The sequence below is a fragment of the Muntiacus reevesi genome, chromosome 14 (assembly GCF_963930625.1).
Source record: "Muntiacus reevesi chromosome 14, mMunRee1.1, whole genome shotgun sequence".
Lineage (NCBI taxonomy): Eukaryota > Metazoa > Chordata > Mammalia > Artiodactyla > Cervidae > Muntiacus > Muntiacus reevesi.
Genome location: NC_089262.1, coordinates 5,857,244 through 5,929,332, shown reverse-complemented (window position 1 = coordinate 5,929,332; position 72,089 = coordinate 5,857,244). Strand labels below are relative to the sequence as shown.

Below are 72,089 nucleotides of genomic sequence, written 5' to 3'. Positions count from 1 at the left end.
TTCCAAGCAGCCATTTTGAGCAAAAAAAGAAAAACATGTGAATAAAAGTGAAGTGTTTCTCGCCCAGGCAGAGGCATGTAAAAGCCATTGTGAAGCTGCTGGCACGTTGCGTGGTGCAACGATTAAAGAAGCATTTGTCATGAGCAGGACACCTACAGCCCAGGCCAGGTGGGCAGAGCTCCCCTCCCAGCCTGCGTTGGCCGGGACATGCAGCAAGAGGTCCGCCTCCGGTGTGGGAAGCCACATGGAGCAGGGATGAGCTACCACTGCCAAACTGCTGACTCAGGAGGAAAATAAAACATGTGAATGTTTTCAATCACTAAACCACGTGGGGGGATTTATGCAGCAGCAGATAACTAGAATACTGAAGTCTGGCCAATGAAAATGAATGAAAGTGATAGGGCACTTCCATGTCGATGATGTCAATTGCCAGAGAGTGAAGCACTCTTCTCTTTCCCAGTGTAGTATATTCATTGGAAGGACTGAGGCTGAAGTTAAAGCTCTAGTACTTTGGCCACCTGATGCGAAAAGCAGACTCACTGGAAAAGACCCTGAGGCTGGGAAATGTTGGAGGCAGGAGGAGGAGACGACAGAGGATGAGATGGCTGGATGGCACTGGCTCATGAGACATGAGTTTGAGCATCTCCAGGAGACAGTGAAGGATGGAGAAGCCTGGCGTGCTGCACGGGGTCACAGAACCAGACACAACTTAGCAATTGAACAACAACACAGCAATCAAGGAAGGAAGGATGCTGTGGGATGCCGCTTCCTTCACGCTAAATCTCTGAGTAACTGATGTGAGAGAATGCCTCTGCTGACTCACATGTACTGTGCAGCTCAAACAAAACATAAACCTTTGTTGTGTTAAGCTACTAAGATTCTGGAGTTGTTTATTTCTGTAGCATATCATAATCTGTTTTGATTGACACAGAGGTAATGAAGACAGAAAGCAAAAATGCAATACAGTGTATCAAAAAAGATATTTTTTCTGTAAAAAGTTAAAACAAAACAGACATCTACTGAGATTAAGTTTAAAAAAAAGCATCTAAGTATTATCAAATATTACCATCAAACTTGAGAATTGGGATGAAATGCAAAGAGTCCTAGAAAAGGCTTATTGAAACTGACTCAAGAAATAAAGTTAAAAATACTATAATCCTATTACTATCAAAGATACTGAAGCAGAAATTTTAAAATCTCTCTCCAAAAAAAGCAACAAACCCATATGGTTTTCTAAGTAAATTCTTTCAACCCTTTCTAACATAATGAAAACTTTACAAAACTAAAAATGAAGGCATACTCCCTGACTTTTAAGACCAGAAAAACTTATAAAAAAGAAAAGTGACAATCTGATAAAGAAATATTCCAAACTCATTTTACCAAAGACTACGTTGGCAAAAACCTTAAAATGTTAGCACTTCACATCCAACATTTTATAAGAGATATCATAAAAACTGCATTTGTATCAGGAATATAAAAAGTGCTCAATAATAGAAAATTATTAAGCATTACCCTGACTTTAAAAAAATCAAAAAAATCTTATGATTATCTCAATTTGGTAAGACTAAACAATCATATTTAAACTTTTTCTATAAATTAACCAAAAGGAATCTCAAAGGATATCTATAAAAATCTATAACCAGCATCATCCTAAATGAATACACTATTAAGGAATTCTATTTAAAATCAGGAAAAAAGGCAAAGGCACCCACAATCACCAGTTTTGTCAGTAGCACATTAGAGTTCCAGGCCAACATAATAATATAAGTAAAAGAAATGAAAAGAAAAAAGAAATGTATTGGACAAAAGAAAATAAAACTCTCAATATTTGCAGAAAAACTAAAAACATTCAAAAACTAAGATCATGGCCTCCAGTTCCATCACTTCATGGCAAATAGATGGGGAAACAATGGAAACAATGACGGACTTTATTTTCTTGGGCTCCAAAATCACTCCAGATGTTGACTGCAGCCATGAAATTAAAAGATGCTTGCTCCCTGGAAGAAAAGCTATGACAAACCTAGACAGCATACTAAAAAACAGAGACAACACTTTGCTGACAAAGGTCTGTCTAGTCAAAGCTATGGTTTTACCAGTAGTCATGTATGGATGTGAGAGTTGGACCATAAAGAAAGCTAAGCACTGAAGAATTGATGCTTTTAAACTGGTGGTGTTAGAGAAGACTCTTGAGAGTCCCTTGGACTGCAAGGAGATCAATCCTAAAGGAAATCAGTCCTGAACATTCATTAGAAGGATTGATGCTGAAGCTGAAACTCCAATACTTTGGCCACCAGATGCAAAGAACTGACTCACTGGAAAAAACCCTGATTCTGGGAAAGACTGAAGGTAGGAAGAGAAGAGGGCAACAGAGGATGAGCTGGTTGGATGGCATCATCAACTCAATGGACATGAGTCTGAGCAAACTCGAGGGGTTAGTGATGGACAGGGAAGAGTGGCGTGCTGCAATCCATGGGGTCGCAAAGAGTGGGACACGACCGAGTGACTGAACTGAATTGACTTGCAGATGATATGATTGTCTATGTAGAGAACCTGAAAGAATCTGCATTTCAGTTCCTAGTAATAAAAAGGATACGATAAGTTGTGTAGATATAAAATAATACTCCAAATTAAATATATTATTTTACAGCATCAACAAAAGAATAGAAATTCCCAATTTCATAATCTTTAAAATACAATTTACAGTAAGCAAAAAAATATACAATATCCTTTGGTGTTGAGGAGTAAGAACAATCTATGGAAAACTATAAAACATTACTGAACCACAAAAATGAATGGAGAGATAGCCCATGTTCATGGATAGAAAAATTTAATATCACAAAATATGAATTCTCAGAAATGAATTAATAGATTAAATATAACACTAACAAGATCCTACTTGAGTTTTTTATATTGAGGTTAAAATAAGTTGATTATAAAGCTTGTATGGAAGAAGAAGTCAAGAATAACCAAAAAGCTTTTCAAAAAGTTGAATGTTATTTCCCTTGCCCAATATAAATACTCAATATAAAGCTTTATTAATTATACTCTGTGCATGTGTATTTAAAAGAGAAAATACCAATGGAGCAGAAAAGATAACACATAACAAACCACTCATATATGGAATTTTGATTTATAACAGATATGGCAAAGGAAGTAACTAAAATGGATAACTAAAAATTGATTCTCCACAAGAAAAAAACATGTAAAAGGATATTGATCACTACCTTATACCGCAAAAATACCATATGATACATATAGGGCATGTATGACAAAATGGATAAAATGAACAAAAAGAAATGACAAAAAGTACAGATGAAGTCTACTTCTGAGGGTTGGGAGGGAAATGAGAGAGCTGCAGCATACAGACTGATGGACATTACTGGGGAATTCTAGTTTGGACTGGGGACCAGGGTGCTTAGTTTTAATGTAAACAAATAAACGTATCAGTGAAAATTGAGCTCAATAATCAAAGTTTAATTAAATAAGTCAAATGATAAATTCCATTCCGTGCACCTAACATCCAATTCTGAAGAACACGGGTGTTTTAGGTTTGAATTAACTGCAAGTCAACCACTGGGAAAGAGTAGATGTTAGATCAACCGTATGTCTGAACTATGTTAACATTCCTTCATTACCTCTTTCATTTTTATTCATCTGGTCTCCTTACCCTCCTCATTTTTAACATCACACGGCTTTTGTTCTACTGATGCACCAGTCTAAAACTTCCATTCCTTCATAGCATCCACAGATCCCTAGTAACTTGAAATCTTATTTATTTCCCCTTTTTTATATAGTTTAAAAGATAATACTGTATGTTAAAATACACAGGCAATAATTCAATCTTTGCAGTAAGCCCATAGGAATGGAAGCCTGCATCTGCGATATTACACTTGTCCTGGCCATGTTATCCCAAGATCATTATGTCTGAGGGATAGTAAAGGACACTGGTAGAAATGGGAGACATTCTCATTCTGAAACCCTGCAGACAGGGCTCTCATCGCCACAGCCCTGCCTGGTCCACCACTGTCTCAAGCAGGAACCTTCTGGAAGGTGGAAACGCTAGACACTGGATTTATTCATAAGCTCCTCTCAGACAATAGTCATCATCTTGAGAAATCTTCTCAAGAATTTCAAGTTCTAAGAAGAAGCTATGGTACTTTGTATTTGTAAGTTCCCAATGCAATAAATTATTCATTCAATAGATTTTAATTGCGCTAATAACTGAAATTTTCCATTTCAAGCACCAGGTTTTTAAAAGGATTTGGTTCTACTCTGAGATACAGTTGGACTTCTGCATTCTTAACGGCAATAGGGCAAAAACCCAGGTCTGTAGTCTCGTCCCCTCTGTCCCGGCACTGTGGTTCCAGAGCCCTGGGCAGAATCAGAAAGCTGGCCGGCAAAGCTGCTCATGGAGATTTTTAGGCTGGGGTTCTCTACTCTGCCCATCTCCTGAAGCTGGCACCTGGGGATGGAAAAGTAAGCCCAAGTGATATGATGATTTTTTTAATGTGAACCTCCAAACTGCAAACCTCTCTGGGTTCCCATCCTTGTGGTTTTTACTGGATCCTTATTCAAAGAGGGCAGTGAAGCAACATTATCAAAGTCTTAACTGGGCCAAATGGATTAAACACACAAGCTGACTCAACAACACTTTTCTCTCCTTCCAAATGCACCAGGGGGCTGCAAACCAAAATTGCCAGATGTGTGTCAATTTCCCATCGACAGTTTGATGCCAGGGAGTGTAAGTGAAAGTTGGTCAGTCATGTCCGACTCTTAGTAAACCCATGGACTATACAGTCCATGGAATTCTTTAGGCCAGAATACTGGAGTGGAGGGCCTTTCCCTTCTCAAGGGGATCTTCCCAACCTAGTGATCAAACCCAGGTCTCCCGCATTGTAGGCGGAGTCTTTACCAGCTGAGCCACAAGGGAAGCCCAAGAATACTGGAGTGTGTAGCCTACCCCTTCTCCAGCGGATCTTCCTGACCCAGGAATCGAACTGGAATCTCCTGCATTGCAGGCAGATTCTTTACCAGCTGAGCCACCAGGGAAGTCCTGGTAAACATTATCTTATCACTCTTGTTCATTTACATAACATAATCCAAAACTAACAAAATTAAAAAATACGAACGTCAATTCAAGTGTCAGTTTGGCAGAATTTTAGTGTTAGAGACTGTAATGTGTCAAAATATTACTTTAATTAAACTATCTATGATTCTTGATTATTTTTTTAAAAATAACTCAAAGCTATATTCATACTTATCATGTAAATAGAAAAACATCCCCTGTTTTTGATACCTAGATTTTAAAATTCTAGTACTCATTTAGCTGAAATAATACTCATTCAGCCTGAAATACATCCACGGGAGACCGTAACAAGGAGAACCCTGGGTGCTGCAAATACAATAACAAAAATGACCACAGTTGTTGTAGGCAAGGCGGGTGCCCGGCTCTGTGCTGAATGTCCACAGGATCCATCTTACTTGGTTCCCAAACGATCTCCCTGAGCCTGCTTGCGTTATTCATTTTAGTCCACAGCAGACAAATTAATTTTTCAGGAACACTCAGTGGCAACACTGAGACCAGATCCAGGCCTAGCGACAGTTTCACGTTCTCAACAAGAGGCCACGCGATGGGAATGACAGCTGCTAAGGAAAACATGTCTGTCCCCTAAACTGTACATGTTAATCACACACCTTCCATCCGGTGAGCGCTGCATTAGGGGGTGCTAAGTTTCTTCCCTGAAAGAACTAACAATTAATTGAAGAGACAAGATGAACTCGCAAAGTATTCCACAGGTCAGATGACAGTCATCAAGGAGGAAAATTATTTGATGTAATGAGAGAGCTCAAGGACGTGAGCCCAGTCAATCTTAAAGGAAATCAACCCTGAATATTCATTGGAAGGACGAATGCCGAAGTTGAAGCTCCAATACTTTGGTCACCTGATGTGAAGAGTCAGCACATTGGAAAAGACCCTGATGCTGGGAAAGACTGAAGGCAGGAGGAGATGACAGAGGATGAGATGGCATCACCAACTCAGTGAATGTGGATTTAAGCAAACTCCAAGAGATAGTGGAGGACACAGCAGAGCCTGGCATTCTGCAGTCCATGAGGTCACAAAGAGTCGGACATGACTGAGCGACTGAACCACAACAAGAAGAATGGATGAACTTTGCAGGCATCCAATGCAGATGGGAACGCACAGCACACGCCGGACTGTTGAAGCCTGAGAAGGAGAGCTTGAACTTGGACAAGCGGCACAGGGAGGAGGCGGCTTCCTGGTGTGAGGACCACACTGGATGCACTGGAGGAAACAGAGAGGAGCCAGAGAGGACCAGCTGCAGACGGAGCCCAGGCTGACCGGCCACCCCAGAGCAGAGAGGTCGGGGGCGGCGGGTCAAAGATGAGCCGCTGCAGGACGGAATACCACCCAGGGGAGATGCCCGCCCCAGTGCTGGTCCCAGCGGACACTCCATCAACATCACTGAGGGAAGAACGAGCGGATGGTCCAGTGGACGGTGCTGATGCCAACACTGAGTCACGGGCAGAACCAGAGTACCCTGGAGCAGGAAATGGCAGCCCACTCCAGCATTCTTGCCTGGAGAATCCCAGGGACAGAGGAGCCTGGCGGGCGCAGTCCGAGGGGTCGCAAAGAGTTAGACCTGACGGATGGACTGAGCACCCAAGCTGCACAGCACACACTTGAATAGCCAAAGGATGCTTCCAAGTCTTTTCCTGCTGGGCCTGTAAACTGCAACCAACGTTTCTGCAGAAAATGAGTTTTTCGTTGTCTTTTGTTTATACCACAGTGAAGTCATAATTAAAATGACTTATTGAATTACTGGTTGTGATTACAAATACCTGCCAAGTAAGTCCCCTGCATGGATAGAGAAATTCACAGAAAGATGGATCTTTAGCTACCTCCACTCCAATTCCTGAGAGTGTGCACTATTCCCTCCCCACCCCCCGCCCCCAGCCCCAGAATGATGAGACTGGAGAAAGTATGCAGAGAATTTCCTACTCCTCAGAGGAGATGCCAGACATGTTCATCTGCCTTCTCCAGCCTTCCACTCCCCTAGAAAAGGGTGAAAGACTGACTTTCTTGTCAAAAGACTGACTCCTCGTTGATTCCTCCACCCACTGGGGGCGCTGAAATAGTCCCTGCAATCATAAAGCTATTTCCCTCTACAATGGCTGGTTTCATTTATTTGCTTTGGAAAAATTAAGGTTCTTTCTCCATGTACAGAGAAAAGAAATACTCTGATATATCTGCCCTGATGCTGGGAAAACTGATATGTCATAAAGTACTTGTGGTCATCATTGGAAAGAGCTGGCACATTCAGTCACAGTAAAAGAAAGAAGGGAAATCATAGTCTGAAAAATCACAGAAATTACATATTTAATAAAAGCTATTTGATTTCATTACTAAAAAATAGACCAAAAAATCAGTTTTATTGCAATATCTGACTATTTAAAATTTATAGGAATGGAATTTTTCCAGTTGAAATATTGACCACCCCTAATCATAAATTTTAGCCAAAACAAATCTGGCTGGAGCTAGCTGGTATTTGACAAACTAAAAAAATTATGTCAACCTTTCCTAACCATAACAGGCAAATTTTGAGAAAAGTTGGCGGATTTGGGACGTAATAAATGAGAGAGGATTTAATTCTGAGATGAGTTTGTCATGCATTTAGTAATAAGAACCAGTTCTGGACAATGAAGTTAACTCATAAGACTTAGAACTTAAAAGTTTGGTCTCCTTAGTTCCAGGGTCTCTGATGCCAGGGGGCAATTTAATTTTGTTCAGCACACCCATACTATCATCAAAAACTTCCACCATAAGCAAAAAGAAAGTATTTTTCATATTATTAAATAAGATATTAAAATTCAAGACAGTATCATACATGCTACTGGTTTCGTATCTTGATATTTCTTAACAAATATGGGGTTAAACCTATTTAACAGCTTTTTATGTAAGAAAAAGCAGTTTAGCAAGATGGTAAAGTTTCAATTCAGAATTTACTTTTACAGGATAATAAAAATACTTTGCAGATTACTTTAACTTCATGATCAATGATGCAAAAGCATGGGTTGACCATAGATTGAAATTAAGTGACAGAGGTTTGTGAATAATATCAATTACAGGAACACAATTAGGGAACTGAAGCTCAATCCTTTGGTCACCTGATGCCAAGAGCTGACTCACTGAAAAGACCCTGATGCTGGGAAAGATTGAGGGCAGGAGGAGAAGGCGACAACAGAGGATGAGATGGTTGGATGGCATCACCAACTCAATGAACATGAGTTTGAGCGAACTCTGGGAGATGGTGAAGGACAGGGAAGCCAAGAGTTGGATACAACTAAGTGACTCAACTGCAACAACAAAGGGGAATACAAGGTCAAGACGAAGCTTACTTTTTTAAAGATATATTTCCAGCCAATTCACGCAAAGGCAATTACATATTGCAAAAAAATCACCATGTATTCAGATGATGTTAGGATCATTTTGTGATCCAAATGTTCCAGGAGGCCATGGATGTGCGTTAAGAAAGTTGCCAGACATTTGCTACTACAAGAACTGGTGGAAGTCTAATGGAAATCAAAATCAGGCAGATTCATAGGAAAGACGGAATCTGTCCAAGATTACAGGCAGCAAAAATAGATCTGCCAAGCTCCTGAATTACATCAGAGCCTAGCAATTCTAGTAAAGGTGGAAACCTGGGCCTGCCCCAAGCAGCTATTTCTGTCCCCTGAGGTAGATCTCTGGGAAGCCACACTCTGGTCATTCTGAGAAATGAACTCACCCCACCCCATGTGCACAGGGGCCTATGTTACTACCGCACTGCCTTCCAAATCTCCTAACCTTGAACGACAGGGATAGAGAACATGTTTTTGCAAAGTGAAACCGCTATTTACGTTACTACTAAAAGCAAAATAGAAACGAGCTGTCCCAACCTCAGAATCGATCCAGTCCTTCTGAAGGTCAAGTTTCCAAGGACAGGGCCCATTCCTTCCGGGCGTTTCCCAATGCCCACCCAGCCCAGCAGCCCTAGATCCCGCTTGAAGTCACCTTTCCACCAGACCCCATTACCCTTCCTGACTCTGGAACATTTCCGCACAGCTCATCAGCTAGATTGGTTCACAGAGAGCAGACATGACCAAGCATGGTTTAGGCAGAGCAGAGAAAAGGATCTATTCCATCGTCTCTGGACCTCTCCCTGGGCTACAGCCACGCCAAGGGCAGTGCTAGCTTTCTGCTTAAAGTGATTTTGCTGAATGCCTAGACTGTGGCAATGATCAATTTACCAAGAAAAATAAAGATGCCTGGGCAACCTTTTCAGAAAGATGCCATTCCAGCATTTGCTCCCCATGAAACAGAATGTAAAGCAACTGGATGTGTTAACTGCATGCTACGTCATTTCAGCTGTGTCCAACTCTTCGCAACCCCGTGGACGGCAACCTGCCAGGCTCCTCCGTCCATGGGATTTCCCAGGCAAGCATACGGGAGTGGGTTGCCATTTCCTCCTCCAGGGGATCTTCCCCACCCAGGGACTGAACACACGTCTCTTATGTCTCCTACACTGGCAGGGTTCCTTACCACTACTGGCACCTGGGAAACCCTAAAGGAGCGGAGCAGAGAAACACAAAGATCAAAGGCAGATCAGAGAAGGGAGCTTTCAGCTGACTGCACTGAATCTCTGAGGACACGGCGACGCGCTCAAGCTGGATCACGGTTTAAGAAGTTAGAGATCCGTATCACAGCAAAGTGGTGTGTGTCAGGGAGGCATGAACTTCACACTTGTCTTTAAATATATTAATGGTGCTAAAAATAGGCCATCACCTGCTCCTCCTCTTTCATTTAGAAGAGAACCAGCCAGAACGCTTTGAATTACAGATTCGCCAGAATCACAAGCAGCAATGTCCTAGCAGAACAGATTTGCAGAGGAAGAGGGACGTGTTTTCTCCCCTGCAGGAACGGTAATGAACAGGAGATGCCTTCAGAGACGCTGCTTGCCAAGGAGACGGAGCAGAAGTCTCTCCTCAAGTCATCCTTGGCCCTGAGAAGTGGTGAGAAGAGAAAAAAAGATGCCATTCCAGGAAGCAGCGCAGGCTGGCAAGAAGATTGTGAAGACTGCCCTGAACTCACACCCAGAATACAGAATGAAGGTGCTCTCTGCTCTGTGTTGCATAATATAAGACCCAGTTATGATCGGTGGCATCTGTGATCTTCTGCTTTCTAATTTTTTTTTCCCTTATCTTCTTGAATTCCATGAGAAGACAACACCTTTGACAATTGTGGGGAGGAGGCAAACTTCATTTTTTAAAGAACCCGTGACGATAACAAGTTTTCCCATGCATAATATCTGAGCACCATCTGGCTCAGGATATGAGGAATAAATTGCCAAAAACCAAGGACAGCAATTTTGCACGCAGTGGTGAAATAAAGGCACACACCCACGCCTTTGCTCCGAGGACAGGAATATAGGTGCATGTTTACATTCTGTGCTAAAAAGACAGCATTCCTCCCAGACGTCCCCAGATCAACTACTGACCAAAAATATCTCACTGATTAATCAATGCTTGGCACCCGAGCTGCACAGACACATCACAGGCGGTGCAAAAGTTTGAACCACACCAACACAAAGATCAGTAACAGGAAGTTTACCGCCATCTACAGATTTCCTCTCACTGCTTAAAGGAGTGAGCCAAAGGCTCCTGCTTGAAAAATACAAATTGGCAAAACTGACATCAGCTGGAGAGTTGCACTGCGGTCCCAGCGATGAAACCCAGTTGAGTAAGCTGTACCCAACAGCAGGCACGATAAACGACCCCCCTAGAAATAGGAAGGCGACAGTCCACCAACGCTTGTGACTTAGACACTCAAAGGATGCAGGCTCACAACAGGTCAACACCCCCACCTCTCTGCCTATGGGACTAAACCTGGCATTTTAACGGCAAAGGTGGAAAATAAATACTTGTCTTTCTTTTTTTTTCCCCTCGCCATTCACCACTTTCCCAAGGCAGGATTTCTACAGACTTAAATGACGTCCGATCCAAACTAAAACGCCAGCTCGGGAGCCGGGCAGCGGCCTCGCCTCGCCGAGAGAGGCGCGGTGCCGATTCGGATGGAGACCCGCTGGAGCGGATGCCGCGCGGAAAGCGCAGCGAGTTTGCCAGCGGGCGCGCAGAGATGGAGAACGCACGCCGCGGCGGTCCACCTGGTGCACACACCCCGGCAACTTTTATTTTGGGGCAGAACCTCCCAAGGAAAACTTTTCTCCTGCCCGCAGGGCTCGCTAGAGCCGGGCCGGCCGCGGGTGGGCCGAGGAGGGGCCGGGAGCCGCGCGGGCCGAGGGGGCAGTCCCCGGGGCAGGAGGCGGCCGGGCCGGCTCCGTCCCTCGCCTCCCGGGGCGCCGGGGGCGCGCGGGGAGGACACTCACCAGGCGGAGCGCGAAGAAGACGGCGAGCAGCGCAAGGCAGGCGCCCATGACGATGAGCAGCAGGAAGACGATGAGCGGGTGCTGCTGGCTCATGCGGTAGTAGGACTCGTAGAGCCAGTCCCGGGACCTCTGCAGCCCGTCTCCGCCGCCCGCCGCCGCCTCGGCGCGGTCCCGCAGGTAGCGGCGCCGCCGCATCGCCTCCTGCCACATCGGGGCGGCTCGCGGGGCGCCCGCCGAGCGCGCCCGGCCGGGGCTGCGCCGCCCGCCCGCGTGCCACCCCCGCGCCGCCTCGGCCGGCCCGGGCTGCCCGCGCTCCGAGCTGCGCGCAGGGGCCTCCGGCGCGGGCGGAGCTCGGCGCCCCGGGGCTGGGCGGCGGCCTCGGGGGCAGCTCCCGGCGGCGCCGCTGCCGCCACCGCGCGGGAGGGGGCGGGCGCGACAGGGGCGCTCGGCCCGCCTCTGCCCCCACCCCGCGCGGCGCAGCCCCGGCCTCCAACCGCCGCCGCCGCCCCCCGACGGCCGGGCAGCGCGCGCTGGGGGCGGCACGGGGCGGAGGGCTGGGCGCCGGGAAGGAGGAACCAGCCGCGCCCCGATACTCGGGCGCCCGCCCCTTGGACACGCCCACACTGGGCCCCGGCGCGGGCCACCTCCCTCCGCGGTCCCCGCCTGGGCTCGGGGGGGTTGGGGGGATGCTCCCACCGTCCCCTACGCGGTCCGCGAGCGGCCTGGGGAGGGGGAGGCCCCCAGTCTGTATCCCCCTACCTCCCACCTCTCTCTGACGATGCGGGGGCTCCTAACTGCTCCCCACTAGCTCCAAGAGCGGTGAGAAGGAGCACTCCCACCCTCTCGCGCCCCCAGCTCTGAGTGGTCCGGGGGGGCTAGGTGCGCCCCCACTCCTGCCCACTTTGGCGGAGCGGAGCCTGGAGGAGACCTGGTCTCCTTCGGTACCTCGGGCCCAGAGGACCGCCGGGACTGTCTCTCCGGGCGCACGGAGGAGGAGTTGCGTCCTCTCCGCATCCCCTACTGGGTAGGGGGTTCCCACCCTCGTTTTCTTCGACTCTGCGCAGAGGCCTTGGGGGGCTCTCACAGTCCTCCCGACTATCTAGAGGGCCCGGGGCTTCCTTGCAGGGTGCGGGGAAGGCGCTGGGGCGCGAGGGGACCCCTGGGGCAGAGAACAGCCCCCCAAGTGCGCAATGCAGGAGGGAGGCTGCACCCCTCCACGTCCTCGCCCTGCAGTTTCAGCTTAACTCACACTTCGGAGGGAACCCCATGGGGCAAGGTTTGTCCGGCTCGGAGTTTAGGGAGAGCCCTCTGGCGGGTCCGGGGTCGCCGCCGAGTCCCTGCTGCCCCGCAGCGGCGAGGGCGCAGCCGGGGAGAGGGCGCTGGTGCGCGGCAGAGGCGGGGCGGTGTGGATCGCGCTCTGGGACCCCCTCCCTCCGCGCCACCTCGAGGGGATGGGCGCGGGGGGCGGTGCTGGAGACCCGGCTGGAGCCGCATGGGGGCGCGCGGCTGCCCGGGAAGGGGCCCCTCCTGACAAGCCGAGTCCAGAGCTCTGGCTCTCTCCCCGGGCGGTGGGGGGCGCTCACTGGCGCTCTCCGAGGGAGCCCACCCCTCTCTGGAGGGTTCCTCCTGTTCGAGGAAGCCCACTTCTCCGCACAGTGGACCTCGACCCTCCGCTCTCGTGCTCGAGCAAACAGCCCAGGGCGTGACCCTGTGCCCTTGTCTGTGCCAGGACACGGACCGGCGCAGGGGGGCTCTGAGCCCTGGCACCGCCCAGCACTTGGCAAACCTTCCCGAAGTGTCCCGCTGCCCGCTCGGGCACTCCTGTCCCCCTGCCTGGCAGGGGCATGTGAGCCGGGCAGCTGCGTGCCCAGTGACCACGGAACCCAGGCCACGAAGGGATGGGAACCCGGAGCCTTCCAAGGGCTGTATTTTTAGCCTCTTTTGAGGCCTGCTCTGCTCAGAAGGGCCCAGCCCGGCCACCTGAGGGTGGGGGGTGTCACGATGGGAAGGCAGAGGGGGCGTGTCCCGGACCCCGGAGCCTGGACCGAGGCCCGACCCCCAGGCTCCGCTTTGTCCTGGGCGTGCCCTCCTGCCCTGGACGTGCAGAGGAGGAGAAAGGGGAGAAGGCAACGCATGGGAGAAGGCCTCACCCTGCATGGCGCCTGGGCGGTCCCACGCCCCCACCCTAGCAGGGGATGGAACTGTCTTCTTTGTCCAGCTCCTGGTTTGCTACCCCCACGCCGCCTTGCGTGCCCGCGCCTGGATGTAGACCGTTAACCAGGTGAATTCCAACCTTAGAGTTTCCCTCGGATCCGCTCACCCACGGGGCTCAGCTCTTTGGTTTGGACAGAGGGGTTTTAAGGTTTTGGTGGTTCTGAGAGCAAGCTGTAAGACAGCCCTGATGAATCAGATTGTATATAAACAGCTAGAGCCCGAAGCCTCCTAAGGATGCCCAGGTGAGTGGGAAGTTGCATTTTCTGGCCGGAGATTCTGCTTCCTCTGGCTCTGCCCCAGGTCTGCCTGGGATGGGCAGAGCCGCGCACTTGCTGTCTTCCCCTGCAGTCACTTCTCTCCGATTCAGGAGGCATTCTCACCCTTTGCCTTGATGGACTGCTGCCTTTACCCACTCAAGGAGGAAGGAAAAGTAAATAATCTGTAGTTTAGGTTTATGGTTAAAAGTACTGAGAGAGGTGCGAGGGAAAAGTACGTTTAATTATTTTCTCCTCTCTAGGGGTGAATGGGGTGTTTTTAACAACCACTATCTGCCTATTTGCCACATGGTAAAATAGGGTTGCTGTAAGATTTTTAGGAGATTTGTTAAATATAATTTAAAGAGACTCTGCTTGGAGGAAGCTTTGTCTTTGACCCTTATGACATTTTTTATCATTCACTCTTTCATTAATTCTTGCAATAAATATTTATTTTGTGCCTGTCAGATGTCAGATGTCAGGTAGTCCCTGCTGGCTCAGTGGTAAAGAATCTGCTGGTTCCATCCCTGGGTCGGGAAGATCCCCTGGAGAAGGAAATGGCCACCCACTCCAGTATTCTTGCCTGGAAAATCCCATGGACAGAAGAGCCTCGTGGGCTACAGTCCACGGGGTCGCAAAGGAGTTGGACATGACTTAGCAACTAAGCAGCAGGTACATCAAATGGCCAAGGGGGATAAATGGACCAGGCCTAGGACCCTTCTAGGAATTTCCAATGTACTTTGAAAAGTAGGGCTACAAAGAACAGAACATGAGGAAAAGATCAACATTCATCCCTAACTCCCCCATACAATTTAAATCTCACCATAGTAGACAGAGGTGATGGAAGGAACATACTATAATAATCAAGATATGTCAGGCTTCCCAAGGTTACACTGGGTTTCAGTTTGCGGGCTTATTTTTTTTAACTTATTTTTAATTGGACAATAATAGCTTTACAGTGTTATGTTGGTTTCTGCCATACATCAACATGAATCAGCCACAGGGGCTTATTTTTATGAGGACCTATTTATAAAAAATAAAATGTGAACCAATATGATGATTATAGTTATTCTATCAGCATTTTAGAATCAGTTGCACCAAGTATACCTTTTTAAAAGTTCACAACACTTTCTATTTTGAAGGGAGGGAGAAAAGAAAGGAAAACCACAAAATGATAACCCACAAGCCGCATGAAGTGGGGTGAGAAATGCCCTTTAGTACAAAGCCAGGAGCATGAAATCTGTGATTTCATGACTCTTGTGATTCAAGGGACTCCAAGGAGTCCGCGAGTCCGTTCCCATACTTTTAGGTAGCAGGGAGGCTATGCCAAGGGTAAGACACAGAGAACAAAGGCTTTTCCCATGCATTCACTTGGTATCAAAGTATTTGTGACAAATCGCACAAAGAAACTGACTGTGGAAGCTCTAGCTGGGCCTGAAGGAGTGGGGGGGGGAAAGGCATTGGAAAGGAGGTCTCATTTTTCTCCGGCAGCGCTAGAGGGCAGCCTTCCATCCTTAGAACCCAGAAGGCAGGGTGGTGGGCCTGTGGGAGTGTGGTTTGTGCTGGGGTCGCCCCACACTTGGTTTAAGGTCCTGCTGTCATTATCTTGAAATTCTTGATCATTTGTGAATGAGGGGTCACCCATTTTTATTTCGCCCCGGGCCCTGCAAATTCGAGGGCCGGTCCTACTCACAGGAGGCATTGAGCAGTCCTGGCATTTCTGCCTGCCCGCAGAGCCTGCACGCTGCAGGCTGGGGTTCAGGCAGGCAGACCCTTCGGCCCCCAGCAGACAGGCTGCAGGCACCTCTACCTGCTAAGCTGATCGTGTTTCACACAGATGATAACACACCTGAGTGATTACACATCCGCTCAGTAATTATGCCACAGAACCGAATTTTTGAATCAATGGGCTTTGCTTTAAAAATAACCCATCTTCTAGTTCCTATTCGGAATCCAGTTAGATTAGCTTCATCAATAAGGGCGCCATTGTGCTCTGCCCAATGTCACAGAGCTCTGATTGATTAAAGGCAGGCAGGCAAACTGTGCCAAGGACAGACACAGACGTGTGCCAACCGGAGCATATTGTAGAGCTGAGCACAGAGTACTTCCCTACGTGTTCGTTTTTCTCTCTGGCAAATACATCACTACAATTTATATAATAAAGTATGAACAGTATGTCAACAGATTCATTATCACCATGAAATATGTTTTGTGTACCCAGATAACATTTACATTTTGATTGAACTGGAGTCTGTGGATACAGAAACCACACAACCAAAGCCAGTTTCGGGCTCTGGGAAGCCTCATTGACTCAGCTCACTAAGGAGCTCCCCTGCAGTTCAGTTTTTAGAGCATCAGAGAAAAAATAGCAGCTGAATGGACCATTAACATATACATCTTCTTTCCCCTTCGGTGTGGAATGCTCCCTACTTGTCTTTGAGAAATCTTGCTTCCTTGGTTCATTTGACAAATTATTTTTCAAGTGACAAAATTGGGATCAATATTTCATAAACTCATCTTTAAAATCTGATTACAGGTTACTGATTGGGATTTATGGTCCTGGATATGTGAGATTATTTTGAGTCAGACCTTTCACAAAGTCCCACTGCCATTTCAAAGTTTGTTCCTAGGACTTGTTTCAAGATCCCCTGAGACACTGGAATTCCTCCTGTGAGAAGCTGGGAGTGAGAACCAGTTAATGACTAATCAGCGCCCGGACCAGCGCGTCTGCAACCTTGTGAGAGGAATCGATTTCTCGGCTCCTGCCCCGAGAATGAGATCTAAAAAGTCATGACTCATAGAGCGAGCTGTGTTCTCCGGATGTGTTGCCTAGGGAGGTATCAGGAGAGGGGCTTTATGTACCAAGCTTGAATGATTCAGATACCTTGACTTTTACTTTTATATCCTTTTAGGTGTCCCTTGAAAGAGTCAATGAGAGAATAATTCAATTACACTCTAACACTGTTAAATAATGTACTTTGAGCAACAAGAAGTGGTCTCTAGGAAGAACAATGCTGTGACATAGTTGATGGCTATTTTTGCCCAATTCTGAATTCACTCAATTCAGATAACTTAATTCAAGATGTTAAGCCACTCTACCATGTTTGATTCGTGGTTTTATGTTTGAATTTGAAAATAAACTCACTGCTTGTATTCACATAGCTGTAATGGTTGTTAATATCCTTGTAACGAGTTAAAGTGCTGGATTTTTACTTCTTCCTGACACCAACTGTATGGAGATCTTTGAAGATGTTATAAATATCTCTGAGCTTCAGTTTACCTGTAACATGATAAGAATGAGTCAGTTACTCTAAGCATTTTCCTAACATGTTTATACTACCCTGGGCCGAGTGAAGGGATGAATTTTAATCAACTTTTTTAGATGGGAGCGGATGGGAATGGTACACAAAGAAAGATTGTTGCTTTGTACATATGCATTTGATAACAAGTACTGTTTCCTTTTATATAGTTCATGAGGTTCTCACGGCAAGTATACTGGGATGGTTTGCCATTCCCTCTTCCAGTCAATCACGTTTTGTCAGAACTCTCTGCTATGACCTGTCCATCTTGGATGACCCTGCATGGGATGGCTCATAGCTGCGTCAGCATCATTGGATGCGGCATCATTGGTAAAGTCCCTGATGCTGGGGAAGATTGAGGGCAGAAGGAGAAGAGGGAGTCAGAGGATGAGATGGCTGGACGGCATCACCGATGCAATGAACATGAACTTGGGCAAACTCCGGGAGGTGGTGAAGGACAGGGAGGCCTGGCGTGCTGCAGTCCATGGGGTTGCAAAGAGTCAGACACGGCTGGGTGACTGAGCAACAGCAACACCGTTTCCTTAGGTGGAGGCAGGTGTGAGGAGGTTTCAGTGTGTGTCACGGCAGTGAGTAGACACCAAATCTTTTTTTCATCTTAATATGGCCATTCTTCCTCTCTAGTGTGTGTTAGCCGCTCAATCGTGTTCAACTGTCTGACCCCATGGACTGTAGCCCACCAGGCTCCTCTGTGCATGGAATTTTTCAGGCAAGAATACTGGAGTGGATTGCCATTCCCTTCTCCAGGGATCTTCCTGACCCAGGGATCGAACCCAGGTCTCCGGCCTTGCAGGAAGATTCTTTACCATCTGAGCCACCAGGGGGAAAATACCCTCACTAGAAGGTCAATTAATTAAGGGAAGGAGATTTTGTTTCTTTTGTTCACTGTTATATCTCTATTACCTTAAATTTGCAAAACACATAGTAAATGCTTAATAAATATTTACTTGGTGAATGAATGAATTGATGAAAGAATGAAGATATGAAGTGATTTTATTCTGAAAAAAAAAGTGCAATCGGCAAATAATACTACTATAGTCTTTAATCAGAACTTGATTTGATAGAAATTCTACCCAGGTCTTGAAAAGGTTATACGTGTATAAATGTCTGCTATTGACATTACGTTGATTTTTTTTTTAACTCAGGATGTTTTCAGGTCCTAAAATGGCAAGATTTTCCTACAATATGAACTAGTTCTATTCACCCCAGAGAGCAAAAGCTCATTGCGTATATGAGCTGAGAAACTGAAAAATAACCATAAAATAAACATGTCCAGGAAAATAAAAATGTGCAGAGAAAGTACCATTGAGGTTAGTTTTTCTCTAGAGAAAGCAGAATCTGGTGCTATAGCTCCCAGTCACACACCAGAGGCAAAACAATTCCAGGCAAGGAAGATGCTCAGGGTTTACGTCCATTTAAAACCTCATCTTTTCTGTAGCTTGACCAGGGCTGAGAACTCAATGGCCAGGAAGCAGAGGTAGGACGGAGTGAAGTGGTCACCTGCATGAGTGGTCACTCTAATGACCAAGCAGCAATACCCAGATTAAGGGAAGGAAGATGAAGACACCAGCTGGGAATAGCCTTGTAGGATTTTGTTACTGCTAGCATTTTTGACAAAAATGATATACTTCTGTAAATCTGATTCCAAATAGTATGATCCTCGTGGACGGAGTTCCTTATTACAAATTCAGTGCGTTTTACTCTTCGGTGGAAGGTTTCAGAAAGAATTCAAGTGAACTGTTCAAGCAAGATGGTTGAGTGTTGCAGTGTGTGATAGACACAGATCTTCACACCTAAGTTAGGCACTTTCTTTTTAAATAGTATCCCAGTCACAGGTGGCAGGTCCCACACTGGACTCAAAAACATGCCCGCCAAGCCTTCCTGCCCTTCCATGCCTGCATGCTTGCGTGCTCAGTCCCTCAGCTGTGTCCAACCTCTTTGTGACCCCCTGGACTGCAGCCCCCAGGACCATCTGTAACGTGAATGAGCCGGAGCGTGGACACATCCTCCACTCCTGTGCTATCAGTTGTCCCTATCCCAATAACCATCGTTTCTCTACCTTTATCGTGGTCCCTTCTCACGCCTCCTTGTCCTTCTTTGTCCCTCTCTCTTGTCTTAGTCAAGTCTTCAGGATTGCTCCCCTGCCTTGCTGCCAGCTCAGATCCATCCCCTCAGTGTTCTACCTGGGACAGAAATCTGGCAGCGTCCTGCCCCATTACCTATGCAAGAAAACTACCTTCTCCTGTGAAATACCAGGTCTCTTGGAACAACCCTCCTCAGCCTCTTGATGCCTTCGCATGCCCTGATTTAGGCTCTAGGTAAAGTGAGCTGTAGGAAGCCTGGAGGTCGCCACCCCCCAACCTCACTCTAAACCTATTCACTTGCTTCTTCCTGCCTGAATGGCACCCTTCCTCTCTGCACTATTTTTTTAAAGGGAGGCCATTGGAGAGAGGTGGCTCTAATGCCTGCATTCCCTACCTAAGCAAACCAAAACCTAAGCTAGAGTCGATGCCTTGGAAACTGAGGAAGTGACACTTAAGAACTACCAATCAGTTCAGTTCAGTCACTCAGTCATGTCTGACTCTTTGTGACCCCATGAACTGCAGCATGCCAGACTTCCCTGTCCATCACTGACTCCCAAAACTTGCTCAAACTCATGTCCATCACGTCGGTGATGCCGTTCAACCATCTCATCCTCTGTTGTCCCCTTCTCCTCCTGCCTTCAATCTTACCCAGCATCAAGGTCTTTTCCAATGACTCAGTTCTTTGCATCAGGTGGCCAAAGTAGTGGAACTTCAGCTTCAGCATCAGCCCTTCCAATGAATATTCAGGACTGATTTCTTTTAGGATTGACAGGTTGAATCTCTTTGCAGTTCAAGGGACTCTCAAGAGTCTTCTCCAATACTACAGTTCGAAAGCATCAATTCTTTGGTGCTCAACTTTCTTTATAGTCCAACTCTCTCGTCCATACATAACTACTGGAAAAACCATAGCTTTGACTAGACAGACCTTTGTTGGCAAAGTAATGTCTCTGCTTTTTAATATGCTATCTAGGTTGGTCATAGCTTTTCTTCCAAGGAGCAAACGTCTTTTAATTTCATGGCTGCAGTCACCATCTGCAGTGATTTTGGAGCCCAGGAAAACAAAGTCCGTCACTGTTTCTCCACTGTTTCCCCTTCTATTTGCCATGAAGTGATGGGACCAGATGCCATAGTCTTAGTTTTCTGAATGTTGAATTTAAGCCAACTTTTTCACTCTCCTCTTTCACTTTTACCAAGAGGCTCTTTAGTTCCTCTTCATTTTCTGCCATAAGGGTGGTGTCATCTGCATATCTGAGGTTATTGATGTTTCTCCCAGCAATCTTGATTCCAGCTTGTGCTTCATCCAGCCTGGCATTTCATAACTCCATGAACTACCAGTCACTCACAGCCAATCAAGCTTTCTCAAATAAGATAACCCTTGAAGCTCTAGCCAGTCAAATGATTGCTTTGCTTCGCTTCTGTGTCCTCTGTGAAAACTCCACCCTAGCTTGGTGGAACCTCATCACCCCTGTTGGTAAAAACTCCCATCCACTTTGGGTTTGGCACTGTCTGATTAGAACCCCTGTCTGCTCAAAAAAATCACTTAAATTTTTTTAATGTGCCTCCGTTTACTTTTTACAACACATACACACACACATCCATCCAACCACCCTCCACTTCCCTTACCTGGAAAACTGTTGTTCATCTTCTCACTTGGGAATCTCCTCCATATACCTGTGCCAACCATTCTCCATGGGCTGGCTGTAAGGCTACATCAACCCTGATTACTTTCCTAAAATAGAAAGGCACTGTTATCAAACAATATTTTTGGTATTAGAAGGTTAAGTAAAAGAATTTCTGAAATGATCTTTTTTATTGTTTTAGTAATCCAGTGTGATGAATGACTAGCATCCAGGCTTATTTTGTAGTTCATTATTATAAAAGCATCCTAAACACTGGGCTTTTTCTAAAAAAAATTAGAATGCTAAATATGCAAACACATTTTAAAATAAAACGAGTTAAATATTGTCAGAGTTATACATGATATTTCAAAAGGAGACTCAACTGACCTTGTGGACAGGGTCTGCTTTCTCTCCCATGAGCACCTGAGATGCAACTTTCTCAGCTCCCACTTCAGCACCAGGTGGCCCCTGGAGCAGTGGTGTGGGAGGGTGGCTGGGTTCCTGGGGCCAGTTGCCCTAGATTAATAAAGTCCAAATGGCCTGATGTGGTTAAGTGCCAACTCTATCTAGACAGGCCGCATTTACATTGCTACTGGGAACTGCTGAAGACTTTTTCCAGCTCAGCAAGCCAGAGAATAAAAAAAAAAATCTTAAACCTAGACACTCATTATTGCATTAGAGATCTAATAACTAACACACACACACACACACACACACACACACAGACACACATCTGTCTTCCCTACTGCGGTAGAGCTGCTCTTTACTTATAAACATATTTTTCCCAAGTGCAAACAAGTGGAGTTTTTGTTCAGTTGCTAAGTCATGTCCAACTCTTTGCAACCCCATGGACTATAGCACACCAGCCTTCCTTGCCCTTTACCATCTCCCAGAGCTTGCTCAAGCTCATGTCCACTGAGTCAGTGATGCCACCCAACCATCTCATCCTCTGTCGTCCCCTTCTCCTCCTGCCTTCAGTCTTTCCCAGCATCAGGGTCTTTTTCAATGAGTCAACTCTTCACATGGGGTGGCCAAAGTATTGCAGCTTCAGTCCTTCAAATGAATATTAAAGGAAATCAACAAGTGGAGGGCTTCTCTTAAAAAGTACTTAGAAAATTTTAAAGATTTTAATTACTGGTAAAATACCTGGACTAAAATATAAAGAATAAATATCATGCTTGAAATTTGCTCAATGTTGATTCAAATTTATGCACACTTTACTTGCGTTCTAATGAGAGCACACACTGTAAGTTTTCTCTTAAGACATATAGTTTGCAGTTAGGTATCCAGTCACAGTGATGGGCTCCCAGGCAGTTCAGTGGTAAAGAATCCTTCTGGCAATGCAGGAGACTCAAGAGACACAGGTTCAATCTCTGGGTTGGGAAGATCCCCTGGAGAATGAGATGGCAACCCACTCTATGATTCTTGCCTGGAAAAGTCTATGGATAGAAGAGTTTGACAGGCTGCAGTCTATGGGGTCAAAAAGAGCTGGACATGACCGAGTGACTGAACATACACACACACACACACACACACACACATACACATCCAGTCACAGTGATACGTTTGCAGGACAAAAATACATACTTATATTTAGTCTTTTCAAATTTGCAAACATGAATGTAATGTCTGTTCAGGAAAGAATTTTACAAATCTAAGTTACAAGTCCCTTTTGCTAAGCCCATGTTAATGGCATAGAAGAATATCCAACAGCCTTTTTTACCCTCTTTTAATGGTATGTTACAGGCTTCCCTGGTGGCTCAGGGCAAAAAATCTGCCTGCCAATGCAGGAGACATGGGTTTGAACCCTGGGTCAGGAAGATCCCCTGGAGGAGGAAATGGCAACCCACTGCATTATTCCTGCCTGGAAAGTCCCATGGGCGGAGGACTCTAGAGGGCTACAGTCCATGGAGTCACAAAAGAGTAGGACATGACTTAGCAACTAAATAACAGCAATGGAATATTGTAGGAAAATTTAAGAGCTAAAAGAGTCGTGAAGCATGGTAATAGGAATCACAAGTGTGAACACGGAACAAAATCAGATTACTGCAACGATTCCCACATTGCCAGTTGGATGTTTTCTCTGACTTGGATTCTCCCAGAATGTTTTTCCTTCCTGTGAGTAAAGTATTCTTGACCCAACCAATATTCAGCTTTCTTTTTCTTTGCAGTCTATTTAGTGTTTCAGCAAATCACCTCTAAACAAAAACACAGCATGGACTTCCCATGATGAGTTTTGTACTTAGGCTGGTATACAGACTCCTTTCAGAGCCCTGGGTTTAAGAATGGGCTCTGGGTACTAAAGAGAAAATAAACATAGGCATGAATTGCATGAATAAAGGCTGAACCTCTGGGTGGGTGTATTATCAAACAAGGATACATTCAAAAATAGGGGTGAGTACCGGCTTCACTGTCACAAAGAGTTGAGCGACTGAACAGCACCTGGCTCCTCTCAAACTGTTAACCTACTGATTGTTGGGAGAATAAACTGTAGGAGTGTTTAATGATTTTTAAGCATTGAAAACATGATTATTTGTGCTCATTTATCTTCTTTTTGATCATTGGCTCAGGAGTCATAGATAAAGTCGCACACAGTCACACTTTATAAGACTTTCAGGGACAGGACCACATCTGCTTAAACTGTTCAGACAGCTGGATGATCCACAGTCATAATCTTGTTTTATTTATTATTTTTATTTTTACCCTAATACATGTGTAATCCTGTAATCCCTTGAGTTGCCCTGTTTGTCTTAACCAGCTGGGAGCTTTTCTATTTCTTAATTGACTGATAATTAATTGAACCCTGCCCCACCTCCCCAAGAGGGATTACCAGATTAGTTGCAGTCCCCTGATTGTTCTATTTTAAGTAAAGTGAGGGGACGACAGAGAATGAGATGGTTGGATGGCATCACCGACTCGAAGGACATGAGTTTGAACAAGCTCCGGGATTTGGTGATGGACAGGGAACCCTGGTGTGCAGCAGTCCACGGGGATGCAGACAGCTGGACATGACTGAGCAACTGAACGAAACGAAGTGCAAGTTGCTCAGTCATGTCTGACTCTTTGTGATCCCATGGACTATTCAGTCCACAGAATTCTCCAGGGCATAATACTGGAATGGGTAGCTTTTCCCTTCTCCAGGGGATCTTCCCAACCCAGAAATCAATCCAGGGTCTCCCACATTGCAAGCTGATTCTTTACCAGCTGAACTACCACGGAAGACCCCCCCCCCCTTTTTTTTTAAACTAAGGCTTCATTTAAAAGTTAATTCCAACTATTTTGGAAATAGGTGGGATATAGATTTCAATTAAATAATAGTGGGACACAGAAACTAGAGATAATGTAGCTAATTTTAAATTATTGATGAGCATACAAGAAATCTAGATTTAATGATGGAAAATATACACTTAGTTTTTGAAATTAAATTTTAGAAAATAATGTAGAGAAACTAAGATTCTATCAAAGCTGGTACCTGGTGCAGAGCCTGGGGGTCAGAACCCCGCCGCTGCTGTTTCCTGTGGAGCCTCCTAGAGAGGATTTAACCTGGAGAAGAGGTGCTTCAGTGCGGCAGAGGGTCATCAACACTTGCTCCCCTGACACAGGCGTGCAGAGAATCTGGTTTCGTTTCCCTGTTGGCTTTCCTCTGAGCTCTTCCACTTGTTCCATCCCTGCTGGGCCGAGAAGAGAGAAGGTCATGAGTGCAGTGCGGTCTCTGTCTGGCTTTTTAACTGAAGGGCCCCTTTACGTAACCCGAGCTCTGAGCTGGTGGATCCACGTAAAGGCGTCTGTTATTCCGATCCCAGTGCCAGCTCTGGGCACTCCGCTAGCCCTGGGCACTCCACTGGTATTTGCTGCTGGAGGGTGTGACTTGTAGTCAGGCTGGTCAGGATCCCGTGGTACTCCAGGCTGAGCAGAACTTTCATCATCTCTCACCGAGCCATGGCCATGTCCCCTGGCTAGGTGACCACACCTGGGAACTTGTTAGAGCCACGGACAATGGCCAGCTCTCACTTTAGCTGCCTCTGGGCACCTTGAAGTTCAGAGACATCCTCATGTGGGATGGGGTGGTGGTTTAGTTGCTAAGTCATGCCCGACCCTTGCAAGCCCAGGGACTGTAGCCCACCAGGCTCCTTTGTCCATAGAATTCTCCAGGCAAGAATACTGGAGTGGGGTGGGGTGGTGTTTACAATCTGAATCTATTCTCCTTTTGTCTCTTCTCCCGTCACTGTTGACGTTACTCCGATGCAGTCATCCCTAGGTGAGCACAGGGCAGTGAGCACACACTTTGAGGGGTGACCCCTGGGTGGGAAAGATCCCCTGGAGGAGGGCATGGCAACTCACTCCAGTATTCTTGCCTGGAGAATCCCATGGACAGAGGAGCCCAGCGGGCTATACGGCCCATAGAATTGCAAAGAGTTGGGCATGACCGAAGTAACTTAGCATGCACAGACCCATGCCATACTGATTCTGTAAAAAAAAAAAAAAAAATGTAAACGTTTTATTTTGTATTGGGGTGTAGTAGATTAACTCTTTCCCTGGTGGCTCAGATGGGAAAGAATCCGCTTGCAATGCGGGAGACGTGGGACTGTACCTCACCCAGTGAGAAGTCTGGAGGCAGGGAGTGGCTCCTCGAGGTCGTCAGAGCCACCTATCTCCTTGTGTGCCCTCCTGGGCATCCTATTTCTGCTTAGCTTGTCACCTTTTGGGTACAAGCTAGCCGCTGCAGCTAGAGGTGTTATACACTCACAGGGCGCGGTGCTGAGTAGGAAGGGAACAGGCGTAAGTGGATTTTCTCCTGGAATGTCTTCTCTTCCACCCAGCTGAGAAATCTGACCCCTGCTTACGGAGCAGAGCTCTCCTGAAATCCATCTGCCAAAACAGGGCCATTTGCTCATCTTCAAATATATCCCAGGAAGGGAGGTGAGAACGCAGTGACACTCCCTGGAACCTACCTTCCCAGAGTAGGTACTCCCCAGACAAAATCAGTATGGGTTACTAAGGAAGACCGCGAAAGTAGTGGTTGAGTTCACGAGCTACAGTGTCCATGCAGGGGATGTGGGGAAATTCACAATATTCTTTTCTCTCATGATAATGTCTTTTTACAGTTATAGCCTTGCTAAAAAGCCAAGGGTTTTAATAGTAAAAATCAAAAACAATCAATGCTCTTGTTCTTGGTGGTATCTTTCTTCATTCTTCTGGGGTTACAATAGCATGTACAATCGCATAGGGGAAAATAAAAACTTCTTGGTTTCTTATTTGCAAAATTAAAGAGCTGTTCTGAAATATTTTCAGACTTGTGGTTATATGATTTATTCATATAATGGCTATACATTAGGAACTGCCTCTGAGCTCTGGGCTAAGATATGAAAGCAATTTATTTGATAATCTGTGATGGGATACAATTTTAAAAAATAAATTGAAATTAATGTAAGATATATTTTGGCTCAGTATCAAGCAGAACTTTTCTTGTATGGAAATTAATTAAACAGTTTGTCTAGAGAATTGGTGATTGGGAAGCACAAGATCTGTGATGGATTGTTATGAAAGATGACTTCTGATTCTCTGATTCCAATGTATCAATAAACTTGGACCAAACCCTAATAAACAAGAATACCACAAATGAGCAAAAAGTAATTAGCATTCATGCTAAGTGCTTTTGTGTTAAAATTATGATTCTAGTAGTATGACATTTAACGCATTCTTTAGAATCTACAACAGTCAACTAGCAACAGCTTTAATTTTATTACAATTTATATTTAGAAAATGGTAAAAGTTTAAGCCTTACTGTACATTTTAACCTACCAGCAAAACTTGACATATTTTCATGGGATTGTTCCATTATACAGATATAATATATATAACATTATTTTTAAAGTATTTTAAACTATTTTAAAAGTATTTTCTAAACTTTTTTCTTTTAGGGAGTTTTTAGAATCAAGACACAAATGGTACTAAACAAAAATGCATAAATAATAGTGATCACATATATTTTATATTATGATAATTTAAAATTTTCTCCTTCACACAAAAAGAATCAGGATAAATCATTTGATTCAGTTATAACAAAATCAATGATATTATGAGATGCTTAATAATAGTTTGTATTTATGAATTGGATTTTCTCTGTTGGCAGCCTTTCCAATCGAACCAAGGATTCCTTTTAAAATTCTGTAATTTTGGGGAAGAATAATTTAAACCAGTATCATTATTGACAAGAATTGTCATTACCTAGATATCAATTTTAGTGTAAGGGGTAATTACAACAACCTTTTAAGAAATTGTTGTAATTATAATTGGATCTATTTAATGAATTTTAAGTGTGTTTTAACCTTAAAATTATATTTAAATCTGCTTTTGCTATGTGCTTAGTATACACTGTACACAAATTTGGGAAATGGTAAAGGTTCTTTGACACTATTTTGAGTAGTATTTAAAAGTAATGTTCTGAAATTCCTGATTTATGCAAAGGAAGAAAGTCTATATTAGAACAAACTTCTGCAAAAAACAATGAACACCTCTAACTATATGCACACATGGTCACACACAAACTGAAAATTTTATATAAAGCAAAACACAAATTCAAAATACTTTTAAGATAGATAAAATTGGAAAAAATTAAATTCCAGCAGAACTGCACTGTAAATAATAATAGAGGAAGCTTTTCAAGCTGGAGAAAAATGCCATTAGATGGAAATGGAGATCTTAACTTATCTTAAAGAATATTAATATCTAAAGCATAAGGGGTTATATTAAAATGTGGAGTTCATAGCACATACTTTATAAAATGTATCAGAATAATAAAAAAATAGGTGGGTAAATTAAACTATGACCGTAGTAAAATACAGGTGGATAGGTTAAATTGTACTTTGCAAGGTTTTAAATTTTATGTGAAGTAATACTATTAGGTTTAAATAGACAGTGATAAATAAAAAATGCATAGTCTGATTCTTAGAATAGCCACTAAAAAAATTACAAGGTATAACCAAAAAGCCAATAGATGTGTTGAATGAGAATTCCTATGGCAAATGATTAATTCTAACAGCCAAAGAAGGCTGGAAGAGAAGAACACAGAAATCAAAGCCTGGTGTGATAAAAAGAAAATAGATTGCAAGGTGGTAAAACTAAAGAGATTCTTGATGAGGTTGAAAGGAGAGAGTGAAAAAGCTGGCTTAAAACTCAACGTTCAAAAAACTAAGATCTTGTTATCTAGTTCCATCACTTCAAGGCAAACAGGTGGGGAAACAATGGAAACAGTGAGAGACTTTATTTCCTTGGACTCCAAAATCACTGTAGATGGTGACTGCAGCTATGAAATTAGAAGACACTTGCTGCTTGGAAGAAAATTATCAGAAACACAGACAGTGTATTAATAGGCAGAGACATCACTTTGCCAACAAAGGTCCATCTAGTCAAACCTATGGTTTTTCCAGTAGTCATGGTATAAAGATGGTATAAAGACCATGAAGAAGGCTGGGTTCTGAAGAACTGAGGCTTTCAAACTGTGGTGTTGGAGAAGACTCGAGAGTCCCTTGGACGGCAAACAGATCAAGCCAGTCAATTGTAAAAGAAATCAATCCCGAATATTCATTGGAAGGATTGATCCTGAAGCTGAAACTCCAACACTCTGTCCACCTGATTCAAGGGTTGACTCATTAGAAACGATCCTGATGCTGGGAAAGACTGGGGGCAGGAGAAGAGGGTGACAGAGGATGAGATGGTTGGATGACATAACTGATTCAATGGACATAAGTTTGGGCAAACTCCAGGAGGCAATAAAGGACAGGGAAGCCTGGTATGCAATTCATAAAGAGTCAGTCACAAAGAGTCTATAACGACTTAGTAGCTGAACAACAACAACATATCAATTGTTACCTTAAAAATAGACTAAACACTTCAATTAAAAGGTGGAGATTGGAAGACAAGATAAAAAAGCAAGAGGCAAATACATGCTGAAGGAAAAATCACTTAAATATAATCACAGATGAAAAACATAAAAGGGGAGAAAAATATATACCATGCAAAAATAAGAATGAGGAAGCTAATATTTTTATATTAATATGAGACAAAGTACAATTCAAGATTAAGAGTATTATTAGAACTAGTAATGGACATTTTTTTAATGTTAAAATATTCTTTTCATCTGAAACACATAACAAATGCCACACCAAAATTCAATTAAACTGATCAAATCCCCAAATGCAAAACTTAAAACTATAGTTTTGGTAGAAGAAAACATCAAAGCATATCTTCAGCATAGGTAGCAATGTTCAGGCTACTCAACACAAAAGAACAATATTGATCATTGGATGTTATTTTTAGAAATTCTTTCTCAAAACTCATGATCAATAATAATAATAATAAAGCAAACTACAGGATGGGAGAAAATATATAGAATATGCATATTTGAAAAACATCTTGGACCCAGAATTTATAAACACCTCTTATAGTTCAGTATAAAGAAGAAAACAAAGCAAGGAAAAATGGGCAAAAGACTTGAGGGATGCTTCACAAGTAAGACACAGGAAAGATCAATAAGCACATGGAAAAATGTTCATCATTATCAGTCCTGAGGGAAACCCAAATTGCATCTGCAATAAAGTAGCATTTCACATCTTTCCAGGAGTTAAGTCAAAGAGTCTAACATCAGATATCGAGTGGCCTTGGAGCTGTTGAAACTCTCATAAAATATTACTTTGGAAAACACTGTGGAGTTTCTGATAAGCTTACACCAGCTTTGTGACCCAGTGATGCCACTCTTAACTGTTTAGCAGTGAGAAAAGTAATAATCCCCTAAAAGTCTTGTTCACAGTAACTTTTCCTATAAGTTGCAAAAACTGGAAAAAATCTACCTGTTCATCAAATGAAAAATTAATTTAAGTACCAGGATACCTTAATACAATGGAATAGTATTCATTGATATTTAAAAAATGATTTAAATATTTTAAAAATTCATTGATATTTTAAAAAATGAATTACTGATACAAACCACAGCATGAATCAGTCAATCCTAAAGGGAATCAGTGCTGAATATTCATTTCAAAGATTGAAGCTGAAGCTGAAACTCCAATATTTTGGTCACTTGATGTGACGAACTGACTTACTAGAAAAGACCCCGATGCTGGGAAAGATTGAAGGCAGGAGGAGAAGGGAATGACAGAGGATGAGATGGTTGGATGGCATCACCGACTCAATGGACATGAGTTTGAGCAAGCTCTGGGAATTGGTGATGGACAGGGAAACCTGGCGTGCTGCAGTCCATGGGGTAGCAGAGAGTTGGACACAACTGAGCGACTGAACTGAACTGACAGCATGAATGAATCTCAAGAACCACAAGCAAGAAGAAACCAGACACACACACAAATTCCGTCCATTAATTTAAGAAAAGGTAAAGTCTTGATAACACAAATCAAAACAGTGGCTGCCCAAGATGGATGGGGATCGATAGAAAGGGGTTGAAAGGGAACTTTCGGGGTGCTGGAAACATCTGTCTTGATTGTTGCAGACATTGATTAAACCTCATTGCATTGTGTGCTTAAGATCTGCATGTAACATAGAGAATAAGTATTGGAATAGGTTGAAATATTTATATAGAAATTAATTCAAGTAATATTAGTGTTAGTCACTCAATCATGTCTGACTCTTTGTGATCCCATAGACTGTAGCCTGCCAGGAATGCTTGCCATTCCCTTCTCCGACTCAGGGATCAAGCCTGGGTCTCCTGCATTGAAGACAGATTCTTTACCATCTGAGCCACAAGGGGAGTTCTATTTTTCCCTAACATTTCATGAAACATTTCATGAAATGAAACATTCATTTCAAAAGTACACATTTGAAAATCAAACTGTATGACATTTTAACTTCAGGTTGAAAACCCTTTTCTGAAATCATATCATAACATGAGTAGGAAAATAATAGTAAAACCTCTATGAAGTATAGGAACATTTAAAATGTTCCATTTAATATAAAGTATGTGAAAATAAAATTTTTTTTCTTGTACTGATAGATACCAAAATAAAAGGTGAAGATGTGATTGGCCTCCAACTAATAAAATAATATTAAAAAAAATTTTTTTAAGTGAAATAACAATTTTAATAATAAAGTTCCAATCACATGGTTCATTCAACAAATTTTATGTGAAAGTAAATATTTAATTTGGTTGACCTAAAGTATAAGTATAATCAAATAATGAAGCCATAGGTCTCTCTAGGAAGTACACAATTCAAGTAATAAACTCCCAAGTCCTTTAGAGATAGGCTCTTCCTATGCCTGTTCTTCATGTTCACTCAGTGAAGTCTCCTCCCAGAATCATAGAATCCTGACTCTGAAAATTCTTTTCAGAGGTTTTGTTCATAAGGGCCTTACAAACTGATTTTACCTGGAGACGTGATTGGGAGACCTTTTCCACGCCGACCTCAGGCAGCAGTTAACCATTCCACCCTGAGTGTGCCCAGGAGCCCCGTGATGTCCATAGATTCTCCAGGGAGAATAAACGTATGGTGAGCTGGGACAACTACATGTGACTGTCCCTTTGTGACACTTCCCTGGCAGAGTAATCACATACAGGCTTGATCATTCCTGCTCACTCCTGAGAGGAGGTACAGACTGGTTTCGGCTCTTCTTGATAATTCTGACGTTCGTGTTCAGTAGAGGCCTCTCCAGAAAGGCACGCGTGAACCTGGAGGCTTGATTCCTCTGTGGGTTTATGCACTCATTATCCCATTTCTGGTGCTGCAGTTCTTTTTGTGTCTGTGTGCTCATGCATTTGATAATGTCAACCTAAATCATAAGTGAAAAATGCTCCTGACCTTTGTTTGCAAAGAATCTGATTTGTTAATTTGGCAGGAGTTCAAAATCTGAAGAACCAAGCAATTGATCTTATAAAATGTATAGGATGAGGTCTCTTTTAACATCATATTCTAAGACACTTGATTATCTAATCACTCAGTTCACCTCGAATGGTTTAGAGAGAACTTCAAGGTCAGCATATACTCCCCTAAGTGCTGTGTGCTCAGTCATGTCTGACTCTTTGTGACCCCATGGACGTCACCTGCCAGGCTCCTCTCATGGGATTTCATGGCAAGAACACTGGAGTGGGTGGCCATTTCCTAAGCCAGCAGGTCTTCCCAAACCAGGAATCGAATTGGGGTCTCCTGCATTGCAGGTGGATTCTTTACCAACTGAGCTATCAGGGAATCCCTGAAAAATGACCATCAAGGAACATTTGTGCAAGATATTTGAATAGTTCCCCTTCCCAATATGGCTAAACCCTGGTCTTGTCGGAATATGACCAAGCCATTACACTTGTGCCTGCAGTGTATATAACCATTATTTCTTACAAAGTACTTGCACAGAACCACTGACAACCAAGGAAAGAAGGAAATTTTTCATGAATGCAGGGTGATGACAGTACAGTCTCGCATCTGCTCCTGGACCCCGCTGATATGGAGAGCCCACTGCACTAGCTGATTTTATATAAGGGATTTTAATATTCTCAATTTCAGTATCCAAGGGGGAGGAGGAGCATGGTTAGAAGATGACAGAAGATGGGGAGATGGTGAGAAAAAAAATAGAAGCATTGACAAAGAGTGCACAGGGGAAATGATGTCTACAGCCTCATTTATCTTCCCTTCTTTATTTCTCTGTCCTCAAGATGTTCTTGTTAGGCATCCTACCCCAAAGCCTGGTCTAGAGCCCTCCAGGGACATCTAGACAGGGAGTCATACATCAAACTGACCCAGGAATTATTTTTTATACAATAGTGATCTCATTAACACCGTCCTTATATTTTGTCACTGTTGGGGCTGATCATGCTCTTTCAGAAAATTAGTGCCCTAAAGAAAGAATAAAAAATAGAAAGGAAGGGACAGAGGCAGTGGAGCTATTCTGAGAGGGCCAGGCAAGACTTGAAAGAGAAGGTGATAGAAGTAAAGATGAGGGTGATTAGAGCATGTGCATTCCAGGAAGAAGAGACGGTCCAAGCAGCAGAGCTGGCATGGACAACTCAGAGGGAGAAGAAGCCCATGTGCCATCTCCTGGGGCATCTGGAGGAGGCTTTGGCCAGAGCAGGACAGGCTCGCAGAAGTTGGGAACTGTTATCTTGGAGAGGAGGGATGGGGTCACTGAAGCTCATGAGTTCCAGAGTTAAGCAAACATAGACTCAGTAGTGTCTATTGACAAACACTGACCCTTTGAGCAGCCTCGAGTAGTATCTTAACCTCCCAGTAGTTCATTGTAAATGGATGTCCTTGGTCACACCGCCTCTTGGGGCCCTGATGATTAAATAGGTTAATGTGCACAGGTAGCATTCAGCAGGAGATGGTAATCTGGCAACAGTAGGTTGTTTGTTTATTTGCCCTTCCCTCCTGGCCCTTTTTATCAGAGGAATATAGAGGATGGAGGAGGCATGCAGTCAGCTTTGAAGTCATTGTTCTGATGCACCCAGCCACATGCCCTGAAAAGTGAGAATGACCCAGGCCAGTCCTTCCCGGTCTTGAATGGTCATCACCATGAAGATTAAGGCCCAACTGCCACGTGGGACACTGTCTCTAAAGTTGACGTAACCTGCATCCCAAGGCCAGCAAGCAAAGGTATCATCCTGAAATTGAGAAAGAAAATTCCCATGATGAGAACTGGGTACCTGTGACTGATTCATGTTAATGTATGACAGAAACCAAAATGATATTGTAAAGCAATTATCCACCAAATAAAACAAATACATTTAAAGAAATGAAAAATAAAGTACCTCCACCATACCCCCCAAAAGACCTGGGGTCTTTTAGGTTATAATACAAAGATAGGATTTAGCACGTTTGCTTAATTTCAAGTTATCTCAGTCATATATGCATGCATGATCAGTTGCTTCAGTCATGTCCAACTCTTTTCGACCCCATGTACTGTAGCCCACCAGACTTCTCTGTCCATGAAATTTTCCAAGCAAGAATACTGGAGTGGGTTGCCATGCCCTCCTGCAGGGGACCTTCCCACACCAGGGATTGAAACTGAGCCTCCTGCATCTCCTGATTGCAGGTTGATTCTCTAACTCAGTCACCTGGGAAGCCCATCTCAGTTATATAAAGCCACCCAAATGCTTCTAGCACATTAAAGTTATTTTAAAAGTATACTGTCATTTCAGCTGAAATGCAATGGAAACATGCTACAAAATCTAATGATAAGGAAACATATTCAAGCTCTGTCTATAAGGTGAGGAATGTATACATTTTGTGTATTTCCTGATACAGAGGTAGAATTGGATGTGCTTGTCCAAATACATAAGCCACACAAATTCATGCAGTCCCCAAACTGAAAAGAACTCACTCTGAAAACCAAAATGAATGAAAAATTGGATTTAGAAAGTTTGTATATTCAAAGAAAATCTTTGGGGGATACAGAGAAAGTCACTGAGTTGAGTTAGTCTTGCAGAATGTATATTGGAAGCTTGGGGCAGGAAAGTACAAGGGGAAATGCATGATGAGGGTGGAGCCCTCACGAAAGGAGCTAGCACCCCTAGGAAAGAGGCCCACAGAGATCCCTCACCCGATCCACCATGTGAGGACATATAGCAAAAAGACAGCTGTCTGTGAACTAGAAATTGGGTCCTCAATAGACAGAGTCTACAGGCACCTTGACCTTTGGGGTCCCAGCATCCAGACCTGTGAGAAACAGATTTCTGTTTATAAGCCACTCAGTCTGTGGTGTTGCATTATAGCAGCTAATGGTCTAAGACGGTAGACTTTAGATAGTAGATAGATCGATGATAAGACAGTGAGAGAGGGCAACATACATTTAGAGGTTACTCAACATCTGTAAGAATAACATGAGACTAAATACTCAAAAGACTCCTTTTTTTTTAATTTATTTTTTTACTGAAGGACAATTGCTTTACAGACTTCTGTTGTTTTCTATCAAACTTCAACATGAATCAGCCATAGGTATACATATATCCCCTCTCTTTTGGGAATACTCAAAAGACTCTTAATGAGTGTGTTTTTAATAAAAATACGACATGTGAAAACTAATTTGAATAAACAATCAGAATACTTATTACTCATTATTATTTCAATTTTTAAAGTAAAAACACAAGCACATATATTATCATTGATAAACTAAGAATGGTGGAATTACAGACTTTTTATTCTCTTAAATTTTTTTACTTTCCATATTTTCTAAAATGATTGTTTTCCTTGTATAATATATTTTCTAAACCCTAAAAATAACTAAAGCATTTGAAATTAAGTCAAGGACTAGAAGCAATAATGAGAATATTCTCATTATTTCCACAATGATAGTCATTCCTTTTAAACACATTTAAGGTATTACTTCAATTGTTCAGTGTGAATTAATGAGACATAGGTCATTTTTTTGACATGCTCACAAAACACCTGATAAGCACTTTTGCAAGATCTAGTTCAGTAATTAACTACAAAATAGACATTGCCTCGTAAGCAGAGATTTGAGATTCTGTTGGGAAAATCTCTAGGTCTGAAAGATAAGGGATTTTACTGCTTAACTGACTGAAATCCAAATGTAATCCATACCCAGCTGTCTAGCAGAAATTAAACTCCTTCTCCATCAGTAAGGAGGGAATCAAAGAATGAAGCATAATGCTCTTTTAGTTCTCAAAAACTTTTCTTTAAATAAAAATTCAGAGAACTCCTTTGTGATCTGAAACCTATCAAGATGAATGGCTGGATTCTCTCCTGGGGCAGGCACCTCCACTTGATATAGGAAAAAAGAACCGGCAAGAAACAAGATGCAAATAACTTCATTCTGAGCTCCCCAGTTGCAAGGGCTGAGGCTTTGAAAATTTATTTGATAGTGAAAGATTATGATCTTGCTGTGTTCACAGTCTTCCCCCTTTCTCTGTTCTTTTTATTCAGGAAGAAACATTTTGCCTATGATCACTGACAATTTCTTCCCAGTCAATTTAGTTTTGGCTTCAGTAAGGACATATTGAATATATTTGCACTGTATTAGCAACCTGAATCATGATAAACACTGTTCATTTTAGGATGAGGATAACTAATTAAATGGCTTGATCTCATTCATTCTTTATTGACTCAAGAATCAAATGTGTTGACCATTCAATATATTCTGAGTTGGTTACCAAAGGGACTCACAGGATTATTCTTTCTTAATTCCCTATCTGAAGAGAGGATGTGGAGATTAAGTGATATATTTTGATTGTCATGTCCACGAGTTTTCCAGTTTGGATACAGGAAGCACTATGACATCCAGATATAGCACAAGCAGATTGCAGATGTATCTCTAAAGCGCCGGGAGGTCGGGAGCCCGAACCACTGCATCCCTGTTCTTTCTGGGGTTATTGATAACACAAGCGTCTGCTTCTCTCTCTGCATCTATGTGACCCCCCCTCTCTCTGCAGTGGATTTGACTTTCTCTGACACATTTGCACCTAGTTCAGGCTTAGCCACCCAGCTCTGAAATGATATCATATTATAGGTCATTGTTCAGGCTCTGAGTTTCTTAATGTGAGATCATGAGGGAAATTCAGCATACGTCAGATTGCAGTGAGAGTGACTGGGTAGAGAGCAGTGCTGGAGAAGACCGTAAGGTGTGGGGAATTGCTGATTTGGGGTGGGAGTGGGGGATGGAGCACACTCATAAGTTGGTTAAGAAGACATAAGGAAGCGAGGAGGATACTTCTGATATCCCTAGAACAGAAATAATTTCCTAGGTCTATAATAATTCAAAAGTCAGCTCTGGCTGCAATGTTACATTGAGGTAAACAATTTGCCCATTAACTAAATTCCAAGTGTATCTGTCTAAAACATTAGGCCAATTTCCTGTCTGGGCTTATTAGTCATGTCTGTGTATTACATATTGTAAGCTGAGTTTCCTAGAAGTGGGCTTCCCTGGTGGCTCAGATGGTAAAGAATCTGCCTGCAATACAGGAGACCCAGGTTCAACCCCTGATTTGGAAAGATCCCCTGGAAAAGGGAACGGCTACCCATTCAAGTATTCTTGCCTGGAGAACCCCATGGACAGAGAAGCCTGGCAGGCTACAGTCCATGGGGTCACAAAAGAGTTGGACATGACTGAGGGACCAACACTTCCTAGAAGTTGAGGCTTGGAGGAAGGTTCTTGGGAGAGTGGTTTGATGAGAGAGCTGTCGTGAGGGACAGCAGGAGAAGACAGGGAAAGAAGGAGAGGCACAAAGCGGTCCAGACTGGAGAGGCAGTTCACCTGGATTAATCAGTTTCACCAGAGTCATGCCCTATTAGGCAAAATGGCCAGGCCTTTGAAAATCTGTGGCCATCGGTCTTTGGACACTAATGTCACTACTTGCTAGAGGAGAAGGGACATGCAATCTCAGGCCCAGGCAACTCCTGCCTCGCAGATGCAAATACACCAGAAAGGGGGCAGCTGTGTGCCCTTGGCTGCCAAACTCAGCAGACAGCAGGGGCTCCTACAGCATACCCCACAGCATTCAGGGCTGCAGGACCTTCCAAACTTGGCTAAGGTTGCACAAAATGAAAGGCAAAGTCAGGTGCGGTTATTTCGGTTTCCTCATCCTTGCCGTCCTGCACGTCATTTTCTGGTGGTTGAGTTCTGCAACTTGCCCCAGAGCATTGCTCTCTGGTTGGTTCTCTCATCCACGCATTTATGGCCACAGACTCAATTTCTTTGGAAGCTAAGGTATCAATATCCAGTAGTCATGCATGGATGTGAGAGTTGGACCATAAAGAAAGCTGAGCACCGAAGAATTGATGCCTTTGAACTGTGGTGTTGGAGAAGACTCTTGAGAGGCCCTTGGACTGCAAGGAGATCCAACCAGTCCATCCTAAAGGGAACCAGTCCTGGGTGTTCATTGGAAGGACTGATGCTGAAGCTGAAGTTCCAATACTTTGGCAACCTGATGCGGAGAACTGACTCATTTGAAAAGACCCTGATGCTGGAAAAGATTGAAGGCAGGAGAAGAAGGGGATGACAGAGGATGAGATGAGTGAATTGCATCACTGACTCGAAGGACATGAGTTTGAGCAAGCTCTGGGAGTTGGTGATGGATGGGGAAGCCTGGTGTGCTGCAGTCCATGGCATTGCAAAGAGTTGGACACGACTGAAAGACTGAACTGAACTGAACTGAAATGAAGGTACCAGTCTCACAACTCAATGAACAAATCCAAGTTCTTATATTTATGGGTGAAGATTAGAAGTACATTCCCAGAGGCTAGGTTTTCCTGGTTACAATGAAAGAGTAACAAATTATCCCAACATAAGTGGTTTAAAACAATGATCATTTATGATGTCTTACGGTTTCTGTGGGTCAAGAGTTTAGACGATGGACAATAAGATGGCTTCTTTCTGGTCCATGATAGTATCTTTTATGACCTAAACTTGAAAACTGTACAGTGTTACTTCTGCCACATTCTATTGGTTGAGACTGTTATGATAGCCACCTGATTTCAAAAGCTGGGAGTGTTCAGAGTTCCACTCTTGATGGAAGCATGTTGACATCATATTTTAAGAAAAGCATGAAAGGGACTTTCTTGGCAGTCCTGTGATGTAAGACTTCACCTTCCAATTCTGGGTGTATGGGTTGGGAAGCTAAGATCCCACATGCCTCGTGGCCAAAGGAAAAACAACATAAAACAGAAGCAATATTGTACCAAATTCAGTAAAGACCTTAAAAACGGTCCATATCAAAAAAGTTTTAAGAAAAAAATGAAATGTTGGATCAGTTTAAGGGAAAAAAATACAGTCTCTTACTTGTATGTATTGATTCATGCAACAACAACAAAAAAATTAATGGACACTTTCATATAAGAGGTTTGGTTGCTAGCCATTTTGACTATGGTTTTTTAAAATCAGTATCCCAACCCATGCTTAACAATGATGATGGCCCTCTCTGCTTCCTTTGTGGTTGTGGTCTCTGACAGAAGGAAGGACAGTTGAAGAGAAGGCCAAGGCAAAAAAAAACGAAAAGGTAAAACTGAAATGCACTGAGCTCCAAGCATGCGTGTTGTTAGCGTATCTGTCATGTATTATTCACGACCAGCTCTAAAAGCCAGAGTTCCTTTCTCTTTTACTTGGGTACATTTATCCAGAAAATTTCAGAAAGGTCATGGCCGTAAGTGTCTCTTTGCCAATGGGTCTCAGAGGACTAAGTCAAACCAGCGTCACTCTTTCAGGCTCCAGCGTGTGTGTGTGTGCGTGTGTGTGTGTGTGCATGTGCGTGTGTGTGTGTGTGAGTGTGTGTGCGTGTGCGTGCGTGTGTGCATGTGTGTGTGCGCGCGTGTGTGCGTGTGCGTGTGCACGTGTGTGTGCGTGTGTGTGTGCGTGTGTGTGTGCGTGTGTGTGCGCGTGTGTGTGCGCGCGCGCGTGTGTGTGCGTGTGTGCGTGTGTGTGTGTGCACAGTCTCTCAATTGTGTCTCACTCTTTGCGACCCCATGGACTATAGTCCTCCAGGCTCCTCTGTCCATGGAATTCTCCAGGCAAGAATACTGGAGTGGATTCCCAGGAGATCTTCCCAAGCCAGGGATCAAACCCAGGTCTCCTGCTTTGCAGGAGGACTCTTTACCATCTGAACCACCAGGGAAGCCCACCATCTTATATATATATTACTTGTAGGCGAGGGAACAAGGCTTTGTTGGTAAGTGCCAGAGGAATTGTCAAGAGTGCTTTTCTATCAGGAAATCTTTCAGTCTTACTACTTCGCCGCATTACTTAAGTCTGGCTGGGTCAGCATATATGTGTCTGGCAATCTTTAAACATTACCTAAGTAAGGGGAACACAAGGCTGAGTAGGATCACCTTTAATCAAGAATGAAATTCAGTGACACCCAAACAGTCGCTGAATCCTTTTTAAAAACATTTAAAAACAATGCTTGTTTTGAGGCCAAACTATTGGCAGCTGGCAACGTCCCAGATCTAGACGTGATTAAATTGTCGATTTTCTTCCAAAGAGTCCCTCAACCAAACCAGAGAGGGACCTAAGTGAGGACAGTGTGAGCTCTTAGCATTGTTGAAGACCAGATACTCTAATTCAGAAGGGCACATTAAATTTCTACTCTTCCAAAGACAAGAGGACTATTCTGAGTCCATTATGATTGAAAATAGGTTAATGGTTTATTTCCTGTTTTGACTGCGGCTGACCCAGGAATGATCATTCATCCTCATTAGCTGGCTTTGCTGCCAGGTCAGCTCACACGAAAGTAGACCCATGGATATGCCGCTCAATTTACTTCCTTTTCAGATTAAAAAATGGCTAGTGGAAGTTGTATGAAGGCAGATTTAAAGTTTTGGCTCAGATGGTAAAGAATCTGCCTGCAGTGTAGGAGACTTGGGTTCAGTCCCTGGGTTGGGAAGATCCCCTGGAGAAGGAAATGACGACCACCTCCAGTATTCCTGCTGGAGAATCCTATGGATAGAGGAGCCTGGCGGGTTACAGTCCATGGAGTCTCAAAGGGTCGGCACGACTGAGTGGCTAACACTTTAACTTTCAAAGGAAGTTGACTTAGCTGATGAAAGTTGTAACCTAAGGAAGGGCTGCCTCTCAGAATAGTGAGTGTTCATCACCAAAGGTGTCTATCAGAGGAACAGATCACTATTTCCATCTGAAAGAGCAAGGTTAGAGGTTTCCAGAAATCAGAGGCTGGGATTCTAAGCTCTGTCCCATCTGGGATCTCAGCTCTGCAGCAATTTGTTGTCCTTCTGATAGAGGCCATCACCTGGCAGATGTAGGTCTTCAAAGTGGGCTTTCATGAGGGATCCTCCCTCTTCCGAGTACTGTGTCTTTAATCTGATGCATCAGATGTATCATTGCTTTTTATCTGTGCCTTGGTCCAAAGTTCTAAGCTTTCTTTATCAAGATTACTCAAGAATGTACCTGTCTATCTTAGTCCTGGTGAAGAAGATGGCTATGTATTTTGAAAACTACCAACTTTCAAGGATCATGAAAACATGAGCTTGCAATACACTTACATATCAGAATGGACACTACCATTTTTATATGGGAAATAAGTATATCTTAGATCCTTCTTTCCAGAGTTAAAGTTGACATTGGATTATACAAAATGTTAAGAGCATTTTAAAAGATTTTCTGATATATGAAGAATGGAACTTTGAACATGTGAGTCTGGGAAGAAGATATAATTCAATGGAGGACAGTGATTCCAAGTTAAAAGGCAGTATTGCCATTTTATGTAGGATAAAGATTACTTCACAGAAACCCAAGTGTATGCTAGCTGGTTTACTTTTTTCAAGTTTTTTATGCATTAAAAAATAAATGCTTCTTTAGAGAGAATTATATAGTTACTTCACTGAATATAGCGGAGAAGACAATGGCGACCCACTCCAGTACTCTTGCCTGGAAAACCCCATGGATGGAGGAGCCTGGTAGGCTGCAGTCCACGGGGTCGCTAAGAGTTGGACACAACTGAGCGACTTCACTTTCACTTTTCACTCTCATGCATTAGAGAAGGCAATGGCAGCCCACTCCAGTGTTCTTGCCTGGAGAATCCCAGGGACGGGGAAGCCTGGTGGGCTGCCATCTACGGGGTCGCACAGAGTCGGACATGGCTGAAGTGATTTAGCAGCAGCAGCATTGAATATAGATGCATTTTGTAGGCAAATTCCAACATAATCACTCAGTAAGTGTTTTTTAAATAAATGAGTTAGCAATAAGAATGTCTATGTCAGTTCTTTTTAAAATCTTGAAGAATGGGAAAGATGGATGGATGATGGGTATGAGTCCAAAAATGTTCCTTAAAATATTTAAACTATTTTAGAATCTATGAATTAAATATCACTTAGTATTTTCTTCCTAAAAAGAATTGCCAGAGAAGGGAATGAAGGAAGGGAAAATAAATGTATTTTCTTCTGAGTGCAAACATTTTAAAAAGAAGAGACATTCAGACTTGCCTGATTTTGTCTATATTACAATGTTATATTGAACTGAATTAAAATTTCTCAATTATACATCCTTTCTATGGAATAAGGCATACATTCTAGAAGACTGAACTATATACTACATAAATGAATAGAGAAATGGCTGATTCCGGCATCTAAAGAGGAACTTAAGTGGCACCCCTCCTCAAAATAAAAGATACAGAAATTAGCTTCTGGGAAAGTTATATTCAGAATTTCCTAGAGAGCTATCAAAATATATGTGAATATTGATTGATAATGATTATATCAAGTTTGCCACATAAGAAATGAAAACAGAGATTTTTAAAAGTGTACTTACTAAACTTAGTAAGTCCATTGCATATGTATAAAATAACATATCTTCCAAAAAGTATACTCTCCTAAACCCAACAAAAATTAATGAGATAAGTGGCTTTGTTTCACATTTTAGTAGATCTATTCACTGTGTGGTTTAATGAATGACAGCTGGATTCTAGAATCTGCTTTTTACATTCAATCTGTCATGTCATTTTGGTTGAAATTATATAAAGAAAACCTGGCTTCATACAGATGTATAACTTGAAAAGAAAGGAACACTTTAATAGCCTTCTCTGATAACTGTGAAAAGAGTTTTCTTTGTTACTGTACCAAAACTCAAAAAGCAGAATCTACTTGACAGTTAATTACAGTGTGATCTGAAACCTTAACAGTGAACTTTCTGTGCAGCTTCAAGTATACAATAGGATATTGTTAACTGAAGTCACCATGCTGGATATTATAATTCTAGAACTTACTCATAACCGGAAGCTTGCAACTTTTGACCACCTTCACCCACCCCACTCTCCACCTCCTCCATCCACCCCCACCTCTTAAATCTTCCTGGCACCCCTGCTCCTGACAATCATTAACTTACTCTCTGTTGCTATGAATTTGGCTTATTTATTTTTTAAGAACTAAAATGTGTTGGCCTGAAACAAATAGACTACCTGAAACAAACAGGAATTTCTCCAGCAAAGATGGGCTTATTGGGGGTCAGTTGTTCAGTCCTAAGTCATATCTGGCTCTTTGCGACCCCATGGGCTGCAGCACGCCAAGCTTCCCTGTCCTTCACTATCTCCCTGAGTTTGCTCAAACTCATGTCCATCGAATTGGTGATGGGGATCAGTAGAGAATTGTAGTTCTGGATCTATAACCACAGTGAGCTGCAGGTAAGACCCCTGAGTTTGTTTTTCTCAGATCCCAGATATAAATGTCATACAGTATTTGTCTTTCTGGAGAAATCTCAGGTCTAGGAGGGCATTCCTGGTGCCTTGCTGAGCTGGCCTGGGGGTGGGGAGCAATGTGGTCCAAGTGCCCCTGTTCCTCTCATCCTTCCCATGGGGTCCTCCTCATTTCTGTGGTCCAGGGGGAACTTCAGCCTCAACGCAGCTTCTGGATTTTCCCAGTGATGTCTTGTTGATGGATCAAAGCCAGTTGGCTTTTCTGTAGGGAAGGGTGTGGTGCTGAAGTTCAGAACAACCTATGTTGCTATCTTGATGATGTCACCCTCCAAAGTTGGCTTAAGAAAAGTTTTGACCTTGCAGATCTCTTGGAAGGCTTCTGGGGACCCTGGTTTTTCCTATACTACACTTTAGAAGCTGTTGTTTTAACCTACCATTTTGGTGTAGTTGCTTGGGAGGTATGTATAAAAAAAAATGTTTAACACACATAGCTCAACAATTCCAGCGTCCTCTTTTTGAAGATCATAACAAGTGCAAAATTGATAGGGCAGGGTAAAGAACTCAGAATTACCAGTGGTAGCCTTGAGAATGAAGGACAGAGTTTGAAAACATGCACTCCTCATTTTAAGACTCACTATAAACCTATCCTATAGTTGAGATAGTGTGATTCAGACCTAAGGACAGACAGATCTAGGAAAGTGAATAGAGCCCATAAATAAACCTGCATACACGCAGCAAAAATTAATTTAGACAAATGTGCCAATGGAATGCAATGGGGAAAGGAGAGTCTTTTTAATAAATGATACTGGAACAACTAGATATCTGTATGCAAAAATAAAAATTGAACTTGATAAATACCTGATTTGAAAACTGACAGACACTGATGGTTTAAAGGCAAAATTTAAATGCTAAAATTATAGTTTCTCCAAACAAATAGGGTGATATCTTTGTGGCCTGTGTACTCAAAGATTTCTTAGAGATATTGCAAAAGCACTTAACAGGGGAAAAAAAGGTAAATGGGACTTTATCAGAATAAAAAAAATTTCACTCTTCAAAACTTTCTTAATAAATAAAAAGACCAATCACAGTTTAGGAGAAATATTCACGATCTATCTGTTTATATATATATGTATATATATATATGACAAAGACTTGAATCTAAATTTTATAATTTCTCCATATAAAACACAAAAGACAAACAATTAATTAAGAATTGTCAAAAGACATGGATAGGTACTTCACAAAGGAGAATGTAAGAACTGCTAAGGTATCTTTTAACAGTGTTAGTTACCAGGGAAATGCAAATTAAATCCAGAAGCAGATTCACCTAAGCAGCCAAAAGAGTGGCTTAATTTAAGTAACTTCAACACCAAGTACTGGAGAAGATGTACAGTGCCACAGATATCTCACACTGGTAGGATGTAAAACGGTACAGCCAGGCTGTAAACTGGTACCTCTCCTAAAACTAAGTGCATACCTTCCTTATGATCCAGCAACTGCACTCTAAGCAATTATTTCCAGCAGAAACGAAAATTATTTGTACAATAATGTTCAGTGCCGCTTTATTCATAATGTCAAGAAATTTAAGCAATTTAAATGCTCACCAACAGGAGACTGAATAAACAAATTCTAGTATATCCATCCAATATTACCAGGCTGTCGAAAGAAATGAGCTATTGATACACACATGTGGATGAATATCAAAAATATTTTGTGGAGTGAGGAAAGTCAGACATGACTATGTTACATGTTCCCATTTGTATGAAGTTCAAGAACTAATTCGTGGGACTATGACTCAATATGGCGGTTGCTTTGGGTGTGAGGAGGGAAATACACTATTTTTTAAATTAATTTGTATTAGAGTACAGCTGCTTTACAATGTTGTTAGTTTCTGCTGTATAGCAAAGAGAACCAGCTAGATGTACCCACACATCCCCTCGTTTTTGGATTTCCTCCCCATTTAAGGGACCACAGAGCATTGAGTAGAGTTCCCTGAGCCATACAGTAGGTTCTCATGGTTATTCATTTTAAGTGAAACGAAGCGGAAGTTGCTCAGTCTTGTCCAACTCTTTGCGACCCCATGAACTGCAGAGTCATGTTCAACTCTTTGCAACCCCATGGACTGTAGCCTGTCAGGCTCTTCTGTCCATGGAATTCTCTAGGCCAGAATGCTGGAGTGGATAGCCATTCCCTTTTTCAGTGGATCTTCCCAACCCAGGGAGCAAACCCAGGCCTCCCGCATTGCAGGTGGATTCTCTGCCATCTGAGCCATTCTATACAGAGCATGAATAGCGCATATATGTCAGTCCCGGCCTCCCAGCTCACCTCAGCCCCGTTTCCCCACTTGGTGTCCACACATTTGTTCTCCACATCTCTGTGTCTATCTCTGCTTTGCAGATAGATTCATCTGTATCATTTTTCTAGATTCTACATATATGTGTTAATATATGGCATTTGTTTTTCCCTTTCTGACTTACTTTACTCTGTGTGATAGTCTCTAGGTCCATCCCCGTCACTTGCAAATGGCCTGATTTTGTTCCTTTTCATGACTGAATAAGATTCCATTGCGTATATGTACCTCATCTTCTTTATCCATTCCTCTGTTGATAGACGTTTAGGTTGCTTCCATGTCCTTGCTAGTGTAAATAGTGCTGCAGTGAACACTGAGGTGCATGTGTCTTTTTGAAATAAGGTTTTCTCTGAGTATTTGCCCAGAAGTGGGATTGTACTACCGAGAGAAATGACAGGAATGTCTAGGGTGAAGGCCATGCTCTGTGTCTTGACTGGATGTTGACTCCAAGGGCACATACATTTGTAAAACTTGCCAGAGAGTGCACTTAAGATCTGCACATTTTACTCTATGTCATTACACCTCAATAAAAATATAGAAATGCGCATGCTAATCATCCACACAACAATCACGAATATTTTCTTGGTTTATTAAATGAGGTGTTTAATCAAAGATGTACATTGATTGAATTATGAATATGAAACATGCTGATTACCAATCCATATTCATTTGGAAACCTAGAGGCAGCAGCAAAACCTCCCGTGTGTGATGGGAAGATGGACTTGCGCACCCTTCAGTTTTTAGTTTTCAATCTCTTGTCTATTAATATGATAATTGCCTTTAATGACTTTGTTCTCCTCAGTGTAATCAGACAGGAAACTTCAGATGGAAATTGCATATTCTAACTCCTGCCAGGGAACGAATCCAAGATTTTAATCAACTTCTGCACATTTTATTCTTCCTGTTAGGAAGTTTCCTTTATATTCATACTTAACTGACAGGCCCTCTCTGGAAACAGCAGTCCTTATTAAGTGCCCCCATCAATAGAACCTTGTCGCCAGGGTAGACGACAGATGGCATTCTTATTCAAAGAGAGTCAACTGTGCCAAGGAAGATTGTGCAAAGTCACCCGACTCTGATGTTTTTACATATAATCTCATAAAAATATGAACACCTTTGATGGTACTAACTTTATATATATATATACATATATATATATTCACTTTATAGAATATTCTGCAGTCAAAGTGAACGTCTGGGAGGAATATAATAAGAAAGACACCATTGCCCCCATCCTACAGAGAAAAAAAATGGAAGTGTGTGACATTTAAGCTCATTCATCATTACTTTAATGAACGTGGGTCAAGCTCTCCATCTTTTGTAGGCACAACTGAAGTCTTTCTTCTCTCCTGAAACTTTCCTAGATTGAGCTTTCCTCACTTCTTACTAGACCTTCACAATCAACCTTCTCAGTATTTGAGGCAGCAAGGAGTCTCTGGGCGCAGGTGGAAAGTGGAGGTGGAATCCACGTAAGAGCCTAGGCGGATAGCGGTGCCTGATTTGGTGGATTCCGCTCCTCCTCCCGCCCGTGCGCTGTGCCGGGCTGAGGGGGCCAGGCCGTGTGTGTATGGCTGAGCCGCTCTGAAACTATCCCAGCATTGTTAATCGGCTATACTCTAATATAAGACAAAAAGTTTAAAAAAAATGTAAGCAACCTAGATGTCCATTGACAGATGAATGGATAAAGAAGACGTGGTACCTATATACAATGGAGTGTTACTCAACTGTAAAAAAGAACAGACGGGATTGGAGTCAGTTGCAGTGAGATGGATGAATCTCGAGCCTGTTTTACAGTGTGAAGTAAGTCAGAAAGAGAAAAGCAAATATTGCATATTAATGCCTATCTGTGGAATCTAGGAAAAAATAGTACTGAACCTATACTAGGGTCAAATAGTAATGAACCTATTTGCAGTGAAGGAATGGAGATGCAGATGTAGAGAACAAACTTGTGGACACGGTACGGGAAGGAGAGAGTAGAAAGCATTGAAAAAACAGCAGTGACATGTTTACACTATCAAGTGTAAAATATACAGCTAGTGGGGAGCTGCTATGTAACACGGCGAGCTCAGCCTGGTGCTCTGTGTCAACAAAGAGGGGTGGGATTGGAAGGAAGAAGGAGGTTCAAGAGGGAGGGGATGTATATCTATATCTGTCTCTATATGTAATTATGGCCAATTCATATTGTTGTCTGGCAGAAACCAATGCAACATTGCAAAGCAATTACCTTCCAATTAAAAAATAAAGTACATACCTCCCAATTGGAATGGAAAATGGCAAAAAAGCAAACTGAGTGCTCTTTCTTCCCATTTCAAGAAAGGCCACCTCTGCTAAAGATCTGCAGTCCAAGACTTCTTGAGTTAAGGAAACACTGAACAGAATATATTTTATTTGATTCTGAGCTGCGTCATTCTAAATGTTGGCTTAAAGAGGTCTCCTCTGCAGAGTAACTTTAGTGTCCGAGTATTTCCAGAGGATCCTAGTGCCCACCTACAACACAGGAAAGAATAGTAACCATCCATATGGTACAAGATGTGGTGCTAAAACCCAGCACTGGTTTAGAAGACTAATTTGGGTTTTGAAAAGGGTTTGAGATCATGAAAGCTTGATCAGCCCCAGACCCATAGCCTGAATATGTCACAATGCCAAACATCGGCTTGCTCATCTGTAAAATGGGGATAATAATATCCTGTCCTATCTATAACCAGGGGACCTTCCAGAGATTTGGAAAATAAACATTGAAAGCATTTTGATGCTGGAAGAGTTATGTCCACCTGACGGTGTGGTTGCCATGACAATTTGCCACTACTTCTTTGCCTTTCTTTGAGGTTGGTCATAAGACTGAATTTCTTTTGGGCTTATCTCTTGGCTTACTTGCAGTCTCTTAAAAGCCAGAGCCTTCTCATTATGTATTTGTTTAGAGATCAATCAGCAATCTTTGTTCTTTTGGGCAGTTTTAGTCTATCTCATCCTTGGGAATGCCCCATTTGTGATGTATGCATGTCCACTCTGGCAGGAATGGCATATTCATTTGTGTGTTTGTAATTGAAAAAGAGAAAATATATATCATTTCCTTCTCACCCAAGACTCTTCATCACAGGTGAGCCTGAAGAGGACAGACCTTTGGAAGCTGAGGGTCTGAGGGTCGGTGTGACGGGACCCTGGGCCAACAATGATGTCATCAGGTATATCTCACTCTCTGCCTTTTTCGACTCTGCTTCCCTTGGCCTTGGGTTCATTCTTGGAAGAACTCAGGCTGTTCCCTGTTGGTCTTAGGATGGCTGCTCTCGGCTCCAGGTGGACCATCCATCAACCTCAGGCAGTCCAGGAGCTATAACAACGTGTCACAGACAGGGAGACTCACAAACAGTAGAGGTGTGTCTCCCACAGTTCTGGAGGCTGGAAGTCCAAGGCCAGGCGCCCTCATGGTCAAGTGAGGGGCCTTTTCCCATGCCCAAGAGGGCAGAAGGACCCTCTTTCATGATAAAGGCCACTCTCCAATCATGGGGCTGCACACTCAGGACTGAGTCACCTCCCAAACACACTGCCTCTTAATGACATCATACTGGGCTTAGGGTTTCAAGATTTGAATTCTGCTTTGTAATAATCCATAAAGTAAACTATTATATATCCATATTATATATGGATATATAAGTGTATAATGGAATCTTTGTTGTATACACCTGAAACTAACATGATATTGTAAATCAATGATACTTTGATAAAAAAATTAAACTCTAAAAAGATTTGAATTTGGGGGAGACACAAATATTCAGCCCATTGCATTATTTCACTAGCTATCCAACATGAGAAAAAAATCTCTCTCCTGAGGGCACAGATAAAAGCGTGGTAATTATATCTCATTGGCTCGGATGGTCTGCTGGCTTGGGTCCACCCATCGTAGCCACCAAGCACGTGTAGGGTTCCACCCGCCTCAGGTCCGAGTCACATGGACAGCAAGAGGAAGCTGACGCGGTCTCGGGAAAGCCAGGGGCTACCAACAGAGGAATTCTGAGCACAGACCTCCCTGCAGCCTGAGGCCCACTGCTGCCTCCTTCCTGCGTGACTGGGCAGGCTGATGCTGACCAGCTGATGCTGGTCCTGTGAGCACACCATCATCGGCAATGTGGGCCTCTCCTGCCCTCATCCCAAGATGCCCTATCATTCTCCTCTCCATCTAAAATGAAGCTTGGCACTTGTGATCAAAGACAAGAGCATGTGGGGTTTTCTCAAGAAGTTCCTTTCTCTAGCTATTCAGTGAAAAGCATCCTTCTTCCCAGGTGGCGCTAGTGGCAAAGATGCCGCCAATGCAGGGAGCGTAAGAAACGCGGGTTCGATCCCTGGGTCGGGAAGATGCCCTGGAGAAGGAAAGGGCAACCCACTCCAGTGTTCCTCCCTGGAGAATCCCATGTTTGGTGGGCTATAGTCCATAGGGTCGCAGAGTCGGACATGACTAACGCAACCGAACACACACAGCCATTCCCTGAGAAGCAGCGTTCTTCAAGGAAAGTGGTCAAGCAGCAGTTTGTTTCCGCCTTTGTGCGTTTTGCCTTTGATGGGTGCATTCCTTTCCTGCGACTGCTGTAGGCGATGACCACAGACTTTGTAGCTTTGAACTGCACAGTGTGCTAGCCCATGGCTCAGAGGTCAGGAGTCTGACGTGGGTCTCGCTGGGCTAACACTGTGGTGTGGGCAGCTGTAGTCTTCCTGGTATCTCTGAGGGAAAACCCGTTTCCAAGCTTCTAGAAATCACGCTTCCGGGTGCCTCGGTCCATGGCCTTGCCTCCATCTTTGTGTCTTCTTGAAATCTCTCCCTCTCACTTGACAATACTTTTTGTCTCCAGGAAGAACTCAGCTATGAATCTGCATGATTTACTAGACATAGGCTTTACCCTTGATTTTGAAATGATTGACTGAGGGTTTTTCATGCTTATTTCCCAATAACTAATGTGTCTCATCTATCAAACGAGGCTTCTTTTCATTTTATCTTTTTACTACTCTTGCTTGTAGAAGCTTTTCCAGGAAACTCTTTTAAGAAATTCTGTTGGATGGATGTTTAGCCTTGATTTCTTGCTTAGTACAACACCTTTTGAACATTTACAAATAAAGTAAGAGTGACATGTCTGTGTTATAAAATAAAACGAAGCAAATGAACTACCCCTGTTGAGGTAAAAGATACACGTGACAGTTTCTTCTTTAGGAAACTGTGGAAAATCTTCAAGTGTCCTTGCAATTAAGTTTGTCTGCTCAGTCATGTCCACTTTTGTGACCCCATGGACTGTAGTTTGCCAGGCTCCTCTGTCCATGGAATCTTTCCCGCAAGAAAACTGGAGTGGGTGGCCATGTCCTCCTGCAGAGGATCCTCCCGACCCAGGGGTCAATGGAACCCAAGTCTTTTGTGTCTCCTACATTGACAAGCAGATTATTTACCACTGCGCCTCTTGGGAAGCCCTCAAGTGCCTTAGAAAATGCTAATGCTGAAGCTTCCATGAATGCCAAAGTCAGAAGAAAAGAGAAAGAGTGTGCCCACTGTCCTCCCAGATAACAAGCTAGGTCATCTTGTACTGCATGGCCACTGCCGTGAGGCAGAAGAGCAGGAGAGGCCCAGTAGTAACTTAATTAACCAATCAATAATTTATTTGAGCTTCCAGCCAATGAGAAAATACAGTAAAAATATAGAAAAACATAGGTAATGTATGATAATGTATAGAAAATACAGTCTTGCTATAGTATAGCAAGTAAAGTAATAAAAACATATTTAAAGGATGATAGGAAATTACAAGGCTTCCGATGGTACTATCTTTCTATGTATCCATCTTTCAGTGATTTATCTTATTTAAAGTATTTTCCTTAAATGAACCATGCAGCATCTTTGCCACCAATCGAGAAAATATTAAAAGAGAAATAAATACATGTAACCCGTCCCACTTCTTTTCTTGTGAACTCCTCCAAAGCTGCTTCGTTCATGTGATCCACCAGCACAGAAGTGGTGCGTTGAAAAATAACCTCAGCTAAAAGCAGGTATAAGGCGAGGTAACCAGGCTTATTATGTAGGATTCTACAGACAAACTGTGTGATTTGAGGAGGAATTTGAGGAGGAAGTGTGAAGAGTTGCTCTTTTTTTTTTTTTTTAGAGAAAACACCCAACAGATGCTTTGAGATATTAAAACCCCTTTTTAGTTGCACAGGGAGTGGAGTTTCTGCAGAGAGGCTGGATTTATAGAGCAGTGTTCTACTGTGGGCAAAACTTCGTGGCCAGTCACAGGTAGTTCAGGAGAGGACCCAGGTTTGCACAAGTGACGTAACATTCTGCCTCTAAGGACGAACATATTCTAGGAGGCAATAAAATATAGGCCCATGCTGATTCTGATGAACATGGTTTAAGAAGCAATCACTGACCTGGGGTAACTCAAATATTTATTTAATGCGATGTCATAATGGGTCAGCTGTTGGAACAGGGGTTCTTAATCCTTCAAATACGATTGTGACTGCCGCGCCCTCTGCCCATGCCCTCCCCTCTCCTGCAGTTGGGGCTGACGGTGATGGACCTTGACCTTTCTGTGTAATTCAGCAGCTAATAATTCTGCCAGTGTTTCTCACCCTTCCCCTGACACCCAAGCCTGAGCTTTCAAAGAACTGGTTGTTTCTGCACAGAGAATCTCAGTCCCGAGAAACCTCTTGGCTTCAGTGTAGACAGCACTGGTAACGTCTTATTCTTGAGACTAGCTTCTACGTCCATAAAGTAATGTCATCATATCTACAGCTGATGTTTCCCTATGGATGTTGGGAAATTTGTCAAAACTTTGGAGGATGGGCTATATACCTGTTGCTTTTTAGCCGCTAAGTCGTGACTGACTCTTTGTGACCCCATGAACTTCAGCACATCAGGCTTCCCTGTCCTTCACTCTCTCCTGGAGTTTGCTCAAATGCATGTCCATTGAATCAGTGATGCTATCTAACCACCCCATCCTCTGTTGCCCTCTTCTCCTGCCCTCAATCTTTCTCAGCATCAGGGTCTTTTCCAATGAGTTGGCTCTTTGCATCTGGTGGCCAAAGTATTGGAGTTTCAGTTTCAGCATCAATCCTTTCAGTGAATATTCAAAGTTGATTTCCTTTAGGATTGACTGGTATACTGGCAACATATTATTATACCACTAAGAATTAAGACTGAATGCCTTAATACCTATGTCCGAGTCTAAAAACATCTGTCTTAAAAGTTGCACATATCTTATTTGTCATGTTAACTTATTTCCTATGTCCTATAAGGCTGAACTAATTCCAGCCTTCTATTCATAATCAAATTTATACAATAGAAAAGCCAGCATGATGAACAGTTTCTTACATGAAATTAATAACAGCACAATATGCAGCAAAATATCACACGGACTGTTGAGATATCTTTCTTAAAGCAATACTAGGGATGTTCCATCATTTCTTATTAAAACAATAACAGAATGCATGCCCTGGACAGTATCTTATCTGAGCAGTGAAATTTAGTTCTATGCCCATATTCTTTGACCAACCACTCAGGTTCAGAACCGAGGGGGTGAGTTCCATTAGATATCTTCAGCAATATCTTTTCACTTCCAAGTTATTTATTATCTTCTATTTTCTTTCCCTTTTTCTTTTTTCTTTTAGAAGTTTCTTTCCCAGTTGTAATGGCAGCCCATACGTACTCTTAGCTCTAAATTAAACAGCTTGGCTATAGTTCCGTAGTTGCCTACTCTTGCAAGAGAACACGTACACCTCTCAAGAGTTCTGATGGTCTTTCTCAGACTCTTCCCCAGCGTACTTTATATTTAAATCTGGTTCTTTGACAGCGATGCTTGACTCAGCCTCCAGAGCTTTAGAGTCGAAGTCTGTAGTGACCACTACCTCCATCTGAAGATCTGAGCGAGAGGTACATGCAGAGTGTGGATTACTTGACTGCCTTCAACGTGCAGCGCTCCTGCTGAAAGCGTTTCTCATTTGCTCTTTGGCTCAGAGCTAGAAACCCCCAGTTCTGACTTCCAGGTTCTCACTAAAACATCTGACAACCCTCCAGTTTCCCCTTCACAACTCCCCTCCATCCTCCTTCAGTTCTAATCAAACCAGCCTCATTCCATCAGCTGCCCTTCCAATCTCCAAAGCCCAGTCTCGGCTCATCTTCAGAATTCCATTTTGCATGGCTGTCAACTGTGTTCCCTCTGCCAATACAAGTCCTGCAGGGGCTTTACAAGCCAGGCTGAATGTTCTGATCATAACAGCAGGCTTCTTAAATGAACCCTCTTCCAGAATCACCCCCGTCCCCACTCTGAATTCTTTCAATGCTGATACACACATTGTGTACCACACTTGTTCCCTCTTCATTGTTGTGACGACTGCTTGATTTATACCTGGCTCCTCTGACACATGTATTTGTTTCTCCAGGGGACAATCATCTCACTCATTTCTTCTGAACTTCTCACAGCATCTTGCATGAATCTTTGACACCCTATTAGTGCATTGCACTCTCAATGAATTTATTTTCATTATACAATGAAAATACATTGTGCAGTGAATGATGCTTTTTTTAAACCTTTTGTGACTCTCCCAAACATAACTTTCTACTGAATTTTTATACTATTCTGAAAGAGCAAAATAATAAAGATGACTTTTTATAGTACAGTTTCTAGGAATTCATCTAGTATTAGATACTAGACACATTTCCATCTCTTATACCATTGATGCTCACTCAGTAGGGAGAACCAATATGCAGAAGGTAAAGGAAAATCCTCATCTAAACACTCATCAGTACTGATGGAAAAAAATGAATGCCTTGAGTAGAAATGTTTAACTATGTTTGGGACAAAGGGGACTCTTTATCTTAAGCCTCTGTTATCTTTATTTTGATCCAAACATCTGGATATTGGTAGATAGTTCTAATCAACGGAGACTTAACTGGATAAAAAATATATCAAAAATATATTAAAATAACATTTAGTTTGCCTTTTTAGACATTAGCATAAAGAAAATGTACAGATTTCATATATGGATATAAGAATTGGACCATAAAGAAGGCTGAGCATTGTAGAATTAAAGCTTTTGAACTGTGGTGTTGGAGAAGACTCTTGAGAGTCCCTTGGACTGCAAGGACATCCAACCAGTCCATCCTAAAGGAGATCAGTCCTGGGTGTTCATTGGAAGGACTGATGCTGAAGCTGAAACTCCAATACTTTGGCCATCTGATGTGAAGGGCTAACTCATTAGAAAAGACCCTGATACTGGGAAAGATTGAAGGCAGGAGGAGAAGGGGATGACAGAGGATGAGATAGTTGGATGGCATCACCAACTCAATGGACATGAATTTGAGCAAGTTCTGGGAGATAGAGACAGACAGAGGAGCCTGGCGTGGTGCAGTCCATGGAGTAGCAACATGTTGGACATGACTTAGGGGCCTGAAAAACAACAACAAAGGAAATACAAACCTGCTTGAGAAAAGTCTCATAGTTAACTTAAAGGTAATATTTTAGGGCCACGCCTTTTAACTCACCGTGAAAGTGAAGTGAAAGTGAAAGTCACTCAGTCGTGTCTGACTCTTTGAGACTATACAATCCATGGAATTCTCCAGGCTAGAATACTGGAGTGGGTAACCTTTCCCTTCTCCTGGGTATCTTCCCAACCCAGGGATTGAACCCAGATGCCCAGCATTGCAGGTGAATTCTTTACCAGCTGAGCCACAAGGGAAGCCCAACTCACTGGGAGCAAAGGCCAAAATTTTTATTTTTCATTGATCATGGGCTGATGTCTTTGTAAAATACAAACTTACATTCACAGATGCCACAGTTAAATGGCTACGAAACTTTCCAAACACTTATTTCTACTTTCTGGATTTCTTTCGAGGGTGGGCAATGAATGCTTCATGGATGCCAGCAACCTGTGGACCACCCTTTGAATTGCAGAGTCACTAGAACAGAAAAATCACACCAGGGAGAGACCTGCTATATTTTCTGACAAGAAGGAAAAAGGAACACTTTAAAAGATTAATATTATATCCATTAAAAATAAAGAAGTACTTGCAGCTGAAGGTGGACGGTTTGGGACTCTGTGGACAGTTACTTGGCAACAATCAAGGCAAAATGTTCTAGGCAGCTGATTTAATTCACTCTGAACAATGTTACCCCTGCGAAAGGAAGCGGGCCAAGAGGCCTGCCAACCTTTCTGGTGAAAAATTATCTTGCCAGAGGACAGATTCAAAGAGCAGATGTGGCCGACCCATCAATGGGAAGTAGGAGTCAGGTGTCTCGAGTGCGTAACTCTAAACCTCCTTTGATGGCGGGGTGGATGGCCTGGGACGTGACTTTCCACAGCAACTTTTTTTTTCTTCTCCCCATCTCAGCACACCCCTTGTGGTGGCATCAGAGGGGCATGACATGATAACGAGGGGACAGTCAGGAGCTGAAGTCAGGGCCGGTCTCCCAGAGCAACCGCTTTGCAGGGCGGTCAGAGCCTAGGCTTTGATCCTCCAGTTTTGCACGTGCAAAACCGCTTTCTGTGAGTGTACTTGGGGTTGGAGGGAATCAAAAACTAGACAGCAGTTAGAAGGGGCTGATGTGTTGACCCGAAGGCCAGGTTTGTAGCTAAAGTAGGAACAGAAACAGGCAATGTCCTGTGACTTCTATGTCAGCAGATGGGTGTGTGTTCTCCCTGATGGAGATGCTGTAGGGGAAATTAACAGAAATTGGGATCATATTTCATGAGCGTGATATTAGAACATCAGGAAATAGAATGCTACTTTGGATGGCACTAATGACCAGTGTCACCAACCCGTAAAGATGTGATGCAATTAAATTTCTCTCTCAATTTTCATATTTAGTGAAAAATGTACTGGGCATCCTGCTTTGACTTGAAAGATATTCTGTCACTTAAGGGAATTGTGAGACAATCTCTGGGAGGATAGATGTCATTAATTCAACTCTCAGAGGGGAATATTGTTCTGACTTTTTGCAGGCTTCAAAAGTGCTGGTATTGTGCACCAGTTTTGCTCCTGAAAGAAATGTGAGCATGTGTCTGCGTGTCTGGTCCTTTATATCATATTATATTAACATTCTTATACCTTTCAGCACAACATATGGATTTTATTTCTCACTTTCTGACTTGCCATCAGGTTGTACAGTTCAACTTGCCGAAAGAAAGAAATTGCATTTCTCTGACATAGAATATGATTAATGGGTGCTCCACTTTAGTTTCTTATATATATATAGTCATATAATTAAGAAAACACTCATATCCCAATGGCTAACCATTAATATTAGGACAGTAAAAAAAAAATAAAGGAATAATAACAGCAAATTTATAACATTAATGTTGAATACAGTCAGTATAAATTACATCTAACTTAGGGCCTTCCCTTGTGGCTCAGCTGGTGAAGAATCTGCCTGCAATGCGGGAGACCTGGGTTTGATCCCTGGTTGGGAAGAGCCCCCGGAGAAGGGAAAGGCTACCCACTCCAGTATTCTGGCCTGGAGAATTCCATGGAGTGTATAGTCCCTGGGGTCACAAAGAGTCGGACACGACTGAGCAACTTTCAGTTTCACTTTAGGTTTTGTTACCCTAAGAATAATGTAGGAAAATTTATTTCTAATTATGGCAAATCACAACCTTTTAATTAATAACTTGTGGTAAGTTTTTCCTCTAATTAACCTATACTATAGAGTTTTATCTTATTATAACATGTATGCTTACACTGCTTGTCTATGTGTATATATCACATGCCTGAATACACATGTTTACATGTATGTGTGTATATATTCAGAGAGGTATGTACGTGTGTCTTTATTATACAAACTCATACAGTAGTTATTATATTATGATAAACTGAAAATGCGGGATATGCTTATTGAAAGGCCCTACACAAGCAATAAAACTGAATGGATTTTTAAAATCTTAAAACTGTTTTTAAAATTCTCCTTTCATAGATCAATGGAACAGAATACAGACCCAGAGCCAGACACAGACAAACTTGCTCAACTGACTTTTTTTAAACGGCTGTTTATTTTTTTACTTTTATTAAAAAATTAATTTTAACTACTGGACTATCAGGGACATCCCTCAACTGATTTTTTTCCCCCTGAGGCAGTGGCTAGACTTTATTGTGGCATTTTTCAATGACATTTATATACTGTCTACTTTCATAATTTGAGACGCTATAATGATTTTTATTATAAATTTCTTCATAAATATTCTTACTGATGGATTATGCATTTATTTTTGATAAAGATGCAAAACCATTCATTAGAGGAGGGAATGGGGGAACACTTTTTCAGCGATTGGTGCTAGAGAAATTAAAAATCCAAGGGCCGAAAGCAGAAACTGGACTAAACCTTATGCCTCATACAAAAACTAGCTCCAAATGAACTTAAATATGAATACTAAAACTATAAAATTTTTAAAAGTCCTAGGAAGAAAAGCTTGAGGATATGGGGAAAGAATTTATAGACTTGCTGCCAAAACACAATCCATAAAAAATTGCTTAATTAGACTTTACCAAAATCAAAAGCTTGTTCTCTGCAAAGGACCATATGAAGAAGGTAAAAGACAAGTAACAGAGAAAATACAAACCATATGTTCAACAGAGGGCTAATATCTAGAATAAAGAATTTTCAAACTCAGCAGTAAAAAAAAAAAAAAAGAAATCCGAATAGAAATGGGTAAGAGCTTAACAGGAATGCTGGCAACTGAGAACCTGGAAGAATGTTCAACGTCATTAGGCATCAGAGAAATGCAAATTAAACCGACGATGAACTATTGCCATGTACCTGTCAGAATGGCTACAGTAAAAATAGAGATGACAGCAAATGTTGACAAGGATGAGGAGCAAACGGCTTGCTCCCACATTGACGGTGGGGATGGCAGTGGTCCGGCCATTCTGGAAAACACTTTAGAAGCTTCTTATAGAACTAAACATGCAAATACAATACAATCTAGCAATGGTTTCTGTGGGCATTTATCCCAAAGCAATGAAAGCTTATCTTTATACCAAAATATATACAAATGTTTATCATAGCTTTATTCATTAATAGCCCCAAACAGGAAACAGACCAGACATCCTTACAAAAACAAATGTTAAACAAACTTTGGTATTTCCATACCATAGAATGCCACTCATATGAGAAAGGATAAACTATGGCTATTCACCCAACAACTTAGATCAATCTCCAAGGAATAACACTAAGTGAAAAAAGCCAATAAAAAAGCTACATACTTTATGATTTATGATTCCACTTACCCAACATTTTTGAAATAATGAAAATTTAGCAGTGCAGAATATATTAGTGGTTGCCAAGGCTTAGGGAGGGCTTCCCTGGTGGCTCAGATGGTTAAAGAATTCATCTGCAATACAGGAGACCCAGCTTCCATCCTTGGGTCAGGAAGGTTCCCTGGAGAAAGGACTGGCTACCCACTCCAGTATTCTTGCCGGGAGAATTCCATGGACAGAGGAGCCTGGCAGGCTAAGAATCACACATGACTGAGCCACTACCATTTTCAAGGATTAGGGGCTGGGAGGAGGAAGGGGCGGGATGGGTTTGGCAAAAAAGGGGGTGCGGTTTTCAAAGAGGGAAAAAGATACAGATCTACCCTGTACCTAGAGTGTAAGGGATACACATGTGATAAAACTGTATGACCTAAACACACACAAGGACTAACGAGCTGTACCAGTGTTAATATTCTGACTGTGACATTACGCTATGGCCTTCTAAGGTGCCACCATTGTGGGAAACAGGGTGAACTTTAAAAACACACAGGTCTCTGTATTGTTACTCACAAATTCTCTGAATGCATAATTACCTTAATAAACATTTCAACTAAAGGCAAAAGCCCCCCTTTTTTCATTGATTTCTTGGAGATAGACCATTTGGGGTTTCCCTTAGTAGAAGATAGTGGGTGCGCTCGGTCAAGGCTGGTTCTAATTCTTTGGTCAGGTTTTACAGGGGCTGTGAGTCTTGTGGGGACCATAACCCGCCCGTTTAACACAGCCCAGCCTCGCTGACATCATGGTCTCAAAGCCAACCACCCATGTGAAGTATACAGATTTTTTACAGCTTTCTTCTCTGCTACACTTTCTTAAGATAGATCCCATGAAGAACCTTCTGTCTCTGTTACCTGAAGCCTTGCCCAGAGCTCTGGATGTCTCACCGAGCCCTTGCTTTTGGTTTGATTGTCTAGTGCTACATTCTCAGAAACACCAGGGGTTTTTGTTTCATTTATTTCTTTAAGTATGGGGAAGCTTAAGTGTCTTTTCAAGAGCTCACAATGAGTTCAGAATCAGAGTGTACTTTTGTACTTTCCTAACCACAGCAAGCTGAAGTTCAGTTCAGTCGCTCAGTCCTATCTGACTCTTTGTGACTCCATGGACTGCAGCACGCCAGGCTTACCTGCCCATCCCCAACTCCCAGAGCTTGCTCAAACTCAAGTCGATGGAGTCGGTGATGAAGAAGTTGAAGGATATTATCAATACCTTCATGATTATAATAATAAAAGAAACTTTCTCTTTGATCTTAGAAATATAGGTACTGAAATGTATACACAAAAAGTTTATGCAGTAATAATTACAACCACAGAGTAAGCCTGCCCTATATAAAGTGAGTACTGCGCTTAGATCCACAGACTTCTTTCACCCCACAGCCCTTAGCTTTCCCTTCTTTTCTCTTAAGCTATGGAGAAAAATTTTTTAAAAATAGTATTCTCCTGAGTGATGTTCTAGTCTTCCCCTTTGGAGCAGAAGTCCCTCCAGGGCTTCAAGGATATCAATTTATTCAGCAACGAGGCAGAGCTTTCCCCGAGACTTACTGTTACATAACATCGAGGGAACTGTCCTCAATAGCGCAGGCTGGAGATTACATTAAAGGAGATGCCAACGGCTCCTGTTGAGAATTAGGGCAACCTCACTATTCACTGCTCAGGCTCAGACCTTTCTTGGCTCTGATAATCATCTGGAATCTCCTTTCTCCCGCAACTGGGCCCCCCTGCAACTCTTTTTCTCGAGTTCTGATGCCTCCGCGTCCATCCTAAAACTTGGAAAAAAAAAACAAAAAATGGCAAATATCTTTAGTGCCTGGCAATTACTGCAGGGCTGCCCTGGCGCTCACTGGCTCTCTGATGAATTCTGCAGCGTGTGTTCACTGGAGCTGGCCTCTGCTGTAGCCGGGGTGAGCCGTGGAAGACTTCAGCCTAACATAACCCGAGAATGTTAGGAACCGGAACAGAAAGCTGCCTAGCCCCTGCCTCCTAACTCTGAGGGCTCTATCGTCTTATCTTTACAGTTTCCCCAGTGATGGGAGCAAAGCGGGGTGCTCTCTAGTTCATTAGACAGAAGTTACCAGGAAGGTATTTTATAAATGAATGCTAATATTTCCCCTTCCAACATAATTAGATATTCTGTTTCTATATAAGGTCTTTATTACGCCAAGAAAGAATAATGAAGCTTTCAAACACGATACAGCTGGGCAGATTTCAGCATCCGCACAGAAAAGCCGGCCTGCCAGCCCTCCAAGTTTCAGGAGGAGGCTAGGAGGGGCGGGCACAGGGGGAGGAAATCTGACTCCTTGTTGGGGAGAGTCAGAGAGGGTCTAAGAAACTCCTGATCAAAAAAAAAAAAAAAAAGGCATGTTCTGTTAGCTGCCTGTTGTCTAAAATTTTAAAAGGCAAAGCAGGGTTTAAATAGGGGGCCAGAGGAAGAGGTGAGTCAATCCCCCTGCTGCTTTAGGAAAAACCAACTCAGCTCATGTCTGGTTTTATCCCTAGTTTCCCAGCTCCACTGCTCCACTGAGGAGACCAGCAAGCTTCCAGGGTGTGCAGAGAGTTTTGATCACACAGTAGGAGAAAGATGATGAAACTCAGCTGCAGCATCCGTGGAGATGCCCGGCATAGAGCAGATCTACTGTGGGGAGGATCTTTTTGGAATCCTGTAGGCGCTGGAGAGACTCATAAGCTGTTAAACGATGCAGTTTAAAAAGAGGTTCATATGCATTATGTGTGGAATCTTAAGGTAAAAAAAAGAGATACAAATGAACTTACAAAACAGAAAGAGACTCCCAGTCTTATAGAATGAACTTATGGTGCCTGCGAGGAGGGATGGGGGGAAGGGATAGCTAGGGAGTTTGGGATGAACATGTGCACACTGCTATGTTTAAAATGGATAACCAACAAGAAACTATTCTAGACTGCATGGAACTCTGCAATTGTCATGTGGTAGCCAGGAGAGGAGGGCGGTTTGGAGGGGAATGGATACATGTATATGTATTGCCGAGTCCCTTAGTTGTTCACCTAAAACTATCACAACACTGTTTGTTGATTAACTATGTTGTTGTTTAGTCGCTAAGTCGGGTCCGACTCTTCTGTGATGCCATGGACTGTAGCCCGCCAGGCTCCTCTGACCATGGGATTCTCCAGGCAAGAATACTAGAGTAGATTGCCATTTCCTCCTCCAGGGGATCTTCCCGACCCAGGGATCGAATCTGTGTCTCCTGCATTGGCAGGTGTATTCTTTACCACTGAGCCACCAGGGCAGCCAAAACACAAAATAAAAAGGTTTTAAAAATTTAAAAAACAAAATAAAAAGAGATCATACAGGTGATACACAAGACCCACACTAAACACCTGCTGCCCTGAGGTTGGGTGTTGGCACTTTGTGGGGGAGGGATGGACTGTGGGGGCAGAGAGCCCAGGATGGGGCAAGGAACATGGAAACTGAAAACTGGACCCCCACTTTGGCTGTGTAATTGGGGCCATGAAGAGGGCGGCACGGACGAAAGCTGGGGATGTACCTGGGCTCCCTGTAGAGACTTACCCAGTTCACACCTGCATTCTCTCTATTAAAGAATGTACATAAGAAACTTGTCTTCTTTTTCTGACTCATCTCACTTCGTCTGATAACCTCTAGTTGCATCCATGTTGCTGCAAAATGGCATGATTTCGTTCTTTTTAATGGCTGAGTAGTATTCCATTGAGAAAACCAAATATCATGTATCACTGTATGTGGCGTCTAAAATATGAGACAAATGAACCTATCTATGAAACGGAAGCAGATTCACAGACACAGAGAACAGACCTGTGGTCGCCAAGAGGGTGGAGGTAGGGGGAGGGGTGAAGTGGGAGATAAAGTGAAAGTGAAGTCGCTCAGTCATGTCTGACTCTTTGCGACCACAGGACTGTAGCCTACCAGACTCCTCCGTCCATGGAGGCAAGAGTACTGGAGTGGGGTGCCATTTCCTCCTCCAGGGGATCTTCCCAACCCAGGAATCAAATCCAGGTCTCTCACATTGCAAGCAGACGCTTTACCGTCTGAGCCCCCAGGGAAGCCTCCAGGGAAGCCCAGGGAGTGGGAGATTGGGGTTAGCAAATGTAAGCTTTTGTATATAGGATGGAAAAACAACAAGGTCCTACTATATAGCACAGAGAACTACACTCACAATCTTATGATAAATCCTAATGGATAAAAAAACATAAAAAAGAAGGTGCACATGTATTTAAGAGCGTCCTTGGCAGCTCAGATGGTAAAGAATCTGTCTGCAATACAGGAGACCCAGGTTCAATCCTTGGGTTGGGAGGATCCCCTGGAGAAGGAAATGGCTACCCACTCCATATTCTTGCCAGGGAAATCCCATGGACAGAGGAGCCTGGTGGGCTACAGTCCACGGAGTCAGACACGACTGAGCAACTAACACTGTCAGTTTCCACTTTCACTTTCCATGAACTGAGACATTTCTGTACCCCTTACACAACCCCTACAGCAGCGAGTTTAAGATCAAAGGTGACATCATGCATGTAACTGAATCACTTTGTTATACAGCCGAGATTAACACAACACTGTAAATCAACTCTAACTTCAACACAAAACAATTTTTTAAAAAGTATAAAGAAAAAATGTGTTTATAAGAATAGGTATTTGAAAGACAATTAGCATTTTGCAAAATACCTGCATAATAATAATAACATCAATACTTACGGACTGTGACTGTATGACTGACCCTCCTCTCTCTAGGCTCATTATAACTCATTAGTAACTTACACCATCTGCCCAACAACCCCTCGAAGCAGGTACTGTTATCATCCTCATTTTAGGGATTAAGAAACTCCAACCCAAGAGAGAATCAGTGAATTATACAAGATCCCAGAGCCAATGGCAAGGATCTGGACCCAAGGCAGACTGGATCCTAAGTCTGGGCTCTCGACTGTTCATTTGTTTCATTGGTTAATATCCCGTGGATCATTTGCACAATTTTCCTGCTCAGAGAAAAGCCTTTCTCTGATCACAATCTTAAACCTTTAGATCTATTTGTTCAGTGTGTTTGCAGGGAATTAAGTAACTGGAATAGTCTCCGCTGAAAGCGGTTATGACTACAGTTGACATTCAGGTGTATGAAGCCTTGCTGATTTTATTTCCAAGTGAAATAACCTTTCAGTTGGTTTTATTGGTAATGATATTTTAGCAATTTGTTCAATGGCAGATAAGTCCCACTGAAGTTATTCATGTTATGAAATGGAAGAAAAGTCTATTACTTTCACTAATCTTCTCTTAGGTTATAAAAACCTAACCACAGAGCACCCTGCAGATACCACCCATGGGACAGAGCCAGACAGGTGGGCTCCAGGCTAAAGCAGAGCCTTTGCGCACCCTGAACTGTAATGTCAGGGAAACAGGGAGGGGATAGGAAGACAAGGGGATAGGAACTGTAGTAAAAATAGAGTAACTCGAGTAATATCAATAGCCAGTCCTCACATGATGCTCACTGTATGGAGCTGTTGTCTGCCCTTAAAGTGTGGTAACTTACTCAGCTTGGTCCTAGGAAGGAGGCCTTATTCATACCCCCATGTCAGGATTATCTGATAATCTTACAGAATTCTAGGGCTTCCCTTGGGGCTCAGACAGTAAAGCATCTGCCTGCAATGCAGGAGACCCAGGTTCGATCCGTGGGTCAGGAGGATCCCCTGGAGAAGGAAATGGCAACCCACTCCAGTATTCTTGCCTGGAGAATCCCATGGACAGAGGAGCCTGGTGGGCTACAGTCCATGGGGTCGCAAAGCATAAGACACAACTGAGCTAAAAACACAAATGACCTCATCTTAATTTGATTACTCTGCAAAGTCCCTACTTCCAGAAGGATGATGCTCATGGGAACCAGGGAATGGGACCTGAACATGCATTTTTGTGGCACACAATTCAGCTCATCACAGGTGCCCTGAAGCCCTGGCTATAGACCTGTCACTGATGAGAATATAAATCCGCGAACAACACCATTTCCTATTAGCTCTGCGGAATAAAAACACTGGTCTGGGGTGACAGTTTGCCACTTTTTGCTTGGTTTGTTTTTTTCTGATTCACACGTATTCTTTCTCAGGAGCTAAAAAATCACAACCTAACTTTTGGAAATCTCAAGGTTACTCTGAGAAAAGAAAACGCTATTCATTTCTTTTAATATTTGGCAGTGGAAACTGTTTGATTGATTCTATCAGCTTGCATGTTTTGATGCATGTGTATCCTTCACCTGTCTACAGGGCAGCACTTGATCGTGGGGTTTCGAGCACCTGGATTCAATTAGCACCAGCTTCTCTTACCATCCACGGAGGAAAGGAAGATTAAAGCCCTGAACAGTTTTGATCCTTACTGGAATTTGTATAATTAGTCCGAAATAATTACTGAAAAAATCCCATGCTGAAAGCCTTTCCCCCCTTACATGTTTATGTTGACAGTGTTGGGGAGCATTGTTATCTGCATCTCAGAGGCAAAGAATGGAAGCAAGTTCAGTCTACCTGACAAATGGTCAGCGCAACCTTGGGTGGGAGGCTGCTTCTGCCAAACCACTCTGTTCTGAATGGGCATCCATCTCCCCCAGCTGATACTTCAGAGACGCAAGAAGGGCCAAGGCCAGGGGACTCACTGCTGTCAGCAGGGAGGGACTTTTCCCCAAAAGCACAGGTGGGTCAGGGGTCACCCCAAATATTCCGTTGATGGATAACTGAAGTCCAATGAGACAGCTAGAGTGAAGATAGGTCTGAAGTCTGGGTCTCCTAATGATTGAAAACCCCAAACCTCACTCTCCCTCACCCCAGGGTAACCAGTCTTTTGCTTTCTGTCTTTGCAGGTTTGTCAATTATAGATAAATCATGCAAACGGTGGGCTTTCCCTGTGGCTCAGCTGGTAAAGAATCTGCCTGCAATGCGGGAAACCTGGATTCAATCCCTGGGTTGGAAAGATCCCCTGGAGAAGGGAAAGTCTACCCACTCCAGTATTCTGGCCTAGAGAATTCCATCCTAAAGGAGCTCAGTCCTGGGTGTTCATTGGAAGGACTGGTGCTGAAGCTGAAGCTCCAATACTATGGCCACCTCATGTGAAGAGTTGACTCATTGGAAAAGACCCTGATGCTGGGAGGGATTGAGGGCAGGAGGAGAAGGGGATGACAGAGGATGAGATGGCTGGATGGCATCACCGACTCGATGGGCATGAGTTTGAGTAAACCCTGGGAGTTGGTGATGGACAGGGAGGCCTGGTGTGCTGCTATTCATGGGGTCACAAAGAGTAGGACACGACTGAGCGACTGAACTGAACTGATGAAATTATGTTTTGCTTGCTATCTTACTGAGCTTCTCCATAAGCCAGGCTTTGCACCGGTCCCAGAGACTCCCCAATGTAGGAGATGGAGATGGACATTCCCACAAGAAGTTTAAGTTCTAGGAAGAGCGCGATGCACATAATGTTGAATCTGGTGTTACTTTAGATCTTCTTCTGGATACTGCAGTGTTCCACTTTCCAGAGGAGGTTTATCTATGGGGCACTTTTTCGTGGCCTTATGCTTGCTCCTTGGAAGTAAAGCTGTGACAAACCTCAACAGTGTATTAGAAAGCATAGACATCACTTTGCCAGCAAAGGTCCATATAGTCAAAGCTATGGTTTTCCCAGTGGTCATGTATGGATGTAAGAGTTGGACCATGAAGAAGGCTGAGTGCCAAAGAATTGATGCTTTTGAACTGTGGTGTTGGAGAAGACTCTTGAGAGTCCCTCCCTTGGACTGCAAGGAGATCAAACCAGTCAATCATAAAGAAAATCAACCCTGAATATTCATTGGAAGGTCTGGGGCTGAAGCTGAAGCTCCAATACATTGGCTACCTGATGTGAAGAGCCAACTCATTGGAAAAGACCCTGATGCTGGGAAAGATTGCGGGCAGGAGGAGAAGGGGACAAGAGAGGATGAGATGGTTGGATGGTATCACCGACTCAGTGGATATGAGTTTGAGCAATCTTTGGGAGTTGGCGAAGGACAGGGAAGCATGACATGCTGCAGTCCATGGGGTCGCAAGGAGTTGGACATAAGTTAGCAACTGAACAGCAATAACATTTAATTCTCCAGGCAAGATTTAGTTATTTGCTAACAGACAGGGAACACAGGGCCCTGCTTTCTATGTGAGAGACACTCGAGTTCCCAACTCAGAGCTATCACCCGCCCCCCAATTCTTGTGGCCAAGGCAGAGAGTGTCACTCCTAGGCTGAGTGTCTGGTCATCTCACTAGCACCATACTTTGTCATCACCCCTGCCTGCTGCCCTTGACTCTGGGTTACTCTTCCTCACTCTGCCAGGTTGTCCACTCTGGTACCCTGCAAAGACTGGGTCCTGTGAGATGTACTGGTGTCTGTAGAGGTGGGGCCAGAATTGGCTTTGAGTTTCTCTAAGCATCTCTGCATCATGGAGTGAGGGCTGGGTCTGCAATGACATGAGGCCTTCCCATTCACATTAAATGCCCAAAATATGGTCACTAGACTCTCTGTCTGCATTATCACTACTGGGAGGTTTTTCATCTTGCTTTTAGATTTCTAGTATCTTTAAAAGTATTTCGGGAAAATGAATTTAGACAAGACTGACACGCAGATACTGCCTATTGCTTAATACACAGAAACATATTAAACTCCATCTCAACATGTAAAGCATGTCTTAGCATGCCAGTGAGATAAGATGCAGGCCCTCTAGTACTTTAGAAAAGGTATGACGTAATTTGTCTCGTCTGTCTAAGCCAAGGGGGAGATGTTTTGATCGTGCAGCTGTCCTGTACAAAGTGGGACAGCCACCCAGGTTGAAACGGCTTTGTAATGAGTTCCTTCTCATCCTTCGAGAGCCAATCGTCTTCCACAGGATAAAAGAAAAACCTGCCAAAGCTCTTTGGGGAATAATGTTGTCATGAATCGCTAACCATCAATCATATCTGATAAGTATGGGGTGAAGGTTTTATATCCTTGAAACCATTCTTTCCGTGCACCGGAGTCATAGCGCTGAACAAGCCCAGATTCAGAAGTGACGCTTCTTTAAATGCAAATCGCTTCAGAGCCATTTTCCAGCTCCTAAAAAAAAAAAAAAAAAAAAAAAAGTGTGCTGTCAGCTCCAAGAAACCTCTCTCTCCTGACGGATAATTCCTGGACTCATTTGCTGCCAGTGAGCCCTGGCCGCCTCCTTCATTCCTGCCCCAGCAGGCGAATAGAGTGGTTACCGGGAGAGACGAGCGCTCCTCTCCCGGCACCGGGCGCTGTCTACTCAGCATCACGTGCGTGTGAGCTGTCGAGCCAGGCTCCAAGCCACAAATCGTCAGCAGCGGAGAAGGGAGTGGGAAGACGCGTTATCCATTTTCTGAGCAGGCTTTGGTTTGCAGGTTTCTGCTCTAGCACAGACTCTCTGTCACCTGCACCTCTCTCCCTGCTCCGGGGAGAAGATGGAGATTCTATCTTACACACATGTGTTTCACCAGGAACACTAGATGGAAGTGGGAAGGGTGCAGGAGCAGAATCCCAGATTCATTATTCTCACCCCGAACATGTATGGGCTGGATGTTGCAGGCTGGTTCTCGGGTATAGACTCGGAGATGGAGATTCATGCATTGGGACATTTCTTAGGGACTTTGGCGGGGCGGGGGGGATGACACCCATGGGAGGGAAAGGAGGTGGAAGGAGTGAATACATCAAGAAGCTGACAAGGTCCTTGGCAGACCCTCTAGGATGCTCTAAGGACGGGCTGATTCTTCAAGGTGTCCCACGTTGGGGAGGGGGTGCTGTGCCTTTATGCCCCCGTGTTGATAACTCATGGGATGTGGCTGCCTTTGGAAGGAGGCGATGTTTTGGCCCAGGCAGTCACCCAAGAAGACAGAGGATGGACCACTTTCTGCCTGGCGCTGAGCCCAGGAGCTGGGGCCTCCTCACTGCCAGAGAGAGTCTGGACAGGGCTAGATAGCATCCGTTAAACCGCGTGACATTGGGAAGCTCCGGGCCCACTGACAGCCTCCGCCTCCTTATTGAGAACTGATGATTATAAGGCCTGCTCACAGAGCAGTACAAAGGGATCCCAAATAATGGAGAGCTCGTGAAATGCTTAGCTCCGCAAGTAACAGGAGTCTTCCCTGATGCTGACTCTGGAAGATGAAAGAGCAGGTGTCCTTGTTTGGAGAAGGCTCAGATCTGGCCTAGATCCTACAAACTAAGTAAGTGTTAGTCGCTCAGTCATGCCCAACTGTTTGTGACCCCATGGACTGCAGCCCACCAGGCTCCTCTGTCCATGGAATTTTCCAGGCAAGGATACTGGAGTGGGTTGCCATTTCCTCCTCCAGGGGATCTTCCCAACCAAGGGATTGAACCCAGGTCTCCTGCATTGCAGGCAGATCCTTTACTGACTGAGCTACAATCCTACAAGCTCTCTGCTTAAGAGAACAGATGCTTTATATATACATACATATATATATATGAAGAGACTGTATATACATATCTATAATTGCATTTATTTGTGATTTTTGGCTGAGCTGGGTCTTTGTTGCTGTGCAGGTTCCTCTCTAGCTGTGGCGAGTGGGGGTCACTCTACCTGTGGTCATGGGCTTCTTGCATCAGCGACGTCCCTTGCTGTGGAGCATGGGCTCTAGGGCATGTGGGCTTCAGCCGTGACACAGGGGTTCAATCGCTGTGGCTCCCGGGCTCTAGAGAGCAAGCTCAATAATCGTGGTGCACGGGACTTAGCTGCTCCGGGGCACGTGGGATGACCTTCCCAGACCTGAGATTGAACCCCTGTCTCCTTCAGTGGCAGGTGGATTCTTTACCACCCAGCCAGCAGGGAAGCCCCAGGACAGATTTTTAAATGCACATCACTTCTTTGCCCATCACAGCCTTGTCAGGAATGGAAGTTCATTCCCTGGTGGTGCTTGCTGACCTCTCCCTACCCTGGGGACGCGGCTGACTTTTCCGTGAACTCCCTTGGATCAGCTTCCTATGGTGGTTGTAACACATCACTGTAAGGTTGGCAACTTGAAACAATACACATTTATCCCCTTAAAGTTCTGGAGGTCAGAAGTGCACGGTGAAGCTTACAAGGCGAAAGTGAGCCTGTCAGTTGTTCAATTCCTTATGGAGGCTCTACGGGAGAATCCTTCCCTGGTGTTTTCTGTCTTACAAAGGTCACGCTCTTTCCGGGGCTTATGACCCTACACCTCTTGCATCATGTGTCTTTCTTCCCCTGCTCTGCACGTCACCACCTCACCTTCTTCTCTTCTGTAATCAGCTCTCCTTCCAGCTTCCCTTCACAAAGACACTTGTGATGGCATTTCAGGCTCACTTCATAGCCCAGGATAATCTTCTTACATCAAGATTCTTAATCGCACCTGCAGTGTCCACTGTTCCATTAAGGCAGCATGCATGGGATCCAGAAATTAGGAGCTGCATCTCTTTGAGGGGCATTATTCATCTTGCCACACACCCCCAACCCTTTCTGCCTTTTATAGACTCGTGGCCATCTGCTGGCCAGTGAACTTCAAGAGGACAGGGAATTTCACCTAGCTTTTTCCTTCAGGACAAGCAAGTAACACACACAGGATGTTCCCACAGCACTTACGTGGTTGGATCCAAAGCCACTGAAAGTGAAAGTGTTAGGGGCTCAGTCGTGTCTGACTCTTTGTGCCTACATGGACTGTAGCCCGCCTGGCTCCACTGTCCATGGGATATCCCAGGCAAGAATGCTGGAGTGGGTTGCCCTTCCCTTATCCAGGGGATCTTCCTGACCCAGGGATCGAACCTGGGCCTTCTGCATTGCAGGTGGAATCTTTACCATCTGAACCCCCAGGGAAGCCCCAGTATCCCTACCCGAAAGCAGTCACTCATTGTGAGGAGTTAGCAAGCTGACAAGTGTCCCGTGGGTGAGAAGCTAAGATAAATGGTGTTTTTGCTCCTCCAAGAAGCAGCAGATTTGCTCAAGGTCATTAGTAGTCCTTCTGTGTCTTCCCCTGACTCCATGGCCAAGGACAACTCCACTTTCAGCAAACTCCTTTGCATGGGGTTGGGCCGCTGTACCAGTGTGGATTTGCAGAATTTCTTCCTGCTTACCTCATACCCTACTTCCACCTATAATTTTACATACCAAGGTACTAGTGTCTTGCTTTGCTCAGCTTCAGTACCAAGAGGGTCTTCCAAGGTGGCAGCAGTGATAAAGAACCACCTACCAATGCAGGAGACATAAGAGACCCAGGTTCCATCCCTGGGTGGGGAAGATCTCCTGGAAGAAGGCATGGCAACCCATTCTTGCCTGGAGAATTCTGTGGACAGAGGAGCCTGGCAGGCTGCACTCCATGGGGTTGCAAAGAGTCAGACACAACTGAAGTGACTCAGCAACAGCAATACAAAGTAGAACTTAAAAAAATAATAATTAAAAGCATACTTAATTATTATAGTCAAAGCTATGGTTTTTGCAGTAGTCATGTACGGATGTGAGAGCTAGACATCTGCTCAACTAGAAGGTTTAGCACCAAAGAATTGATGCTTTTGAATTGCGGTGCTGGAGAAGACTCTTGAGACTTCTCCTTGGACTGCAAGGAGATCAAACCAGTCAATCCTAAAGGCAATCAACCCTGAATATTTATTGGAAGGACTGATGCTGAGGCTGAAGCTCCAACCCTTTGGCCACCTGATGCTAAGGACTGACACTGGAAAAGACCCCGATGCTGGGAAAGATTGAAGGCAGGAGGAGAAGGAGACGGCAGAGGATGAGATGGTTGGACGATATCACTGATTCAATGAACATGAGTTTGAACAAACTCCAGGAGTTGGTGATGGACAGGGAGGCCTGGCATGCTACAGTCCATGGGGTGGCAAAGAGTTGGACATGACTGGGCGACTGAACTGAACCAAACTTACTCTTCTCAAGGTGTCTTCCCAGGGATGAGTTTTGACTAGTTCTCGGGTCCAGGTGAGAGCTGGTTGGGTCCTAGCACATCACAGCCGAGCAGGGGGACAGATGAGCAGAAGCATGCCGCGGGGGTTGACGGGAGGGGAGGAGGCTCTACTGAGGATGAAGCAAGGCCAAGAGGCTGATCTGATGGGAACAGGCAGCTCAGGTCAGGGGCTCTGGAGAAGAGCAATTTCAGACCACAGAGAGTGTGGAGCTCTGGCATGAGGAGTGTGGCTGTTTCTGAGGTCTGTCTGTCCCCCAGCCTGTTTTCCTGGAGGACCTCCTTGTCTCCTAGTTGCTGGGGGTCCTATTGAAGGATGGTTTGTTGTGCTCTGATCCCAGGGCCGCAGGGAGGTCTGTGGTGCCGGCTGGTCAGTCTTATAACCCAGCCCATTGAAAAGGATCAATCGTCTCAAGGGGCAAAGGTCCAACTTGGCCATTGAGATGCTGCCACGAGTAACTTCATCCATGTTGAGAGTGAAGAGTATCTTTTCTGGCAAGGGGCTTGCTAAGTTAGGAGCTGGAATC

General features: G+C 43.5%; 1 protein-coding gene and 1 long non-coding RNA gene across 2 annotated transcripts in view; both read right to left on the bottom strand.

The window, feature by feature from the left end:
* The window catches only part of ADCY2 (adenylate cyclase 2), a 438,387-nt gene extending 426,643 nt beyond the window's left edge, over positions 1-11,744 (bottom strand). Inside the window, exon 1 of the mRNA XM_065905185.1 lies at positions 11,445-11,744. Coding sequence (XP_065761257.1) covers positions 11,445-11,654 — 210 coding nt within the window. The 5' untranslated portion in view covers positions 11,655-11,744. The remainder of the gene's footprint in view (positions 1-11,444) is intronic.
* Positions 11,745-16,877: 5,133 nt separating this feature from the next.
* LOC136146676 (uncharacterized) lies at positions 16,878-24,610 on the bottom strand. Its single transcript, XR_010659031.1, has 3 exons — positions 24,405-24,610; positions 20,937-21,042; positions 16,878-17,192 (listed from the first exon to the last, which is right to left on the bottom strand). It is a non-coding gene; the product is annotated as an uncharacterized lncRNA (long non-coding RNA).
* Positions 24,611-72,089: the final 47,479 nt, after the last annotated feature.